This window comes from Odontesthes bonariensis, chromosome 16 (assembly GCF_027942865.1).
Source record: "Odontesthes bonariensis isolate fOdoBon6 chromosome 16, fOdoBon6.hap1, whole genome shotgun sequence".
NCBI lineage: Eukaryota > Metazoa > Chordata > Actinopteri > Atheriniformes > Atherinopsidae > Odontesthes > Odontesthes bonariensis.
In genome coordinates this window covers 13,884,151-13,947,504 of record NC_134521.1, presented here as the reverse complement: position 1 = coordinate 13,947,504, position 63,354 = coordinate 13,884,151, and the positions used below count along the sequence as shown (strand labels likewise).

At 38.8% G+C, this 63,354-nt stretch overlaps 3 protein-coding genes across 5 annotated transcripts; 1 reads left to right on the top strand and 2 right to left on the bottom strand.

Annotated features, from left to right (window-relative positions):
- Positions 1-15,106: 15,106 nt before the first annotated feature.
- On the top strand, positions 15,107-18,711 carry LOC142401069 (claudin-7-A-like). The gene is made up of 4 exons (XM_075486309.1): positions 15,107-15,592; positions 17,271-17,435; positions 17,529-17,613; positions 17,797-18,711. The coding sequence occupies exons 1-4, from the start codon at positions 15,370-15,372 to the stop codon at positions 17,948-17,950; spliced, it is 627 nt and encodes a 208-aa protein (XP_075342424.1). The 5' UTR covers positions 15,107-15,369; the 3' UTR covers positions 17,951-18,711.
- Positions 18,712-26,236: 7,525 nt separating this feature from the next.
- Positions 26,237-32,582, bottom strand: npm1a (nucleophosmin 1a). The gene is made up of 11 exons (XM_075486308.1): positions 32,441-32,582; positions 31,056-31,135; positions 30,200-30,319; positions 29,990-30,083; positions 29,766-29,884; positions 29,614-29,663; positions 28,819-28,876; positions 28,642-28,722; positions 28,378-28,485; positions 28,168-28,242; positions 26,237-27,795 (listed from the first exon to the last, which is right to left on the bottom strand). Exons 1-11 carry the CDS (start codon positions 32,487-32,489, stop codon positions 27,745-27,747), a joined length of 885 nt encoding a protein of 294 aa, XP_075342423.1. The 5' UTR covers positions 32,490-32,582; the 3' UTR covers positions 26,237-27,744.
- A 1,250-nt stretch (positions 32,583-33,832) lies between these two features.
- kcnip1b (Kv channel interacting protein 1 b) lies at positions 33,833-53,293 on the bottom strand. 3 transcript variants are annotated; one of them, XM_075486305.1, is made up of 9 exons: positions 53,107-53,293; positions 52,573-52,817; positions 39,315-39,439; positions 39,145-39,214; positions 38,983-39,053; positions 38,791-38,898; positions 38,595-38,699; positions 38,342-38,404; positions 33,833-35,330 (listed from the first exon to the last, which is right to left on the bottom strand). In XM_075486305.1, the coding sequence occupies exons 2-9, from the start codon at positions 52,658-52,660 to the stop codon at positions 35,283-35,285; spliced, it is 678 nt and encodes a 225-aa protein (XP_075342420.1). In that variant the 5' UTR covers positions 52,661-52,817; positions 53,107-53,293; the 3' UTR covers positions 33,833-35,282. The 3 variants fall into 3 exon arrangements, with proteins under 3 accessions (XP_075342420.1, XP_075342421.1, XP_075342422.1); XM_075486306.1 differs by lacking the exons at positions 52,573-52,817; positions 53,107-53,293 and adding an exon at positions 43,418-43,985; XM_075486307.1 differs by lacking the exons at positions 52,573-52,817; positions 53,107-53,293 and adding an exon at positions 39,911-40,437.
- Positions 53,294-63,354: the final 10,061 nt, after the last annotated feature.

The window sequence follows — 63,354 nt, the reverse complement described above, 5'->3', positions numbered from 1 at the left end:
AGCTTTTTCTGGGAGTACTTTTAGTAGAAAAAATGGTGTAACAGACCAATTAAATATGGTGTAAATTTTTATAAACTAAGTAAATTTTCGTCATAAATTGAAAATACCTTTTTGACTTAATGTTTAACTTAGGCGTGATTCAGCTTCCTCCACAGCGCCATTAAAGCAACCAGTCTTTACTTTCCAAGTTGTCAAGAATGTCACAGTAAGTTGTCCAGTTGGGTTATTGCAAGTAGACAGCAAAAAACAAGGAATGTTATGTAGCCTAATGTGGTAGAGGAGTGAGTAAGAATGCAAGACGAGAAGATCTAACCAGAAAATATCAATGTCAGGGCAAGAAAGCAAGGGTTGTGACTGAGTAATGGGAGAAGAAGTGGAGGGGGGTATAAAGAGGGTCGTTTGTGTGCCCATATACATGAGGTTTAAAGTTGGCAGCCCCATCCAACACAGAGCTCCTTAAGTGCAGTATCCACAGCCCATTGACTTTGTCTTCAACATTATGTTGTTTGAGAAGGAGTGTACTTACAGTGTCTTTCGAAAGTCTGCCCGTGTGTGTGTTTGTGTGATTACAAATGTAGGACTTTTGGTAAAGAAAGACGACAGAAGTGGGGTGCAAAGGAAAGGGCTTGAGACTGAAACAACGAAAGACTAAATAAAACACAAACAGCCATCCTGCTGTGGGTGCAAACATTTTCCAAAGGTCTTCCACAGAAGATGATGAACAGATTCAATTAGTTCACGATGAATTCATTGGTCTGTTGTTACATTTCAACACATTTCCACATGGACGTCACCAGAAGGGAGAGTTTTACTCGTTTCATCTGACCCTCACAGATAGTTTGCTCCTCTTAAAAACAACACAAGCCTCAATAGCCATAGTTGTCCTTTTCCTCCTTTAACTACTATTCCTGTAGTAATTATAGAGAAAAAAAAAGTTCTAATGGGTAACAAAACCTCCTCCCTACACTACTAAATTAATGGAAAACTGGAAGCACATTGCGCCTTGCAAGCAATGGGTATTGCTTATGTGACTGAGTGATATTAAACCTCAAAAACACAGAATTAAACAAGAGAACAAGTGACCACTATACTAAAAAAAAAACAATAAAATAAAATGCTTTAAAAGGTTAAATTTATATTGTAAATACTAGTTATCACAAAGAGGAAGGGGACAATATTTCCATTAAAATATGGTCCAACAAAGACACGGACCACACAAAAACAAACAAAGTTAGACTATCTGGCATTACTATGGAGGCTGTGGTAGAGAAATAAATAACAGGCTAAACTAGCACCATACATAAAAATCAAGAAAGCAAAGTAAACACCATAGTTAATGGTAATTCACAACACAGAAAAACACACGCCAAAACACTACTCTCCCAATTAATCTGCCTCCCTAGTACAGCCAAATGTCTCAAACAAACAAAGAAAAAGGCCAAGTCTTCACTAAGAAAACTCAGTTGATGCTGCACTTGTAGAAGAACAACAACAAAAAGAAATATTAACATAAAACAAAACATTGTCTGAACATGTTTAGGTAAAATTAATAAGTATACATGGCTAGGCTGTAGCACAACCCCCCCCACCCCCCCATCCCCCCATCCCCCTTTTCCTAATCAGAGAAACGCACGTGACTACAAGCTGTATAAAGCACAATGTTAACCACCCGAGAAACGTATATGAAATTAAATAACTTTCCTGCTCAAGCATACCTTATATTTTGGAAGTTTTGCTCAAGCAACCACTCCAGGTTCTGTGACGCTCACCAAACATGACTCAAATCAACAGACGAAGGCTGCTCAAACACTGCTCTCAGGTGTGTCAAGTCAAGAAGAGGGACCCAAATGAACGCTCCGCACCCTTGGCTCAGCTCTACTGCCATGCATACTAGAAATCCACCATTCCACACTTAAAACATTTTAAATTCAACTCAGCGCCTTGGAAGGCTCGGACTTTATCAAAGTCAGTGGGACGAACAGGCAATAATGACTACAGACATCAACTAATTCATCACAAATGTTTAATAATCCAAAGCTATATTGCACTGTACAATTAACAACATCCAGGGAAATCTTTGCAAACTAAGCCAGGTATTTGATTTTAAGTTTATCATAAAGAACCAACAAGGCATTTTAATCACACTGAATGCTGTATAATAATCCCATGTTACATTCGAACACACTAGAGTTTTCAGTGCACCACATGAAAGTATTCTTAGCCATGTTGCTTTTGATGACAACATTTTATAAAGTCTGCATGTAAGTTTTTTTGGACGTTTCAATGATCTGTGTAGTGAATTATCTGGGGAAAAAAAAAACGAAAAAAAAAACAAAACAGTTCACCAGAATATATCATTCACGTGAACTGCAGACACACTCGAATGCTGTGGTTGTTTTCAGTCAATGTTCATATATCACTCCAAATACTGCTGTATCAATGTGCTCCAAGCTCTGTGTCCAAATACACAAATGTGTACCGTGCAGTTTAATTACTGTGTAAAACAATGTATAACTAGCACCCTCTAATGGTTTCTAGATGCTTGCTTTAGGCAACACTTTTGAGGACACCGTGGTTTGAAGACAATTTGTTGCTTTGACATATTGTAATATTCATATTTTTGCACAATCATTGCAGATTTGGCTGTTTACACCAATCACCGATATGATTATCATGACAGTGGTTATGATGCCTTGTCATGCATTGTGTTCAAGAAGTTATAAAACAGCTTAATGAATTTCATTAGAAAGCTCCTAATCAGTTATTTCAGTTCTTTTGACTCAGAATGAATTACTAATGGTACATGACAGTATTCCGTATAGGAGATGTTACTACTAAAGCATTATTTACAAACTATAAACGTGTTGTTAAATACCAGCATAAATCAATGTTTGGCACTTTTGATAATTTTAAGCCAAAGTTCAGTTTTTGTCGCGACATTGTTTTTGAATAGTCTCGATTAAGCAAGCATTTGTTTAAAGACCAAAATGCAGACTATAGTGAGTGGATTTGTTCAGGAATGCGAGGAATCTCCATACAGCACAGCAGTCTCTGTTAACAGGCTGGGTGGGCAATATGAACGAAATCCTGTCAGTTTACATACATGTTACATTAGCAATATAGTATTTATGTCTCCTTTTTTTTCAGAAGAGTTTTAATCTGTGTTGAACTGCTTTTTTCATTATTGTCTCTCAGTTATTTCTACTTTTTTAGGCAAATCCCTCAGAAGTAAGCAGATTAGTTGTTTCTGTTTAATGTGTTTTTGTTTTGGTCCGCACAGTTGTATCCACAACTATATGAATCCAGAGTGAAATTCATCCAAACTGAATCCCACTGTGCAACCCAGCAGTGTGTTAAGTGACAGATACAACGAAATCCAATGAACTCCAAAAGGCAATGTGTCTGTACCTCGGTAGTCTCTCAGTTTTGGTTATGCAAGTCTTCCAAAATGTTTCCATGATGGCTTTTTCATGTCCCTTACAGACTCTTGACTCCTCTCTCTCTCTCTCTCAACCCAATCCCCTTGTCTTCCAAAAACAGTGATGCTTATTTTTATTTAAAGGAAAAGAAAAAAGAAGCCATAACTAAAAGTGGGCCTTGGAGGTGTTTAGCCACAGAGCAAGTCTCCTCAGGCATCTCCTGAGTGTTACCAGGGATTAATACATATGTTGGACTCCTCACTATAAGAGCCAAAAGATGCAGCAAGATCAAATGGCATTTCTGAACACTCCAGAGATCAAGATCAGCAATATGCAACGAGAACTACCAGCCTGCACTCAAGGAGGGGAAACAAACCCAATAAGCTAACTGCAGTCAGGATTTGCAGGCAACATTGACAAGCAGTGGTCCGCAATAATGACTACAAATTGTCTAGAGTGACTATTTTTTTTTTTTCAAAGCATGCATACATTGGCTCTTTAAGAATGATTCCCTCTCACTATCTATAGAGACAAAGCCCTCGATTCACCCTCTCTCCAAGTTTGTCATCAGATCTGTGTACATTTCTACAACAACTCTACATGAATTAAAATGAGATGTCTTATTCTGGAATATTACTCAATAAAATAACATATATTTGTATGATTGTAAGCAGTGCCCTTTGATGCTTTTTTTCCTTTCTTCTCCCAGTTTCTTTCCAAGTCCTTAAAAATGTGTTATTAGATTTCCCTGCAGGTGCTATTGGTCATCTACGTTTTTGTCCTCCTTTTATTTGTTCTTGCACTCACCCACTGAGCTGCATGCTGTTATTAAAAAAAATCTTATGGAATATATAGTCCTGTAAGGAAAGTTTATTTTGAGAGGTGATTCAGTTCAAAGTAATGTGGAAAAATGTCAGTGTAATAAGTGACTGAAGGTCCCAGGTGAGCTGTGAAAGACAGGTGAAAGATGTTGGTGGTTGAGTCAGCTGACTTGCTGTGCTTCTCTCATTTCTCCCTCTGTCTTTAGAGGACATGCACACAATTGTGCTTCATCCCTAAAGTCACACAAACGACACCTTCTCGTTTGAGCATAAGTAGTTTTAAAGAAAGATAATAGCCGTTTCAGAATATTTTCACAGCAGTAGATGAGATGGTTTACATGATGGCTAGAGATGGCAGTGTAGACACTCTATACACTCTATGTACATATCACTTGGGTTTACCTCAACAGTCTAAGTCTACCAAACACAGCAGCTCCACCTTCACAAAACGTATACATATTGAGAAAGATAACAATTAAAGCTAAGGAAGATTCAAGATTCATGTTTCTAATAGCACAGGCTATTGATAAATTAATTGTACAGCTATTGTGCTGGATTTTATTAAATTCCAAGTATTATCCTTTAAGTTGTCTTTAAGTGCTTATATTTCAGTTTTGACTAATTTGTTTTATGTGTTACTTTGTTTCACAGCACAAAAATCTTGTGAAACAGCACAAAACCTTCCCTCAACATTAGGCTCAAAAGGACTAAGTGAGTGCAATTTCAAGGCTCAAAAATAATAACTTGTCAAATTATTAAAGAGTTAAATGGTGATAAGTATAACACTACAAGGTTAGGGTTACTTTTTTAAAAAGTAGCAATGATGGAGTGAGACAGAATTGGTCAGAATATATATAACACAATCACAACAAATAATTTGATTTAAACGAGGAAGAATTTTATGTGCATGTGCTCAAACAGTTCAAATAAATAGTTAGGCTGCCCAGAATTAACAACAGACCTCAAGAAGCTTACATCAAGACAAGTAATTACTTAAAGGATGCAGGACAACATTTTTCCCTTCATAATTGACATAGAAGCTGAAATTACAGCCACATACTCCTTGACTGTAGAGAATGTTATCTTTTGGACCTGGTCACTGGATGGGACAATAGTCCTGATGGAAAGTTTATCCTCAGTTTCAGATTCAGTTTAAACAGATTCCGTTATCTTTTTTATTCTTGCAAATCTACATACAATGTTCAACAATGACAAAGCAAAAGCAAGACTTTGGACTGTTCTGCTATTTATCAAATTTAAAACATGAAAATATCAATCCATTTTTACTATATCCGCTTAATCCAATTCTGCACACCCTGGACAGGTCGCCAGTTCATCACAGGGCCGCACAGAGACAAACAAGACAAACAACCATGCATGCTCACACTCACTCCGAGGGACCATTTAGAATTAACCGATGAACCTAATGTTTGGATGGTGGGAGGGAGCCAGAGTAACCGCCGGAAAAAAAACATGCATCCACCGTCACACCACTGTGCAGTTTGGCTATTCCCTCATTACTCAATAATCAGAGAAGTAGGTAAAAAGGTCATCAATCCAAGTATGGCAGTTTGAAAAGGGATATTGCCCAGGTTCCCTTCTTTTTAAAACTTTACAAGACATTTATTGCTGTTGCTTTCATTAATTCATTATTTGTGGATCTTCTTGGTTATTTTTGTTTCCTTATTAGCAAATGAAATGCAGATTGACTGGGTTGAGATCAAGTGATCGACGTGGCTACTTGAAAATGCATTCCTCTCTACCTTCAAAAACTGCATACTGCTTTAACAGTATGCTTTGAGTCACTATCCATCTGGGCTGTGAAATGTCAAATCAGCTCTTTTCCATTTGGCTGAATCTGTTCAGACAGTACACCTCGACACAATCCAGAATTCATCCAGAAGCTTGTGTCTTCTTTAATATCCCATTTCAGTGTGCACTGTTCCAAACCTTCTCCATACTTTTTCATCCCATTATTTCTCATGCAGTTTCAGACCAGTTCTGGCTTTTAAAGGCCTATGGCTTACCTGGCTTTTCTATCCTTGAGGCTGTTGTTGAATGTTTTTCAACTACAGGGATTGTAGTAAAACTCTGCATTTTCTATGTAAAAATCTCTATTTTCGGTAGACTTGGATAATGAACGTCTATCTTCTGAAGAAAGTTCTTCACTAGTGTGGATGATGCGAAGAGATTTTTCTTCAGCTCATAAATTATCCTACAATCATCCACCACTTGCGCTTTCCTTTTTTGCAACTGCAATTGACTCCATATCTGTTTGTAACCTTGTAACTTGAGTAAATTCAGATGGACAGCTAGGACAACAAGAATTGCACTAGTATCCAAATACATTTGGGTCAGATGTATTTTAAATTATTTTGGTAGTTAGAGCCCACAAGTCTTAATGGTTGCATTTTCCTGCACTTGCTCTTCATAACACATGGTGGCTTCATATGTTTGTATCATCTGATAGAGATTTCAAATGCCAAGCAAATTTCACATGACCAAAAGCAGTTGGGTCACAATAAATACACAGAAATTGTGAGATAATATTTTACAATAGCTGTTGTTTTGTATAGAGCAAACTAATTCAACACCATACTACAGCTACGTAATTGGGCTGCGCACAGTGTCATGAAGGAACAATTAGCTTTGGTGATATATGCTTATCTTTTATTCATTAGTCATTTAATGTTTATCTTTTAATGCCAGATCACAAGGTGCTCAGTTTGTCGCTAAAGAGTTCAAGACTGCTGCAATAGTGTTTAAAATTATTTAAAAAATAAATGTTGTAAATGCTGTGGACGGTGGAGAGATCGCCTCCTTGTGGTGGAATCTGGTAAGAGTGTCACCAAACACTAGCCTGGAAAACCAGCGCCAACTGCTGGACGGCAAAATGTTTTGCCTGCGGTTGGGTCTGGCCTCGAACCACTTTTCATTTTGAAAATACTGCCCTGAATCTGGCAGATGGCAACTAAACCAATCACAACGCAGAGATGTGTTTTGAATCAACGCGGGCGGGGCAGAGGGTTCTGGTGCGGGGTTTTGAGGGAGTGACGACAGAGCAGTGCGACGTTGGGCAGTGGAAGCGAACATAGGCTGTGTTCGAAACCGCCTACTTCTCCTACTATTCCTACTAGTCCTACTTTTTTAAGTTCCCGGATGTACACTAGATGCATACTAGATTCGCCGAAATGTTGAGTATTCATCATGAGGTTACTTGTCACACTCAAACTACCCAAGATTCAACGTAACGTGACGTCGCCCATCGCCATTTGAACGGTCAAATTCCGTTAACGGGACAAGAGCAGTCAAAACGGCATAACCGGAAGTGCGTTGCTCACTGCGGCTAGCTTTAGTAGCGCCGAATTTGGCGGAACAAAATTGTAAATAGCTGGTATTTTGTCAGATTTTCTACATCTTGGGGGTCTAAATGACTACTTTCTCGCCTGAAAATGTTTCAAATGTTGCTAAAGTTATATATTTACAGAGTTAATAGCTTAAGCGAAATCAGCTTTTCAGGCTGGCTGATTTCGGCTCGGGCAGGAGTGAAGTGCACTGTGTGTAAACGCTCTGCATACTGTCTGATCGATCAGTATGCCGTTTTCAAGTATGTAGTATGTAGTAGGCGGTTTCGAACACAGCCATAGACAGCGAAAGCACAACAAGAAAGATGGCGGCGGCAATGGAACAGCGCTCGTTTGATTCAGCCTTGGCATCAGTTTTGGAAGAATCCCCTCCCACCAAAGCTTTCTGTCGCGCTTACTACGTCACAGTCAGTTGCGCTGATTGGTCAGAGCGTTGGCCTATAGGCACAGACACGGTTTGAAAGACAACGGGTTGTGCTCATCAACAATGTTCCGTTGTATCCATTGATCGGAGCCAGACTAAATTAGACATCCAATCCATTTAGGCTGGTTTATCAGGCTAACCAAACACAAGAAGCTGCGCAAATGAATCAAACTTGAGGCAGTCATAGTGCCGACTTCCTGGCTTGCAATTGGTAGGAAGAGTTGTGTGCTTTTCTGATGAACTGTGACTAAAGCTACATTACAGACTGAGTGATACTTGCAGCTGTTCTGTTCTGTGGTTGTTTAGTTAAAGATATTCACAGTTACGGAAGCTAATCTTTTTGACTGCTCATTGTACTACTAACCTCATCAAAACTGGTTTTCACTGCAACTTTCAAAGCCATGGAAGAATGCTTAAAGCCCTTGTTATGTTAATTGACATGCTTGTTCCCTGGTTTAGATGGTGTAAATGATAGTCCAAAAGATGCTGTCCATTGCTGAGAAAACAGCCAGTTTATTTTCCACTAATTTCTTTCCAATGAAATACAACCAACAAACGTCATGCTGCGCATAGACAGTGTGTTTCCCAGTAAAGCAGTCAAAACTGATTTTCCTTTTCACGTCCTAATGCAACGTACACCCACATCATTTCCTTGTTTTTATAGTAGCGTACATCAATTGGTTCCTACAGCCAGTTAAATCTTACTTTTGTGAATAGCTGACATATACAGTGGTAACCTGTTAAGAATATATTTAGACATCTTTAGAAAATGTGAAATCATTTGCAGTGGAATGCTATCCATACAAATTAGCATCTTGATGAGTAGGTTTACATATACTTGTTTTTTCTTTATTTGTTAGGTAGAAAACAGCGACAACAGCTGCAATGGACAATCGCAGAGCATGACAAGGTGACAGTGCAAGGTCTGTTTATTTTACAACATTTCTTTGCATCGTGTGACTGTCATGATGTTGTCTGTATATTTTGATGCAAACTTGCATAAACGATCAAGGAGAAGAACATCCATTCTAACATTTTAACAATGTAACATCTATCTGATCTACTGGAGAGTCCTGCATCTTTTCACAGAACCATCATTATCTACGATAATATATCAGATGGATGAATAGCTGCATTCGTGTCCCTGGTTCAAAACCCAGCAGTGTGTTGGATATTACAATCTCTCAGTGACAGCTATGGTAAATCAGTGTTTGACAGGCTTGATAATTATGCTTCAAGTCTGAACAAGTGGAAGTTTAAATGTGTCTGATCTGGCAGATTATTGTGAGCTCTGGGCTGTCACTGCTTTTACAGCGAGTTCCTTTTTGCGACGTGACCTCAGTCAGGGTCAGACAGCCCACTTTCCTTCTCTGATCCTCCTTGTACTTTTCTGTGGCATCTCAAATCTCATGGAGGCATGACTGGTGCATCTCTATTAGATTATTCTCAGTAAACCCACACAGAGTGAAGCAGTCTGCACTCAAACTGAAAGGAGCTTTATGTTTCATAATGCAGCAAATAAGGATTAAGGCATTAAACCAAATATAGTTCTCATGAAAGCTGGGGGAACCAATTACCCTCAGCCTGAGCATGTTTCCATTATAGGAGTCTACATGCTAAATTTGAACAGACATGGGAAATCACAACGTTGTGTTAATTATCTTTTTCAAAGCACTGAATGTCAACGTTCCTCTGTCTGCACCCAATTCAGCTTGCATTGATACTGACATAAATAACAACATCAAAATGGATGGAAAGCAGTCACATAAGGATTCAAGTTCCCAGGGATGCATGTAGATGATGAAACAAATAGAAAACTTGCTTTCAGTATCAGTACTTGCTATGAAGCAAAAGACAAATCCAATTAAAAAGAAACAAATCAATGATGTCATGATAATTTGGTATTTCATCCCTCATTTTCAGTGCCAAGGGAAAACATAGGAATTCACATTTGGTAAAGAGACAAAATCCTCTAATTTAATATTTTGTTGAGTAGATATGATATATACATCTTATATAGAGCAAGAGGAACATTTAGAAAGACTTGGTGATAAGTGGACATGATGTCTGTGGTCCTGTAGTTCAACAGCACATAAAAAAAGATAAAAACAGCACTTTTTAAACACATTGTATAGAGTGAGGTCAGTGAAACCCCACCGTCATTTGGCTTTAATATTCTGTGATTTTGGGTTAGGGTTAACTCTCGGTCACCTCGACCCCCCCTTAATTCACAGCATGATCGGTGATGCCCTAATCTTTTTTGACCTCACTAAGACTAAAAAAAATATTCTCACTATTTAGGGTGGTATTGCACGGGACAAGTAAACAGTAAAAAGAGCACATGGTGTTTCAATAGAAGTGACTGAGTAAGAGCAGCAAGTAACCACCAACCATTAGATGGCAGCATTGCACCTGTACGTTGTAGTTATGCCTGAGGTAACCTTTTGTCCTACATGCCGCTCCCTAGTTTGATGGTACAAAATGCACAATTAGGGTAAAAGGATTATAGTTAGTCACAGTGCTCTTATGTTGTGGGGTTCAATCACAACACGTGATGAGAATGAGAGAAAATTAATAAGTACAAAATTCATGGTTCGAAATATCAAAGGAACTTGGCAATGGTTGGATTTCATTTAAATTGCACTGCCCACATTATTCAAAATAAACATTAAAAAAACAACAACAATCACTTCAACAATGAAGGCTGTTGCACCCGCTCTGTGTTTGGAGGCAAAGTCAGTTCTTGAGTCAACAATACAGTTTAAACTATTAAAATCAACTGTGTTTGGAGTTACCAAAGCCATTTGAGAAGGCTGACACAACTGTCCAGGAATAGAAACACCTGTGGTGCGGGGATACAGGCATTCACATTGTTCCGTAAGCTGTCATCTGTTTCTACTCGGATGAGTCATGTGACTGCTCAAGAAACTGGTGTCAAGTCAAAAACACTGACTGCATGCTCTCTGTGTGTAGGCTGTATGATGACTCAGAGGATGCCTTCGGTATCAGTCTCAGGAAGACTCTCAGAGAAGCTGAAACCAAACATTTACCATATGTTAGGATGTTGTTAAGCTTTCCACAAGTGGTTCACATGCCTGTGCCTGTTCAAATCAAGTTGTGCAAAACAAAAGATTTTAGTGAAATGTTTATGTTTTCTAGGAACTACGAGTACAAGCTGGAACTTAATGAAACCAGTTTGACGAGTAAAGAAACTGTCTCGTAAACTTGAACTTACCATTGACTGACTAAAACACGGCTATACAACACAGAGTAAAGCAGGATTACTGGATTTTTACAGACACTAGCCAATTAGTTAATGTTTAAACTTTTTTGCCAGTGTTATACAATTCAAATAAAAATCAATTTGAGGAAAAACAACATTCAGCACAGATCTGACATGGACAAAAAGATGTTATCTGTACCGGTTTAAAACTGACATAAAATTCCTTTACTGGTGTTTCCTTAAAAGTAAACTATCAACTAAAAATGTTGTTACGCCCTCAGGGCAAACAGAACTTTCTGTGTCATTTTGCTGGGTTCATTCTTAGAAATTCCCCTGGGTTTTTTAATAGTGCAGGTGTGGTAATGAAGGATTGCGGGGGAATGTGTTGTTACCCATACTCTCACATGATTACTAATGTTATAAATTGGCTTTATTCTTAGACTTTATGTATTCATGTTCTGCAGTTTACTAAATAATCTATGTTCTTAGTTTGTACTTTTACACTCTGCTCATACAAACGCAATGTATGTCCAAGACTTTAAGATGACATAGCGGGACAAAATAACTGGGTCAGATAAAGCGTCTCTATTAGGACAGATAGGTCTGGTGCAGTAGATACACGCCTGAAACAACACTCACACACACACATTGGGCCTCATGCAAGAACCGTTCGTACGCACAGATTTGTTCTTAAATCGTCCGTACGAGTGATTTAAGAGAATTTGCGCATTCACCAATCTTTTCGTATTTTACGTTTTCTTTCAGGTACGAACAGAATTGACGAGTGATCCAGACCTGTCGTAGGAGTTTCATAAAATAGTCCGCTGTTATTCCAATCAAGTTTGCTTGACTAATGGCTTGTATATTTAATTACTTTGAAGAAAACATAAATAAATATACATTATACCCCATAATTATGCTGACATTATTTTGTTTGACTTAAATTGGGTTAAATTGTGCACTAATTGAAGGTTCATTTGAATCTGTTACGGGAAGCGCAGCGGCTGTCTTGCTTTTGGATACCTTAGTGCGTCAGGCTCTTGGAACAGACCGTGTGGAGACAGACGAATGGCTGAAATCGCGATTAAGATTGCCAAGGACTGTGCTGCTGCTAATATGCAGCTTGCTAGAGCCACAACTCCAGAGAAAAACACGCCGATCAAACCCAATTCCACCACACGTCCAGGTCCTCCCTTGGATTTTTGGCCACTGGAACCTTTCAGAGGGAGATTGGAGACAGATCAGGGGTGTCCCAGTCCTCTGTGAATCGTGCGCTCCCCTTGGTCATCAAAGCTCTCATCAGTTTATCACCCATGGTACATCAGATTCCCATATACCGCTGTCCAACAAGTACAAATCAAAAGGGACTTTCATGCCGTGGCTGAACTGCCAATCATAATTGGAGCAATAGACTGCACACATATACGCAACAAAACAACCGTGCTGAAGGCCAGGTGGGTGTGTCTCGATACCTCGTTCATGGCGCAATATTGCCATGAACGAGGGTCTCCATCTGAAGCAGCCCAGGCAGACAAGAAGCTGTGGTGCCAGAAGACCCCCCTCATGGACCACCCCATCAAAGTGCCATCATGACGAGGCAACAACTGATTGCACAGCTTTAGTCGCAGTCATCGAGCGCCTGGCCATGGCGAGACGTTTTTTTTAAGCCATTTTCATATCAAACCATTTATTTTTTTATTTCGGTGACATGGTATTAACAGCACTCCTACTTGCTTCCCATTTCTTCGGTTTAGCAGGTCCCGTAATTCCACTGCTGACACTGCTAAAAATGACAGATTTTCCTTTTTGGATCTCTGGAAGCAGAACTTCAATCTCAGAGCCCATAAAGTTTTTTCTTTTTGCGCCTTGATGTCAATTCTCATGACTCAACACTCAACACTTCCTGGCAAAGGAGAGAGGAAGCACTGCCTTATATGGTATAATTTGGGGCGTGGAGTATGCAAATCTACTATCCTCGTGCAAGTGCACTTAGATACGCACAGGTGTGATTCATCATTTACACAGATCGTTTACACACTTTTTCCAAAGTTAAGAGCGCTTGTTGAATCTGACGTGGCGTGTTCGTACGAGACCTTCGTACGAAAAAAGTGAGAGAAATTTAGAATAAAAATACGAAAATGTTCTTGCATGAGGCACATTGTTTATCACATCCAAAGAACATGACGAAGACGGTGGATGGCCTGCTCATATCACTAGCAAAAGTCCAATTATACTTTGTCGAGTGTAAGTACAACCTCTGTGAGATAAAGGTGAACATAAATATGAAATGTTTCCGGATATCGGGGCTCTGTCACTCCGAGTCCAGCGCGGCTAAACTTCACATGTGACCACGAATAAATACTTTGTTTAACTTCTCCAGCTTGTTCTTGGCTTCCAATGAAAGAATCGGGCTAAGACTAATAAATAAAAACAGAATGTAAACTTGTGTTAAGAGCTTGCCAGGAAACAGATGGTTTACAGAAAAGAAAAGCCCTCTTTTCTTCCCTGTTTGTTCTTCATTAACTACAACAATGCAGAAAAGTGTCTAAATGGGGAAGTGGCAGCTGTAGTCTGACAAACATGTACAGTTCAGGAGCAGGTTTATTCATCTAAGGTTGTCTCAGTCATCATGTAGCGAACAAAACAGCTAAACCAGACGGGTGGAATTGCAGACTGCTTTCCTAAAATGGCGATAATTGTTTTCTGAAAGTTTACAGTTGACTTGTCATGGTGTTAAAACCCTGTATGTTGTGAAAACGACAGGGTCCATAGATGAACGATGCCCTCACCTAAGCTCACGCTCCTGTTGAGCTGAGTCTAAGAGCCCACCAGCCACTCCTGCAGTCATGTCGTGGACCTGTTGGCCATGAAAGAGAAAGCATAGAACCAATTAATGTGTTGAATGTAAGAATCACAAGTTCAAAGGAGTTATACGAGTGAAAGAATATAATGTGTAGGATTGCAAAGACAAATAAACACTCAAACCTATACACATACTAACATATGGTCTGATATTTGAATTTGAAGATTAAAGTGTATTCCAATCACCTGTCTGATAATGACATAATCAATTACCCAAGACGATTGATCCCCTTTTTAAAATGGAATAAGCGAATCATCATTGTAGATTGACACTTAATGTGTCAAACCTAACTTTCTGCTTTTTTTCAACTTATGTGACCACAATTTGTTAACATAACACATTGGGGTTTTTTTTTGTCTGGACAGAGACATACAATATGTCTCCTTGAGCGAAAGGTAGTTTTATAGAAAATATTATTTCAAATAGGCTACTTAATAAACAACTGTTAGGAGGCTGAAGCTGTAGACTAATTTATGTGATGACATTGCATACTATACCACACAATTGCAAAACGTCATATGATTTCTGCTGACCATGTCTCTTGCTGTGGTTAAAATTCCAGGATTATGTCAAATGTTGCCTGCAGTACAACCACTTGCATTTTTAGTGGGCCTAAAATTGTCTCCAAGTTTTTTGTTTTTTTTTAGATTGAAATACATAAATGGACTGGCGACCTGTCCAGGGTGTACACCGCCTCTCGCCCAATGACCCTAACTTTTACAAGCCAAATACTTTGGGAAAAATAATAATCTTTCTAGGATTTATTCAATTATTTCGCATTGCAAGTTAAAACCTATCGTGTCGTAAACGTAAAGCTGGATATTGGCTGTTATCTCTGTATAAACAGGCCTAAATATAGTTCTCCTGCAGTGTAGGGGTCTGTTTACATCATGAAACTTCAGGTGTACGCTCAGGCTGATGAGCCGAAACTGCGTGCGCGTCCCCGCCCACCTGATCCAGAAACCGCCTCTAAAAGCTCGCGCCCGCTGTCTCCTTCTCAGTCAAGGTGCAGCAGAGGAACAGGTACGCGAGGAGTCAACAGGAGACTTTTTAAATTAAGATACCGTCGTGGTGACCTTATTATTCTTTCAGAAAGCAAAGGACTACATACATAGATAACAACAAAGGAGCAAATTTAGGTTGAAAATACGAATTTTTAGGGTAGTGGGAGATTGGAACTATCAGCAGGTCGAACACATCCTACTTTTTTTTTTTTTGACGAAGTCGGCCTAAAGAAAGAAAAGAGAAGTTGCAATGGCCAACAAGGGTCTTCAGATTTTGGGATTCGCCCTGTCACTTTTTGGTCTAATTGGATTGATAATTGGTACCATTCTGCCCCAGTGGAAGATGTCCGCTTTTGTTGGGTCCAACATCATCACAGCGGTGTCCATGTACGAGGGATTATGGATGTCGTGTGCGTTCCAGAGCACAGGCCAAATCCAGTGCAAGGTGTACGACTCAATCCTGCAGCTCAACAGTGAGTACAGCAATTAAATTAACTTATTTTTGTCCTCTCCATTGAAAGGTGGTCTAAATCAGAAGGTCATTTAGTCACGTTGTGGATATCCTTGTTCGCTTTAACGCGCAAGGAAAAGCTGTTTAATAAGTGACATGGTTGTTCCCCTCCCCCCTCGTCCCCTCTCCCTCCACTTTTCAAACGCAGGCCTAAATTTTCACGATGATTTAACACCTGTTGGAGCAAAACTTTTTCTCCTTCACCATATTTTGAACTTGTATGTAGCTAACGTCTCTTGGTTGTCTGTTTTTTTTTTTTTGTTTTTTTTTTAAGATTTCAGTGTCCTTGTCCAACAGGTTTTTAATCACACATGAACTCCCTAGGAGAAGGTTTTTATGTGAAACAAAGAGCTCACATCAGCTCTATAAGGAAAGCTGCTTTAAATCATTGTCAGAAATAAAAAAAACACCTCACATTTTTGCTTTTACATTTCGGCAATGATTATGACGCTATTTCCCTGTACACCCCCACCCCCACCTCTCCTTCCTCCTACTCCATGTGTGGAACTCTCCATACTGCAGGTCTTCTCACAGCAGACCTGGATAAAGGTCACACAACACCCCTATGAGCCACTGTTTAGTCAACCTGTCCAAACACCTGCATCACTACCCCCTGCTTTGTCTTTAAAGGCATCAAATGGTTGATTTAGCTTCCTAATCAGGAAAATGGTTGGCCGTGTAGTCTTTTGAAAAGAACATTCAAGGTGAAGGAAGCCGGATTACAGTTGCTTCGTAACATCTAAAACCATCCACCTGGTCCAGGATGCTTCTTCTGTAGTTTTTTTTTTTTTTTTTTTAAATGATTATTTACACTAAAAAAACTGGTTGAACAAGGCATTGGCAAAAATGCCCTTTAAACACTTCAATCAGTTGATTGATGGGATGCTTTTGAGCATAAACCAGTGTCACTTTGCGTTTGTTCTTCACCTTACATTAAAATTTTGTTGAGACTATAAGTTTTTTTTTTTTCTTTTTTTTTTTTTGTTTTTAAACCAACTAAAATGTGTTAATTGATTTATATAATGACTCATCAAAACAGGTTAAAAATACCTCCAGAATAATTCGCCCTATATCCGTGGCCCCACACCAGTTTTGATTTAACAAAAAAAAATATATATATATTTTTGACGAGGTTATTTTAAAAAAAAAGATCGTGGTGCTTAGTAACAACCAATGCTGACGTTTTGAACTGAAATGTTCACCTGCCGATATGGGAAGTTGGGACTGGGAGTGTCTTCCTCTTAATGAAACCAGAAACCTGGTTAGACCTGTTTTAGACTCGCTCACATGCACCCCCACCTCTCCAGGGCATTTTTGGCCTTCCGGTTGGAGCCAGTTTCTGTGGTGCGTTGTTGGGAGTGGCAACAGACAGAAGCTGCTGTGTTGCTCACGGAAGGTGTTTGTTTACTCGATCCTGTTTCAAATGGTTTCTAAATGCATCAATAAAGGTTTAGCAAGGGAATGTTGTCACAATTTACTATAGACACTGCATTTTTGACTTTTGTCAAATGGCAAGTTCTGCATCTTGCTGAACTGAAGCCTGTTGTTTGTCACCACACCTCTGAGCAGATGTGCTGAGGGTTAATAAGTATTAGCGGTGACAATGGCTGATGGGTTCTTTTTCCTGTTTTCTTTCCCAGGTGCGCTCCAGGCAACCCGCGCCCTCATGATTGTGAGCATTATTGTAGCGGTGGCTGGTCTGGGTGTAGCTTGCATGGGAATGAAGTGCACCAACTGTGGAGGAGATGACAAAACGCGCAAGTCCCGTATTGCCATGACTGGTGGCATCATCATCCTGATCGGAGGTAAGCCGTCTTTCGATCACGTCTTTCTGCCCACGTGCTCCTTATGAACAGTTTCAGTGATGCCATTTTTGTATTTATTTTTTTCTCCCACAGCTTTGTGTGGCATTGTTGCTTGCTCTTGGTACGCTCATGACATCATCAGAGCCTTCTATGACCCTTTCACCCCCGTCAATACAAGGTAAATACTTTTAAGTTGATCATTTAACCTTCACAAATGATTTTCTTTCTCTGCAGAGGCCCAGTTTGTAGATGACAGAGAAATTGTGACATTATATCCGTTGTTTTTTTTTATGTGAACTTTGCTTTGTCAAGCAAAATTACTAGTTGGACTGTTTCGACTGACTAATTTCTCTTTGTCAAGGTACGAGTTTGGTTCTGCCATCTTCATTGCCTGGGCTGGAGCATTCCTGACTATTGTGGGAGGTGCTATGTTGGCAGCATCCTGTCCAAGAAGCAAATCTGCTTCATCCAAATATCCCATCTCCAGACCTCCAAGCAGCAAAGAATACGTTTGAAGAGACACAGTCAGACCTCAGTTTGAAGGAACATTTTTATATTCCCATTAGTTCAACTTAGAGATTGGAGCCTTGAAGATGTATTCAAGGAGTATGAGTTTTTAAGTACAGCTTTATTTTTGTTTTATGTTTGTACAGGGCTGCCCTGTGATGTTACTGTAATATTCTAACTCATTAAAGTTTTAAATAATGGCTGTTTACGTCTGAGAACATATTGGTTTTGTCTGTAACTGTAGTTGGGCTCGCTTTGTAAGGTATGCTATACAGTGTACTTTGCATGTAGTCGACAACTGTAGAGTTAAATTATGGCGAAACCCTGCTAATGTTGTACAGCTTTAAGTTGAAAGCTTTCTTTACTTCCTCTATGGTACAGTGCATTAGAATGTACAGTGTTTGGAATATCTGAATTCACTGAATGGAAATGAGGTTAACTGACAACTCTTCCAAAAAGAAAGCATAACAGTACATCTCGCACCCAAGAAGGAATTTTAAAAATCTTAAAATTGATGCTCTTGTGCCACTTTTTAAAAAAAAAAAAAAAAAAAAAAAATTTAGATGAACTAATCAGTCAGTACCACTGCAAACTTTAAAAATCTTTTCAATTATCAGAAACTGTAGCTAACAAAAACATACCAATGCCTTTAACTCAGATTGCCAATAATTCTTACCAATGTTACTGTTTGATTTCTTTTTTTTTTTTAAATGATGAAAATTGTGATGGTTTTGTGTGTGTGTATATAAAATAAAAGTGGAAAACCTCATTTCTGAACTCTTCTTTGGACCTTCCTCACATTAACAATGCAGCTCAAAGTACTTCAAAAATTTAAAACGTAAGAATTTGAATGGAGGGGGGCTTATGAGGTGCCACCAGGGACATAAATCAGAATTAACTTCCATATACACATGAAATTAAACTCTTCCACATACTATACTCAAAACCTTGCACAAACACTAGTAAAAAGCTCTCACATAAACTAGTGAAAACATTTACCTCTTATATAACTTACTCAAAAGCTCTCATACACACTACTGAAAAGCTTTCATATATACTAGTAAAAACCTCATACACACATGTCAAATATTTGTGGATTTCAGTTGAAACGGAAGGCATTTCAGTGAAACAGGAAGGTGTTTCATTAAACCGGGAGTTGCAGTTTTAAACAGAAGTCATTCTGGTTAGCTTTGTGCGTTTTGTGCAATCTCCTGTCGGTATTTTATGAAATAAAATAAACGACAATTGCTCAGCCACCCGCTGAATACCGCACACAAACAGCGGCATTACTCAACTTTATTTTGGCTTCAACGGAGACCCTGCAGCCGGCAAAGGCATACTGCGCTGGCAGGACGGAAAAAGAGATGCTAAGCGGCTATCCACCGAGTCCGGAGCTGGAGTTGAAGTGATCGGTTGCTGCCCAAGCCTTGTAGCATTTGACAGGGTCCTGATCGTCTCCGTTGAAGCTAAAATACTGTAGACGCGCGCTCGATTTTCAAGTGTAGATAGCACGACCGTGCCTTTCCGAAGCGCAGATGGCGTGACCGCAGTCCGCTGAACACCTCACACAAGCAGTGGCATTACTCAACAATATTTTAGCTTCAACGGAGACGATGAGGACCCTGTCAAATGCTACAACGGAGACGATCAGGACCCTGTCAAATGCTACAAGGCTTGGGCAGCAACCGATCACTTCAACTCCAGCTCCGGACTCGGTGGATAGCCGCTTAGCATCTCTTTTTCCGTCCTGCCAGCGCAGCATGCCTTTGCCAGCTGCAGGGTCTCCGTTGAAGCCAAAATAAAGTTGAGTTATGCCGCTGTTTGTGTGCGGTATTCAGCGGGTGGCTGAGCAATTGTCGTTTATTTTATTTCATAAAATACCAGCAGGAGATTGCACAAAATGCACGAAGCTAACCAGAATGACTTCTGTTTAAAACTACAACTCCCGGTTTAATAAAACACCTTCCTGTTTCAATGAAATGCCTTCCGTTTCAACTGAAATCCACAAATATTTGACATATATGTATGAGAGGTTTGAAATATGTATATGAGAGGTTTGACATATGTGTATGAGAGGTTTGACATATGTGTACGAGAGGTTTGATATATGTGTATGAGAGGTTTGACATATGTGTATGAGAGGTTTGACATATGTATATGAGAGGTTTGACATATGTGTACGAGAGTTTGACATATGTGTATGAGAGGTTTGACATATGTGTACGAGAGGTTTGACATATGTGTATGAGAGGTTTGAAATATGTGTATGAGAGGTTTGACATATGTGTATGAGAGGTTTGAAATATGTATATGAGAGGTTTGACATATGTATATGAGAGGTTTGACATATGTGTACGAGAGGTTTGACATATGTATATGAGAGGTTTGACATATGTATATGAGAGGTTTGACATATGTGTACGAGAGGTTTGACATATGTGTACGAGAGGTTTGACATATGTATATGAGAGGTTTGACATATGTGTACGAGAGGTTTGAAATATGTATATGAGAGGTTTGACATATGTATATGAGAGGTTTGACATATGTGTACGAGAGGTTTGACATATGTGTACGAGAGGTTTGACATATGTATATGAGAGGTTTGACATATGTGTACGAGAGGTTTGACATATGTGTATGAGAGGTTTGAAATATGTGTATGAGAGGTTTGACATATGTGTATGAGAGGTTTGACATATGTATATGAGAGGTTTGACATATGTGTATGAGAGGTTTGACATACGTATATGAGAGGTTTGACATATGTGTATGAGAGGTTTGACATATGTATATGAGAGGTTTGACATATGTGTATGAGAGGTTTGACATATGTGTATGAGAGGTTTGACATATGTGTATGAGAGGTTTGACATATGTATATGAGAGGTTTGACATATGTGTATGAGAGGTTTGACATATGTGTATGAGAGGTTTGACATATGTGTATGAGAGGTTTGACATATGTATATGAGAGGTTTGACATATGTGTATGAGAGGTTTGACATATGTATATGAGAGGTTTGACATATGAGTATGAGAGGTTTGACATATGTGTATGAGAGGTTTGACATATGTGTATGAGAGGTTTGACATATGTGTATGAGAGGTTTGACATATGTGTATGAGAGGTTTGACATATGTATATGAGAGGTTTGACATATGTATATGAGAGGTTTGACATATGTGTATGAGAGGTTTGACATATGTGTATGAGAGGTTTGACATATGTGTATGAGAGGTTTGACATATGTATATGAGAGGTTTGACATATGTGTATGAGAGGTTTGACATATGTATATGAGAGGTTTGACATATGAGTATGAGAGGTTTGACATATGTGTATGAGAGGTTTGACATATGTGTATGAGAGGTTTGACATATGTGTATGAGAGGTTTGACATATGTGTATGAGAGGTTTGACATATGTATATGAGAGGTTTGACATATGTGTATGAGAGGTTTGACATATGTGTATGAGAGGTTTGACATACGTATATGAGAGGTTTGACATATGTGTATGAGAGGTTTGACATATGTATATGAGAGGTTTGACATATGTGTATGAGAGGTTTGACATATGTATATGAGAGGTTTGACATATGTGTATGAGAGGTTTGACATACGTATATGAGAGGTTTGACATATGTATATGAGAGGTTTGACATATGTGTATGAGAGGTTTGACATATGTGTATGAGAGGTTTGACATATGTGTATGAGAGGTTTGACATATGTGTATGAGAGGTTTGACATATGTGTATGAGAGGTTTGACATATGTGTATGAGAGGTTTGACATATGTGTATGAGAGGTTTGACATATGTATATGAGAGGTTTGACATATGTGTATGAGAGGTTTGACATATGTATATGAGAGGTTTGACATATGTATATGAGAGGTTTGACATATGTGTATGAGAGGTTTGACATATGTGTATGAGAGGTTTGACATATGTGTATGAGAGGTTTGACATATGTATATGAGAGGTTTGACATATGTGTATGAGAGGTTTGACATATGTATATGAGAGGTTTGACATATGAGTATGAGAGGTTTGACATATGTGTATGAGAGGTTTGACATATGTGTATGAGAGGTTTGACATATGTGTATGAGAGGTTTGACATATGTGTATGAGAGGTTTGACATATGTATATGAGAGGTTTGACATATGTGTATGAGAGGTTTGACATATGTGTATGAGAGGTTTGACATACGTATATGAGAGGTTTGACATATGTGTATGAGAGGTTTGACATATGTATATGAGAGGTTTGACATATGTGTATGAGAGGTTTGACATATGTATATGAGAGGTTTGACATATGTGTATGAGAGGTTTGACATACGTATATGAGAGGTTTGACATATGTATATGAGAGGTTTGACATATGTGTATGAGAGGTTTGACATATGTATATGAGAGGTTTGACATATGTGTATGAGAGGTTTGACATATGTGTATGAGAGGTTTGACATATGTGTATGAGAGGTTTGACATATGTGTATGAGAGGTTTGACATATGTGTATGAGAGGTTTGACATATGTGTATGAGAGGTTTGACATATGTGTATGAGAGGTTTGACATATGTATATGAGAGGTTTGACATATGTATATGAGAGGTTTGACGTATGTATATGAGAGGTTTGACATATGTGTATGAGAGGTTTGACATATGTATATGAGAGGTTTGACATATGTGTATGAGAGGTTTGACATATGTACATGAGAGGTTTGACATATGTGTATGAGAGGTTTGACATATGTATATGAGAGGTTTGACATATGTGTATGAGAGGTTTGACATATGTGTATGAGAGGTTTGACATATGTATATGAGAGGTTTGACATATGTGTATGAGAGGTTTGACATATGTGTATGAGAGGTTTGACATATGTGTATGAAAGGTTTGACATATGTGTATGAGAGGTTTGACATATGTGTATGAAAGGTTTGACATATGTATATGAGAGGTTTTTACTCGTATATATGAAAGGTAAAGCTTTTCACTAGTATATGTGAAAGCTTTTCAGTAGTGTGTATGAGAGCTTTTGAGTAGGTTATATAAGAGGTAAATGTTTTCACTAGTTTATGTGAGAGCTTTTCACTAGTGTTTGTGCAAGGTTTTGAGTATAGTATGTGGAAGAGTTTAATTTCATATGTGTATATGGAAGTTAATTCTGATTTATGTCCCTGGTGGCACCTCATAGGCTTATATGGAAGGAAGTTTTTCATTTGAGTAAGCACTAAACATTTCCCAGAAATCCTTCACATTGTCCTGGAGGTCAACATGCTTAATCATTCTTCAGCCCTGACATGTAACTTCAGAGCCCTGCCCTCCATAATGTTTGGGACAAAGTCCCATTTTTCTGTCACCCTCCCCTTTTCTCCTTCGTCTAAATTTCAGAATCAACCAATTTCCAACGGGATTGCAGTGCACATTTCAGACTTTGATTTAAAGTAATTTTCATGAATTTCAGAGTAGAAAGTCTAACTTTTTCTTTTATACATGGTCCCTCTAATTTCAGGACATGTTTGGGACAGGGTAATGCCAGGTGCATTAAAGCAGTGATGTTTAGTACTTTGTTGCATCTCCCTCACACACAATAACTGTGGCAGCCATACATGCCCTAGCCACAACACTCCCACCGCCATGTTTAACAGATGAGCTTGTTCACTTTCTTCTTGCCATCACTCTGATAGAGGGTAATCTTGGTTTCATCAAACTGTATATGACCATCCTGTTTTTGTGGCTAACTTGTGATTTGCATCTTGCAGCGAAGCCTCTGTATTTCTGTTCATGAAGTCTTCTTTCATAAGTAATCTCTGAAAAAGACACACAAAGTCTGGAATGGCCACTTTAATCACTGCATTGGATTTAGAATTGTACTCTGAGGAGCAGAAGGGTGACTAATAAAAAAAAGGGACTTTGTCCCAAACATGATGGAGGGCACTGTATGAGCATGCTATGAAACATACTGTTCTGGCATTAAATATGTTCCTGCACAGAAATAACAGGCTCAGGTAGCTCAGGTAACTTGTTTCTACTTCGAGGGGAATGTGTAATCGTCAGGGACACACTCCCTATTCTTGGCTGGAAACCATCTTCTTCCTGATGGATGTGTACACAGCATTTTAGTGGCCAATAAACAGAAAGTTGCCTTGCTTATATTGCCATCTCGTGGTGGATGTAGGAATGTACTTTTAGTGGAGGGGGTTGGGGGTGGGAGTGGGGTCTGTAGGAACTGTTTTTTTCTTTACAAACAGTTAATGACACTAAAACAATATTGTGAGGACTGGCTGTGGTTTGCCCTCTGGATGCATTTTTTTTTTTTTTTTACAACACTTTAAGAGCTCTACAGTGGAGCATTTTCACATTTCAGTCTATTTTTCTAAGGCTGTGTTTCATCTCCCCTGGCTTTGTCATTCAAATCTTTTGAGGTTATAACTGTTGTCATTTATCAGAGTCTTCAGTGTCTTGCTCTAGTTCTACTTTACATCTGTTCTCATTCTGCCTGCCAATTTCTGAACATTATTCTTCCTTCCCTCAGGCCAGATTATAAAGCTAACGACAATGATTTTGCTTCTAAGTGGCCAAACCTTCAAACCCCAGTCTACCTCAATTCTTCAAACTCACAAAAACTACATTTTTCATCCTTCTTCAGTAAGGTTATGTTTCTAGTCCAAACTGTGGGTAAGATTGGAAGATCATTGGAAAAAAAAAAAAGTTAAATAACTCGTTTATTGGTCAAATATTTTTTTCTTTGTCACTCTTCCAGATAGACTGACTAATTTCTTCTTCTGCTGTGTATTTTTTTTTTCCTAGAAAAGGACCGGCCACCCTGCATTAATTCTGATCACATCTGTGGTTTCCTCTAATCTAATCAGCTGGGCAGGGCTCCCAGTAACTGTAAATTTAATCATCTGTACTACTGAATCATTGAATGTTGATAGCAAAGTTATGCTTAATCAGCCTGACAGAAAATTGTTATAAAAGGTGAAGATCTATGTTAGCAACTCATTTTTAGAAAACCCTGACAAGATATGCCAGTTTCATAATGGAAAGGCAGCTCAAGGGTTTGGTCTCTGGCTAAAGAACGGAACAAAACGGGCAAATTCCAGAAATATTTGTCATAAAAAACAGCTTGATTTAAAAAAAAAAAAAAACAATAAATCCTGCCAACAAGCATGAGCAACCTGGTTCCTTCAAAATCTTTCAACGGTAGCGGTGACGTCCAATTTTCCATAAAACAACCTACAGATTGCTTCTTTTATTTGGTCAAAAGGTCACAAATTGTGACAATTGCCTTTTGTCTGGCAATTTTGCTCCAATCACAGAAGTAGTGCAGGAAAATGTCACAAAATTCTTTGTGTATTGATAAAAAGTTCAAAGTAACGCAGCGGTATAGAGACAAAATAAAGTTGGCTTCATGAAAATATTAAGGATAATTGGATCATAAGGCTGAATGTCAAATGTTAAACACTATAGGGTGCCACTTCTGTAGAAATGGTGAACAGGGAATACATATTGCTTAAGATAAAGAGGTAAGTAGGACAGAGGGCCCATGGTGCATTCAGAAAAATTCAAATGAGTGCCCAGGAGAATCCGGCAGGTGAAACACTTCCAGAGTTTTAGTGATAAAAAAAATTTATCCGTTGCAGCCCCTCAAGCAAATGAGTATAGCTTATTGTCACACTTTAATGTGATGCAAACGGAACCAATTTGATGTTTTCCCATGTTTGGAAAACAGTGGAGTTCCCCTATGATTAGGTCTTTACTGACTCACTCTACTTCACCTCACAGAGAAGCTAACAGACCGAAACGGTCTAAACAAGACAGTGAGCCTGGCCTCAGATAGTATCATGTATATATAATGTAAAACACTACTTTTCCTTTGTTAACACGTATGCACTTATAACCACAAATCCTTTGACTAAAGACATTTCAGTTCCTCATTAACAGACAGAATTTCCAAAGAACTAATGAATTGCAGCAGATGACTAACGCATCCCTTCTTCACCTCAGTTCAGAGACTCATTGGGGAGGGCCACTTCAAAGTTTGACAACCTTCGTTCTAAGCTGTAGGATCACCTTTTCTTTACCAAACACAAGCCTGGGATGCCTGATGAACAGAAAGAAACGGTACGTACATGCACAGCTCAGAACGTCAGGCTTATTACCTATGAAATAGAAATCCACCTGAGACTGGCAATAACCTCTCAGCTAACAAAATTTAAAGGAAATTTCCATGAAGTAGGATCTTACATGTCAAGAAATAACTATTCAATTATTAGTTCATCATGTTTTAATAGTAAATTGTTGCAAATAAGAAAAGAAAAAAGATAAAATACTGCATTTGTCCTAAAAACAAGAGTACATTTATCAGTACCCTCATTGTAGAGAAATAGGAAAATGGCCAATCATAGTCATAGAAGCAGACACTTGTTTGACAGCACGGAATGGTCTGCTCCAACAGGCCTCATATGCAACCTCATTTATATTCAGAATCAAACTTTAACAAGTCAAATAAACACAGAACTTGCAGCTTTCTCAAGTACAGGTTGGACTTTCTAACAAACATTAAACTAATTTTTGCAAATCTCCTCATGCATACGGTTCTCCTCAAAGCACTCAACCGTTGGCCTTTTGGCCATCAGTAGTCATGGCAACACAAGGCAAACAGTTCTTCAAAGGAGTTGGAATAGGCTTGGTGTTTTACTTCCAATGTTTATTTAGCTTTATATTAAAACTAAATGGTTGAATACTTCTGGACGGTTAAACAGATGACAAGAACATTTTGAATTTCGATAGTGACAATAGAATGAGGCATCGCGGCACGATGCTGGGAATCTTAAAGAAGCATTAACATTCAGAAAACATCCGAGCTACGTTTTCACCAAAGTGCAGAGCATTTGTGTTCTTGATGATGCCAGATAAGTTGAAACGGTCATCACTGGGAAAAAAAAACAAAGAAAGGAAAAAAAAAAAAAAAAAAAAAAAAGTGGGAAACACACACTGCCTGGTCCAAAAGAAATAAAGGCATGCGTCACCTCCTGGATTTAAAGAAGCAACTGATCTGGGGTTGCTTCAGTTGGTCAAGTATAGAGTCCAAAATATGAGGTCAGCCGACTATCCAAGCATACCAAAGGACCAGCTTTTTTTCTTTTACATTTTTATTTATTTATGCTCCTTGATGGCACAGATGTTCTCAGTCCTACTTCAGGCTTAAATTTTCAGATGAATGTTGTGTGTATGCTGATCGAAACAATACCATGATGAATGCCATTAAAGATTAAGGTGGTCCATTATTAGTTGCTTTTTTTGTGCCAGGCAGTGGCTAAAAATTATTTGAGTGTTTAAGATGGTTTCTTTTTTTGAAGGTTAATACACTTGTATGTGCTTTTTGAGCGGGTGTAAAGATGTAATGAGTGCAAATTACTCAGAATGAGGGAGAATCAACCGTAAATGTAGAAATATCATAAACACATAATCCCTACTTAGGAGCCATCAATCTAACAAGAATTTACTTTACACATTTACAACAATGCAAACTTGTGAGATGGCTCCTCGAGGGTTTATTAAACAAACCAAATATTTTATTTGCCCATGGTGAGAGGGTGATGGAAAGATGCGTGTCAACAGCGCACTGTAACCATCCATCACATCTCCTCAAAGGGGGATGCAGGTGGACTTTAAAATGATTTAATTGAAATTGTGAGGCACAGAATCTGGCTTCAGAGGGTTTTAGAGAAACTGGGTATGAACAAGTCACAAAATAGTTAAAACTACAGTCAGTTATTTTTCTTCCTTCAGTGTTTGTCTCCACTTCCACAGCTCTGCAATGACCTGAAGACAAAGACATGAATAGCCAGTTAACACGGTGGACCCGACACTAGATTGAGAAACATTAAAATGAATAATCAGAACATGAGATAGAAAGAAAAAAGCCTTTCTATATGTAGATAGTTTATTTTGTCCTCAGTGCATTTCACTGCAACATATACAAGTATAAACAATTGGTCTATAGTGCCCCCTTGTGGTTCCACCAATAAATGATCACAAAAAATAAAGTTTTGACCTGAATTAACCCCAGATGATTCCTACACAATTTTTTTTTTTTTTTTTTTTTACTTTAGAGGATTATCAAGTATAGCAAGACATAGAATGACTCAAATGCTCAAGAGGACCACATGTTGAGATGATGCTGTTGTACTGTACCTTGACATCTGAGACTTTATGACCATACTTCACGAAGTTCTCAAACTTGGGCTGGATTTTGGGTAATGTTACACCCTAAACATGCAAAGGATCAGAAGAAATTAATAGGAATGCTTTAGTTCTTGAGAAATTCAAATCACTTTGCCTTTTCAAAAGCAAGGAGAAGAACAGTGACGGGCAGATTTCAAAAGGATTTCCATTGACACTAACCTTCTTCACTGCCTCCAACATCTTGGCTTTGAGCTCAGGAAGTGTTAAAATGACTTTGGGTATGGGGGTTTTAGGTGACTTCTCGACTTTCCCTTTGGGAGTTTTTTGCTACAAAAAAATTAAAATAAATACCATTTAGATAAGGAACAAAAAAAAAAAAAAAAAAAAAGTATCCAATAACAGTCTCAGCATTCAACAAAACTATAGTGTCCAAATGGTATGTGGCAGAAACAAATGGTTCAGTTTGTGAAAACCAGCTGTTACCTGCTTTGTGGCCGGGGTGCTGGGTGCTGGGCTCTTGCCGTTCTGAGCTGGGGCTTTTTGTTTAGTTGGTGTTGGTTTGGCCTGTTAGAACAAAAAAAAAAAAAAAAAAAAAAGACAGCCGTTGGTAAGAACCTATCAACTTTATCTATTTATTTACTCCAAGCAACGTTTGCTTGCCTTAGCAGGTGATTCTTCTGCCTCGCTTTCCTCCGCCTCCTCATCCTCCTCCTCGTCACTGGGAAAATAGGAGAAACCCCATCAAGGCTCATTACAGCAAATAGTTGAGCTAAAAAGAAATGTTTGCAGTGGTGGAGATCCAAAACACATCCCAAAGACCAGAATGAGCATCTGAAACTTGAGATGATATCAGTATCTTTAACTCCAACGCTCATTCCGAAACCACTGAAAACATGTTGGTCCATCTCAACATTGTGCAGAAGCTATGGGTCACATTGGACCCATAGTTTAGGATTACAATTAGAGTTCCTCAAACAGATGCACTGCTGATTGGAAGCGGTCAGTTTTTAGCTTCTCTGACATGTATTGTGTATCAATCAAATTAAAACGCAAGTGGCATGATTGTTCATGTCATTATTTGTGAATCCATACACAAGAAAATAACTTATGAGGTTTTGGTTAATGGTCACAGAAGCAGACACTGTGACATAACTCAGACTCAAAAGAACAGAAAGTAAAACCAAACAGAAGATTAAAAAGGGCGTTTCTGGCTTTAACACAGCAAATGAAGCCGTTTGTTTAGTTTCTGCTGAATACGTCAGGACAAGATAAACAGCAACAGTGGCTACGCACAACTGCACAAAATACCCAGAGAAATGAAAAACTACACTAATGTAGCCCAAGTCAAGATACAAAGCAGACTAAACACACTTTCCATCAGAAAAGTGACCTCAACACACAGCAAAGAGGGAAAAGGCTGCAATTTTGTGTGACTGCATAAGGCTGAACACTTACTCATCGTCGTCATCATCATCATCATCCTCTTCCTCCATTTTCATTTTTTTCTGTAAACAAGATCAGATGTAAGTTGTGTTCAAACTGTGACCAATTTCAGGCAAAAAAAAAAAAAAAAAAAGATTAAGATTTGTTCAATTAGTGAAATATACCTGAGACTTTGGGGCAGGTGATGAAGCAGGTCTTTTCTTTATATTTTTAACTTCTTCCTCCTCCTCCTCCTCCTCCTCCTCTTCTTCTTCTTCATCAAAAGACTGATCAGCCTCCATCACTTTGAGAACAATTTAGAATCGTTAGGCTTTCTGACCCAGGACAAACAGAACAAGTTTTCTTTTTCCAGATGGGAGTGTTATCGATTCTTCAAACAAATACTCACTAACAAGATGTTGTCCACTGATGTGGATTGGACCTGGACCCGTCTTCAGACGAAAAACTGCTGGGGGTGTGATTGTGAATCCCCCAAGACACACCTGCAAAAAAATTAACCAAAAGCCACAAAGATGGTCCTTAAGATTTGTGTTATACAGAGCAGCATTCGAATCAGCCCCAGTGTTCGTGGCAATGCAAAGACGAGATGTGTACGTACACTTGGAAGGGTAGAAGGTCTGAGGGAAACCAACGCTGCCTTGACTTTCTGACCCTCTGCATCCTGTCCTTCCACCTCCACCATGTGAAGTTCATCTTTTGTGCTGGGGTCCACACAGGCCTGAAGGGGCAAGAGGACACCTGACTGTTCTGGTGTTCATTCTTAGGGTATCACACTTCTGCCAACTCTTATCAAATGAGGACTGCAGTGCTTCCCCTGTTTGGTCAGACTTGGGGGCTATACTGCAACATCATTTACTAATGTGCTATACTTACAAACATTAATTGATAACAACTAGTCAGAAAATGGAAGGCATCATAGTCTAAAGCTGCCGAGTTATTATTAGACAACATATGCAGCCAGTTCCAGGTTATTCTGAAAGTTTAGGGCTTAAAAATATATCCATCTTTCCTGATGGTTCAAAAGAAGAAGAAAAAAAGAAAGTAACAGTTGAGAGGGGGTTAACAATAGATTATACAGAGGAAAGTGAAGTATTTCCATGTGGGGCTTCTCATTCTTTCCATTTTGTTTAGTTTAATGTTTTTTTGTTATGTGCGAGTGATCAGACTCCAACATTAACCATCAACGGCAACAGACTTTGCTTTAAACAGTGCAGCTCTCAAACCCATCTGATCAGGCCTATTAAATCATTCAGGATGGGTATTAGGTGAGTGATGTCTGATCGATTAGAGTATCTTTAATGCATAATCCACATTCCTGCATGTTTGCAAAAGGATCAAACAATCCAAACACAGTGGAAAGACTATAACAGAAATAAAAACATGTCAATATATTCTTGTATATATTCTCATTTTCAAGGTCCTTCCTCCTCACAAAAGTTGAATTTTGCACTTACCATCCTCAAATCTAGCTGATGCTCCAAGTCATCATCCTCGGGATTGAAGACCACCTCCTTACCGGCTTCCAACACGCATCCTGATAAATAAAAACAAAAAACAAAACACATTTCAGTTAGGAACCCTAAAATTGACTCTCAGGTAAGGCATTTTAAAATAATATATTTTTTTTTAAGTAATATATATATATAAAAAAAAGATTGATCATCTTAGGTCCAACCTGGAAACATGAAGCAATTTGTGTTAAGTGATATATTCAAAGTATGCACAAGAGGGAGCCACTGAGACACCAATGAGAACGGTTCATGGCACGTGTAGAAATACCCCAAAATGAGGGGATTTTTTTTTTTTTTTTTTACTAGAAGTCATGATTGTGCAATTCAAATTAGACAATCTAATGATTGCATTTAAAAAAAAAAAAAAACTTGGGATAGGATCAACTGGCAAGAGTTTCATAATTCTGAGTCCATAATGGTTGGGTCATTTATAGTTTTAAGTACAAGAGATGTACTACTATTCAACGTACAGGGAATAACTGACTGGAAGAACAAAGTGCAAACCATTCTCACAGATTACACTTATGAAGAGTTATTCTGCTCCTGCATGACCTCAGAATTTGGGGTTCAGCGGCACTAGAGAAAGGTTGCCTTTTTTCTGATGTCTGCAATGTAAAAGCGCCTCGGTCAATTAACCTGCTTCCGTATCATCAAGAGGTGAAACTACATGAAGTGGGGGAGAGCAGAGCTCCATATCAAAGAACACTCAACTAATCCACAATATAATATACAATCCACTCAGTAAGTTGTACTTAATGGTCTAGAACACAGAGTTAGGCCAAACGCATAGTTGATTTTCCTGGATAAACGCCGAAAGTCAACAATGTGAACAGGATGGGGTGTTAGCGGTCCGCGTGTTTGAAGCCACGTTGAGATGAATTTTCCTGGCCAGTGAAAAAAGCTCTTCCGTCAGTCTTTAGCTTCGAGTATACAGTTAATCAAATTAGGGTGCAAGTCAAACTACGCACCAATTCCACAACATTTTGTGGAGGGGGGGGGTTCTGAATATTAACACCGTTTCTAAAACACGGGCGCCGCCATGTTGGTAATCAAGCACGTGTGTAACGAACTGGTCTCCACTAAATTCATCACCAGGAGTCAACCTCACGCCATAACATTATTAATAACAACCAATGCAAGATAGTACATATATCATATTCTCTAATACGCTGTTAAATACGTAACCTTCCATCACAGAGGGCCACGTGCAGCTCAACAGTAAAGGTTGGCTTTCTCCTGTGCGCATACTAGCATCAAACTGAATGGAAAAGGAAAAATTGAATGTTTTAACACCTTAAATACACACACAAATAAAGGCATAATCTCACCGTAAAGAAAAGTTTGTGGGGCCATTGGTTCCTCATTCAACCCGTTCATTTTTCAGGTAAAAAGTACCAGCTGCTCGTTCACGGCCGGACAATTATGAACTAAAACTGGTCGGCACTAACTAACGTGCTACGTCGCTTCCGCTCTTCTTCTCTGTTGAATAGAAAGTTTAAAAAGCAACACCGCCACCCACAGGACCCTGGAGTAAAAGGTCGCCTCTGTTTTTCACGCATACTGCGTCGTTTACTGCTGTGTTCAAAAGGCTCCCTCTTTAAGGTCGAGCACGTACGGTTATTGACATGAAAAAACACCAATAAACCGCGCATTTCAAATCTTTTAAATTATTCAGTATTGACCTACATTAGTATTGACAACAGCTGTAATTGTAATGATAATCTTCTTCTTCTGCTAATCATCATCATCATTATCAAACCAGGACTAAGTCTCACTGATGTCAAATATGTCTTTTGCAAGAGTGTTGACAGCCGTGTGAACATACAGGTATTTGACAAAAACACAATAACTATCCAGAGTTGATTGGCTGAAATGAAATGGATTAGGCATACTTGCGAAAATATGGAAACTCAGGGTAAAAGCTGTTTTCAGAGCCACTATGTGAACTGTATATTTTCTTTGTTCACTGTGTGCTGAAATGTGATGTTCACTAGTGATAGAGAAGTTTCAGTTGGAATTTGTAACAGCACCACAAAATGCAGGACTCACTCTGCAGGGCATTAAACAGGGAATAATGCAAACATAGCATTGTTTTTTTTTTTTTCCTTTCAGATCAATGCGAGTGGGCTTTCTCAAAGTTACAGTATTACCTCCCTCTGTTATGAGTTATCATTTACTGTGATATATTTTAACAGCTTATAGTGCAGTTGCTTTCAAACACTCGCCCAGCTCATGTCGCTCTCTTGGAGATGTTTTACATAATCCCAGTGTTTTGGTTATTTCTCCTCCAAAGCCTCCCACCCCTTTAAACATAGATTTTAACAGCTGAACACACAGCACAGTACAGTAGGTGCGTCTACACTGAAGTAGAAGTGGGCTAAAATAATATTTTCTATTCTTACTGTGCATGTTGTGATACTCTTAAAACGTTTCAGATCAGATGATTTTAATGTGCAGGGGAAAATCTTATTGTAGAAATCATTTTGGAATTTTGTGAGATTGTTTCTCAATTATTCTTGCTTTTCTGGACATACTTATAATCATGCCACTGTACAGTACATACAGCACTGAGTCATTTGTCCAGACTGTGTCAGTCTACTTTTCAGCATTTATGCACATTACTTGATGATTGCCCCACAAATCTTCACGTAAGCTTGGAGCTATACATTTAATCTTACAAAGAATAAAGGCAACTAAATGTAAAGAAAGACACCACTCAGTTAAAGAATTTACATATTTATTCATATGGCTTATAAATATTCTTTAGTCTATAGTATGTAACAACTCCATTTCAAATCAAGATATTGGAAATCTGAGGCTGTGATGTCACACAGAAATACCACACAGCAAAGAGCTGCTCCACCAACTGCAAAAAGAACGATGATTAATATTTCAGTGCTTCAACAGCTTTATGTTGGCGAATTCTCTAAAATGTTGGGGCTTTTAAACACACCCTGACTCAGAGAAAACCACAGACAGGAAACTGCAGAAAATACCCTGTTCTGTCTGTACTTTGTACACAAGTGGGACATCGCTGTCCTAGTTTGGATGGGAGAGGTAGTGCCAAATGTTCATTCGTACCGACAGGAGCTGTCCCCTGTGTCATCACAGTATCACATTTCAAAGCTGACGTTCAGTGGTATTTCGCTTGTAGACAATAGAAAACTTTCTCATGGCAAGATTTCAATAAAATAGCCCAGCTGCAACCACCTGACTGTTTCTGGCAAAATGACAATAACAGGTTTAACATGGTGGTTTCACTGTCAACATCTGTGAGACACACCTCGATTACCTGTCACCACTGCAAATGGAGATCTAGTTTCACTTCATAATGAAATTCAAAATTTATGCACATTTTCCCACTTTTTTTGTATGTTTTAGACAACAAATCTACTTGATAACGAGAAACCTGTGTGCATATAACAGAATAAAAGTTAAGCTCCAGCATAAACAAACAAATAAAAAATGAAAAACAGGCACACAGACAAATTCACCACATGGGACCCATGTATTATACAACTTTAAAATCATTTGACCTTCTACTATAAGTATTAAACAGCCCAACAACAAACACAAGACAGATTTTACAGGCAGCTGCCAAGGCAACACACAAGTTCAGGGGGTCACTGCATCAGTACAACCAGCACATGACATTTAAAATGTGTCAACCTTGAGATGCAGGAGACAATAAATACAGTTATCCTTATGGCCGAATTCCCATTACAAAGCTCTTTCAAAGACATGCGATTATAATTCAAACCAAAAGAATAGAAAAAAAAAACATGGCATAAAAGTAAATACTTCAGCCCTCTCAACACATGGCTCTTTAAAGGTCAGGCATAGCCTTGTAATATAGAAGCATCTTTATCTTTAAAAGGCCAGTCCTTGTGACAGGGCTGTAAGCAATGCGTCAGTGTCCAAGCCTCTCACATCAGTCACCTTGTGTTTGCTGCATGGCAAAACTTGGCAAGAAGGCTAAAAGCACTCCACTCCACTCCAGTCCCTTCATTCGCATCGTCGCAGGAGATTCTGATTGTATAAAGATCTCAGCTGGATAGAAGGGGAAGAGGTTGAGAATAGACCGGAGGTATTGCACATATGCACAACATACACACTCACACCAAGCCCTATCCTTTCCCATGTCTTTGTCTCCTTCAATTTCCACTTGTCCTACATCACGTTTTCAAACAGCTGCATGGATCTCATCATAGTTTCATCCTGGAGAAAGAGATGGAGAGTAATGACAACAGAAATATGCATTTAACAATCAGCTGTGCAATATCTAAATTTGCTAGAATGGATAGGCTTTGCCTGTTATAACAGCTGCCTAAAGACAGCTGTTGTGCTGAGTAGGTAACCATACAGCCTGTTCTATATTTTTGTTTAAATATGACCCAGGACATCATCAGATTTTTGCAAAAGTCCTATTAGCAGATAGCCTAGAAATCTAGACGCCCCTAGCGGCCGCAAATGGAATTTGCTCCGGGGCTATTTGCTGTACGGGTCTGGCTTGCTAGGCTAATTAGCAGATAAAGAGAACCTAATTGAATAATATAAAAAAAACAGATAAAATATATATATATCATGAAAAAAAATATTGTATCTGTTGTTTTATTTATTGAGGAAAATTATCCCATTTACTCTGCAGCAAAAGTAGCCTTTGCTATTGATATCTGATTTGACCTCCTTGTGCAGCTACAACTGTAGCTAATGGTTTGTAGAAACGTTTGGTTTCCATCAGCCCATTAGCTTGGAGGAATCTTTGTTCATTCTTCTATAGAGAAAAACTACAGCTCTGCAATCATGGTTTGCTTGCACACATGAACTGTACACTTCAGTTAATGTTCTTTAAGGCCAGGACTGTGATATGCCCATTTAAAAAAAAAAATAATAATAAAACAAGAGACAAGAAAAAAAACATTATTATTCCTTAGTAAAAAGCCTTCAGTGCCTAGGGGTTGTTGTTTCGCTGAATTATCTGATCTCTCCTGAAATTCAGTTTATCTGGACATTTATTAGAATAATTATTTTTTATAATATATAACTTATCATTCAATCAGATAGCTCAGATGCAGCAACGTAGCCCAAACCATGATACTACCACCACCATGTTTCACAGTATGGGATGAGATTCTGGAAAGCAGTGTTTTGCTTCCTCCAAACACAACTCTTCCCATTTAACCCATTGACGCCGGATGTTGCTTAGCGCAACATTGCCCCTCGCGCCGGTTGTTGCGTAGCGCAACGTTGTCCCCAACGCCGGTTGTTGCGGAGCGCAACATTGTTCATTTATCATTATTTTCAAGACGCATGCAGCATGTAATGCACAATAATTGGTTCAAATATACATGAGGTGGGTGTTTTCGATTAGCCTGTTCTGCAATAGTGCGTTTGTAGCTAATTTGACAGCTCGGCTACAATGGCTGCGGTTAACGAGACATACTGTGACAGCGATGGAAGTGATGTGGAGTTGGCGCGGCCACACACCATCCAACTCGAAGTGGAGCCCCGTGTCAAAGCAGGAGATGAAATCTTTCATCGGTCTCTGCCTAACTTTTGGAATAATCAAACTACCAACTCGTCGGGATTACTGGAGGCAGAGCAAGTGGCTGTATCAGACAAATGTAGCCCGAGTGATGGCACGAGATCGTTTCGACATGATGTAATTATTTATTCTTGCGCTGCATTCTGACGACTTCTCATTCTTATTTGAGTGGCATTGCCCTTATGTCAAAAAAAAGAGAGCCCGGTGCGAATTACTGCAGTATGACAACTATGATGTTTTAGAAGTCGTGTCACTGAAGTATACAGTATAACTGCACAATGCAAGATATATTGCAGGGTTTTTTATCATTCATTATTATTGCTGATATTATGATTATGATTTAGTTATAGTATAGTACCAGTATAGTAATAGTAGTATAATAAATAGCAGCATTGGGTATTATCCTGAATCATAAAGCAAAACTACATGAACCAAATGTCCAACATTGATAAAAAAAAAAGTAATACAATCCAGCAAGCGAAAATTTTTTAAATTTTTCTTAGGTGTTTTCAATGAATTGTTTTTAGTTCAAAAAACCCTCAGGCATTGGGGACCTTTTCTAAAAACTGGCTTAGGCATTGAGCAGCCTTTTTTGCAGGTGCTTTAGGCGCCAATGGGTTAAACTACAAGGTTAATTTCAGTACCACAAAACATTTTTCAATGTTCATTTTTGAAGAGCATTGGCTCTTCCCATAAATTCCCATACACTGCTGTCGAACAAGTACAAATTAAGAGGGACTTTCATGCCATGAACGAGAGGCCCCCACAACCTGAACCAGCCCAGGTAGTCCAGAAGGTGTGGTGCCAGAAGACCCCCCTCATGGACCACCCCATCAAAGTGCCATCATGATGAGGCAACAACTGATTGTAGGGCTTTAGTTGCAGTCATCGAGTGCATTTTAAAGCCATTTTCATATCAAAGCATTTCTTCTTTATTTCGGTGACATTACGAACTACAGGTGACACGGAATTAACAGCACTCGTAATAACTTCCCATTTCTTCGCTTTAGCAGGTCCCGTAATTCCACTGCTGACACAGCTAAAAATAAGAGATTTTCCTTTTTGGATCTCTGAAAGCAGAACTTCAATCTGCTTTCAGAGAGGAATGGTAGCCTTATATAGTATTATTTTGGGCGTGGAGTATGCAAATTTACTATCCATGTGCACGTGCACTTAAATACGCACGGGTGGCATTCATCACTTACGCAGGTCGTTTACACACTTTTTCCAAAGTTAAGAGCGTTTGTTGAATCTGACGTGGCGTGTTCGTACGAGACCTTCGTACGAAAAAAGTGAGAGAAATTTAGAATAAAAATACGAAAATGTTCTTGCATGAGGCCCAATGTTCCTAACTCACTCTGTCTGACTGTGAATTGGTGGATCCAAACTCTTTAAAGAATGTTTTGTAATAAGTATCATCAACTCTTTCTCTGTGGTCCTGTGGAAATCTCTTTTATTTGGGTAAAATACACCTCCACAAACAATGTTGTAAAGCCTGGACTTTGACCACATACTCACAGTGTCATTCCACTTAAAAAAATGCCTCCTGGTTTGATTTATAAGGATCTACTTTTTTGGCCAAACATTTAATTGGAACAGTATATATATATTAGTAAAAACTGAAAACCAGAAAAAAATGGATGGGTTTCTCACTTTTATACAACACAGATAGGAAAATGCATACCTCTTGACAGGCTATGATAAACTCCTCCAGGGTCACCACTCCATCTTTATTCTTATCCATTTTCTGTGGAAAAATTACCAGTGAGTATTGTCATTGTCAGGTTCTAAAGAACTCTGTTTGCAGAAACTTTATACACACAGAGCAAATCTCACTGCAAGGAGTGAGATTATTATTGATATAAAACTGCATAAACCTCCAAAAAGTTTGTTGTATAAGTATTTATGTATGTTAATCGTATGTGTTAGAAATTAACCTGAAAAAAGGCATCCACATGTTGCTGTGGGACATCTCCTTTTAATGCAGGGTAGGTATACTTGCCCATCATGTCATAAATGGCCCTCACAATGTCCGTCATTTCCTGCATGAACATAAAATTCATTCAGTGCCGAGACAAAAGAGTTGAGATAACACATAAAGACACTTTTCAAACTGTGACAGCATAGTCTCACCTCTCTGTTTATGTATCCATCTCTGTTGATATCATAAAGATGAAATGTCCACTCCAGCTTTTCCCTAAGCGTGCCTCTAAGCAGAGTAGACAACCCCATCACAAAGTCCTGTCAACAGGCACAGCATTAACTCAGCAAAAAAGGTGCAAGAGAGTAAATGTATTAGTCATATTTTGAAACAATTTATTTTACCTTAAACTTAATGGAGCCATTGTTTGTAGTGTCAAATGCATTGAAAAGATAATGTGCATACATGCTTGCATCTGCAACGACAGCAAATTTAGGATGTAAGATCACCTGTTCACAATAAGCTTCACAGAGCAGTGAAAGAGGGTAGAAAACGGTGCTCTTTACCTCCATGTGGGAAGAACTGTGCATAAATGTGTTTAAATGTCTCCTCGTTTACAACTCCACTGGGACATTCCTGAGGGAAAAACATGATTAATTGATGTTGATTTTATAGAGTCGTGCTGTCATGTGTTGTGCCAAAGTAAACTGGTAAAAGAATCTAAGCTTGTGGCTACATTTTTAAAACCACGATAGAGGATCTGCAGCTCCTGTTTGGTGAAGTTGGTCTGGGATTCCAGTTGCTCAAGACCTTCCGGCCTGTGGCACACCATGGTCATCTCTAGCTCATCATCGGCTTTATCTAAAGAAAAGAAAAAGTCAGAGAATGAAACATGTCACAGGAAAGATTTCTGCAAAGCTTGTTTAACATAGGCTCTTTCCAGTCTTTAGGAAGATGGACCATGAAAAGAAGGAAAAAGACAACTCAGCGAAGCTTGAGAATGTGAAGTCGGCAGGAAACATGAAAGATCTGATTAGACAGCAGAAAAGAGTATTCACAAGTGAAGCAGAAGAAAAATAAGGCAAGGATGAGAATAAAGAGAAAAAGAGGGATTTGAACTATGTGCACTTGACAAATTAGATTGCCCCTCAGATGTTAAGGCCTTTTATTAATGGCAACATAGAGCTCAGCATCAGGTGCGGTGGAGATGGATGGTGGTTAATGATGTGAGGAGATGCCTCTGCTATGGGCAAGTGTTTTTCACTGTCACAGTCCCCGGATACAGGTCAAGGCTAACAGCAAAACATCCGTTACTGGACACAATCTACTCACCAATGAGTTCACAAACATGAGCAAATATCCAGAAGAAAACACCCACTGGCAGCCACAGACCCTCAGGGAAGATGGTGTAGAAATAAAATCTGAAGCTTTATTATGTGTGGCAGGAAGCATTATTTACAATTAAGTGCAGACAAAGTAATAGAATTTTTTTTTGTGGACTATTTCAACATGAAAAAGTGCAAATACTTTAAACCCTCTCCAATTCGAATATTATTTACTGTGTGAGTACCACCAAAAAAAAAACATAGCTTTGCACGAATCAGTGTTAACAATCTTCTTGCATTTTGGATGGTGGGCCGATTTGTCTGATGATTTATTTCCAACACTGAAATTCTTACTTTTATCACAATCTAAGTTCTTCTCTTACATTAAACATCCTTTAGTTCAATCACCAAAAGCTCAAACTGTCCATGCAAGAAAAACTGCTTCTCATCATCAATCATCCTTATTTGGATCCTGATGTTGTGAACTTTTTTTTACTAAGATCTAAGATTGTCATGGCAATAGAGTTGTGTCTCATCTGAAAATTAATGCTTACTTATTACAGTTTCACTCAATCTTCCCTCCTCCTTCGCCTGTGCTCCAGTTGCCATCCCACGGCCTCTTGTTGTCATGGAGATAGACAGCCATGATAAATGTGTGCAGTGGTGGGCACACTGGATATACTGATTAAAAAAAAAAAGAAGGCATATACAATTCGTATGTTTGTTTGAATTCAATTAGACTCTCGCATCGTACGACAACAGAACAACAAAGGTGTTATTCCACCTATATGCTTTCTGTCAGGGAGCTTTGGTTTCCTGCAAATGCAACAGATGAATTGAAATGAGGGCGCAAAAAGGAAACAGGCAGAGGTGTTGATTAGAGGGGGTTGTAGCAAGGAGGATTGGAAAGAGAAGGAGCAGGAGGGAGAATAACACATGGCAAAGCAGGGGAGTATAGTGACTTTTAAAAGCTTAGAAAAAAGAGAGATGCACTGAATGAGAAAAATGAAGCAACTGTGTCCAGAAGGTTGATGAGCAAGGGGACATTTAAAAAGCTAACTGGCAATAACGATCCTACCAGATGACAAATAATTAGTTAACACAATTATACTTATAAAATGCAGGCAGGAAAATGCTGTAGATTTTACCAATACCAATATTTTGAGTATTGACATATACAAGGAACAGCTGTTCAGTACATAAACCTACTTAGTGGGAAGTGTTACATGACGTGATTGAGATAATTAGAAGTGGGTATCAGCTCTGTCGTGCTGTCAGTGGCAACCGCTGCGGGGGTCCAGGACAGCGGTACATGTTTCTCCCAGAAGCCTGCTTGCGCTTCCCCAAGTGTAATCATCATCTTGGTGTCAGTGTGAGGCAAACACTTCAAGTGAATGTCATGGGGGTAGCACATCACAGGATGCAACATCACTGGTTAGTTTGTGGTTACAAATGGCTGTTAAAACATCCTGCATGCTTCAGTTTTGGCATACTTCACACTCAGGTAAAGATTTGTTTGATGAGTTACATGTAAAGATTGATACCACTCTAGAGCCTGCACCGAAAATATGATATGAGTACAAGCAGTTGGTTATCTTCCTTTTTACCTCAGTTTACCATATTTTTACCATAAGTTTACCAGCATTATATTTCCAACATGAGAATGTTGTAGTCATCACTTCATTTCTAACAACACATTTGACTTTTTCCAGGATCACAGCAAATGTGCAATAATCATGGTTTGGCAACCTATTAGCTGAGGACAGGAGACAGCTGGACAAAACGGAACACACTCTCACCCAAAACCTAAATCTGTAAGGCTGGATTACAAAAATAGGGCTCAGGATCTTTAAATGACTCCTCATCCAGATCAACCTTTTTTAATTTCTTTCCCTTTCACAATTAAGACATATTAAGACCATGCATTCGTGTTCCAGAGCAGTGCACATTTTAAACTTAATGTTGCAGGCCACATGGGAGGTTAAATTTAGCTTTACGGTGGTACATTTGGAGCACTTTATCTGGGTGTGTTTGATGGTTCACCTTCAGCTGCTCATGCTTTATCTATTTGTCATACCGTATGTGTTAGGTTTTATTTTACACAATTGTTTAATGCTTTTATGATTATTGATCGGATGCCTAAATGTTTAATACCCGTTTAATATGTTAAGTGCTTTGAAGGAGAGTTCTACTGGTTGTGCATTATTTTTCGAGTGAGCTCAAAATCATTTCAGTCAGTAATGCGGACTTGGCAAATGCATTGAATTTTAATCCTTTTTTATTTGGCTATTTTTCCTTATGCTCATGTCTGTAGTTATGTTAATTTCTTCAGTTTATGCAGGGACTGCCATCTGTGTAATATTGTTATATTCAAACTTGTGCTGGGATTTCTGGCAAACCATATACCACAGATGTATCCTACGTACGGATGAATGAGTGTCTGTGTTGGTGGCCACTGAGAGAAACAGCAGTCTGTATCCTGGTTCTTATTCTGTTCTAATTCGTATCTCTCCTCCTGGGGATAGAGTCTTATCTGTCAAGGTTTATCTCTTACAATTCTGCACAGCTGGCACCATAACACACTTTTCAATTGGACAATTTTAGTGCAGATTAAAAAACAACAACAAGGTGACCTGTTCAGTTTAAAGGCCCTTGGAAGTTGGGATTTTATCACTTAAATGATACTTGCATTACCCTTTTCCTGTGAGATCTTCCATTTACGTCACATGATAATTGCTTTGTCTCTTTTTTAATCTCCATTTTATGTTCCTAGAAATTCATCGTTCACCCTGATGGAGTATGTGTTCACACTCTTTTTTTATGCCACTACAACCCAGTCTCCATGACAACTGGCTTCTCAAGCATAAGGCCAGGGAGAGGTATGATATGTGAGCTGCGTGTTAATTCACACGCTCTTGGCCGATCCCTCGTTTGCTGCATGTTTCTCTATCACTCGCTCACACATTTGACTGGCACACACGTAACACACACATAATCATAGAGTCGGAGGCTGTGATTTTCAAGGACATCCTGGAGTCCTGTAGTTTCTCTATCATTACCACATTGTGTCATAGCTCACAGCTGTGAATCTTTTGTAGAGACTTGCATCGCGTGAGCCCTCACAGTTCTGCTGCCACTTCTTTGGTTGAAAGTGCATGAATTTAAAATTGAAAATCAGTTTTCACTTATCTTTCCCCCCCCCCCCCAACTTAAATAAAATCAATGCAATTGGTCACATACTTTATATTTGCCATGTGCTTACAATTATCTAACCTTTAGTCTGTATATTAGCTTGTCATTTTTTCGTTGTTGCTGACTAACTTCTTTAACATCGCTCACAGTAAATGAAAAAAAAAAAACATGTCACCAAACACATTATTATTAAAATTGATCTAAATGATTACCATGTATATAGATATATGTCTATATGTATAGACACATATCTATAAATATATATATCTTCCTGCTGCTTTTTTTTCCTCTGTCCATGTCTATCTGACCAATGTTGACGTACCTCTCGATGGTCTCCTCTGTTTTGTTTGCATGGTCAAAGTGCCCACCACTGCACCCATGTTGTCACCGTGGAAACCAGTCTGGTCAAACAACCCACAGAGTAACGGTCCACTGCTTGAATCACGGTTTTGTCAGCCTGTTGTTCTGTCTGTATCTTCCTCCACAGCTCAGTTTCATTTAAGGGCTTTTGCCCCTCTTGTGTCTCCTCACTGGGTTTCAGATCTATCACCGGGGGGTTGGCTCTCTTCTTTGATCGGACTCTCTTGAATTTCTGATCCCCCCCTCACCAAACACACATACATACACACTGAAGCCGCTCCTGCCTTTCTGCACCACTCCCTCTTTTCCGTGCTTCACTCTACTCATCTGTCAGCCTTTCCTCCTCTTTTAAACTCCCTGCCTCCTCCATGCCCTTGTGTTATTGTAGAGCGGTGCAGAAAAAAAGAGAGAGGTGAAAACGTGAGAGAGGTGGCAGGTGAAGATGATCTTCTTAAAGCTGACTCAATTGCTTTTTTTCCCCTCTTTGAACCATCTATTCCTATTTTGTTATCTTAATCATTAGCTAAACCAAGAGGTTAATGACCACTCAGATTTAATACCGTTTGAAATTGACACTCTACTCCCTGAAGCGCAGTGTTACCCATAATGAGCACGTGGACATGTCAGCTGTGAAGGCTGCATTGTATGCATGTGCTCAAAGCTCTCCACAGCATTATGGATAGAACTTTCTCTTTCTGCAGTAAGATATTAAATTATATTCAAGCTTTGTCATTAATTATTAAAAGAATATATATAATGTTTACCCAGTGCAATGCGGGAAAAGAAAAGATGTAAATTCAAGATTCTGAGCATAAAAAAATCAGAGTTACTGGGTGCACAAGTGCTTATAAGTGGAGGTTGTATTTAGACAATAGCATTAATTTTCCTCCATGTACTTTGTTAGACCTGCTTTACTCTGTTCAGGGGGGGGCTGGAGCTTATCCCAGCAGCCATAATTCAAATTGTAATCCTGGGAGAGACACTTAAAAGGCCACTATAGTGTATGTGAAGTGCATGTTAAGGCATGGAGTGGAACACAAGACATGCAAAGACCTACTTAAATATTCCACTCGCTGTAGACTGGAAATGTAAAGTTCCTTTCAGTTTGTGGAGCTGCATATGTTTAACTGTGTGTGTGATAAATTAATGCCTACAGTTTTATCAACACTGTTTAGGCTTTTTTGTGTCTTGAAAGTTGAACTTTATAATGTCTATCGTGAGTTGTGCAGTTAAAAAAAAAGAGCAAAAGAACACGAGAAAAAAATGAAGTGGAACTAAAAATGAGCTTATAAGCTTAAACTCTGTATTTATCCATAATTATATATTTTTTTTTCACTCAATGTATCTTTACCATATGTTTTGCAGACACTGTTTAAATATCCAAAAGTATTCAAATTAAGTAGTACATGATTTCATAAGTGGTTTGTTGAGGCCAATACAGTGATGGCCCAAGGGGGGCTGAGGTTAGAACATAACCATCACCATTAAATTCATTAATCGGAAACAACACATTTTTCTCTATATTTCATCTACAGTACTTTTCCTTTTTTCTTTTTCAGGACTCCAGGATGTCCTCTCACCTTTACAGATCAACAACTTCATGAAGGGATTCCTCTGAATCTTTCGAATCAAATATTTATCAAGCTTCCTGGAAAATAGACAGTGAGCATGACCGAACATTGTAAGTGATATCGTGGCTGTGTGAACAATACTTCCCTCCACTCCTCCGGTTACAAACACAATTAGGCCCACAAATGCAACACACACATGCAGATGGGGAATTATGTACTCAGATTTCTTTAAGTGATCCAAACGTATCCCCTTGACAGATGTTTGCCATCTGGACGTGTCTTTTTTCATCATATCCCACTGCACAGTGACAAGCAGCAAGAACACCGCACTTCAGTCTGGGTTCAAAATCTGATCTGATCCTTCCTTTGAATCACAAGCTCCACAAGCAGCCCACCACTACCAGCAGAGAAGAGACATACCAAAAAAATATACGTTATATACAGAAAAAATGTATACAAATATGTATTCTAACGTCACATGATGATTTATTATGTGATATTCATTATATTCATTGGTGAATCCACTTTCCTCCTTGCAATTCCAGACCTGATGAGGTGGCTATTCAGTCTGGTTTTGCAATCTCTACTCTCCTTTACCCTTACACTCTTATTAGGTGGCCATTGTGCTTTAAAGTAGCACTGGAGAATTCGGTTAATTCTTTGCTCATTGGTTCCCCCTTCAGTTGTGGGATGTAACACCCCTGTCATGAAAACAAACCTCCCATGTGAGCCCGGCAAATGTACAGCCATACACATGACTGGTTTTGACATGTTAAAGAGGCCACAAAGATGCCATCAAAAGCCCACAAAAATGTCAATATGATGTAGTGTGGGGAAGGAAGCCAAAGCTCCAGAGTTTAAGGTTCATAAACTTCACTTGTGTTGCTTTCAGTGTGTTGCACTGAGACTTTGTGCTCAATTTCTGCCATTTATAGAAAAGAAATGAGAACGTTTTGAATATGCAATGTTTTTCTTTTTCACTTTGTGTAAATGTATATTTAAAACAGATGGACATATGAATAATGAATTAATTTGGATACAATTTTAGAGTGATTGAACTGGAGATGAAGAATGCGAAAGGTTTTAAAGAAATTTTTTTCACAAAAGCCATTTCTTAATGTTAAAAAAAGGCTTAACCAAGTATGGACAAAAAAAAAAAGATGAAAGTTGTTGTCAGTTTAAAGCTATCCACTTGACAACCTACAGAAATTTGCAAGAAATAGTTTGAAAGTCCTAATGGTCTTTGCTGGCAAATTTATCCCAAAAATGACAGTTTCTCACTCTGTAAGCTCTCTTAAACCAATCAGCTTGTCTATTGACACAGAGACACAGTTGAAAATTACTTTTCAAGGTAAACTTGATGAACCTTCTTTTTTTTTTACCATTAAAACTCTCCCCTTTATAGACAAGGACATTTCTCCCCTTGAATGAGTAAATTCAGAAAACATTCAAGAGATTGTGCCGCTTCTAACTTTCTCAACATATGGAGATCAACGTAGATGTAGAGTGATGTTGTAGTGTTACTTACTGACCAACAAGTGGCAGCAAAGTGCAATTCCTGATCGATCAGCAACTCGTGTCACTGCTGCAAGTATATTTGGTTTTTAGGTAAACACACAATGAAGGTGAATCTACACACCATAAAAAGCATAATAATATGTCTTAGGAGCTAAACTACACATAATACTACACATAACACAACCACTATGCTGTGCATGCAACAAACAAACACTTATACCTATGACCAAAGATATTCGGTATGTAAATGACAAGTACTAAACAATGTCACTGGCCGGGATTAAGGTGGCGATTGGAACACACACATAGAGAGAGGAGGCAGGAGCTAAAAATAAAAATAAATCTAGGAGAGGGTGGTTACATAAAAGTATGCAGTGGTGATGTAAAATGTTTTTTTAAAAAAGGGACTTGCACTGTCAGCTCCGATCCACTGCTTTAACAGCCACAAGAAAGGAGAGAAAAAGGAGAAAGAGGAGTTTCACACTTCAGTGATTTTGGTCAGCTTAGATGCGATGACTGATGCCCATGAACCAAAGATCTGGCTACGGCTACACGAAAACGAAACGAGGTTTTTTTTGAAAACGGGTACGAAAATTCTTGCGACCACACGGCAACGCGCTGCTGTCCAGACGAAAACGATGAAACGATGCAGTACACACGCCACTGTGTCACGCCACGCTGTGAGACAATAGAGAAGTGTTAAAATTGGCTCACAGCGTAGCCGCAGCCTACACGAAAACGTTTTTCACTGTAAACGATACTTTTTCTTATCGTTTCGCTGTCGCGGCCACACGGAGCCGGCGTTCCCACTACTCCAAAACGATAGTTTTTGAGAACGGGTTCCAGAGTGGGAAAGTTTGAAAACGGCCTCGTTTCGTTTCCATTGTTACAGCTAAAACGTTTTTGCGTCAGTCATACGTTGACGCTGTGAGCCAATTTTAACACTTCTCTATTGTCTCACAGCGTGGCGTGACACAGTGGCGTGTGTACTGCATCGTTTCATCGTTTTCGTCTGGACAGCAGCGCGTTGCCGTGTGGTCGCAAGAATTTTCGTACCCGTTTTCAAAAAAAACCTCGTTTCGTTTTCGTGTAGCCGTAGCCCAAGGACTTGTTGAAAGGTTGTGCACTTAGAGGGCACATGTGACTTGCAACAACAAGAAACAGGCAGCACGAGGCCAAATGAGTATTAATACTAATATCATTATCAAGTCAAATCAAACTTGTGAGCAGGCAACAACACTGCTGTTATGATGTTTTGCTAAGACTCCTGGTATCACAAAGCTACGGAGAAGTAGCTCTGGTGTCAGTTTTCAGAATGGCAGGTAACTGAGGTGAAAGTCTGCATTAGAATCTAAGGAATCACTACCTTTAAAACTTTAAATCACAAGCCTCTGTTAAATGTTGAGAAAGTAATTGTGAGGCCTAAGCCTAACCAAACAGTGAGAGGCTTTGCCACAATGGCAGTATTTCAATGCCCTTGGTTATAACACGTGGCTCATGGATGACCAGGAGAAAATAAGTTTGGTGAATATGAATAAAGTAATAGAAGTTTTCTAATGCCATTTAAATGGTCATTAAATATAAGAATTTTTTTGGAGATAGTCAGTGGGGATCAACACATCTGTATGAATGAAGAGAGGGTTCAGTGGTTCCAGAGCCTCAAAACTAAATCAAATGCAATTTGATGTGCACCACCAACACTACTGTCGTGTCCAAGAAAAGTCTTCAGACGCTCCATTTGCTGAAGTTGGACAAAAGACACCCACTATATGGCAGTATTATATTCCAGGCTGCACTCTGGAGAACAGGAAACTTGCACTGCCTACTCAGTAACTGCTTATTTATTCACCGAAACACACAGGAGGTATATGTGTTTGTATTGCTGCAGTCTGACTGCAGCACATCACTTTCGTGCTCTTTTATAATATATTTTCTATTTGTGGAGCTGGTGAAGCTGATTGCCCAACTCTTACTTTATGATCTTACAAAGTCACTTGTATCTGCTTTCATTATTTATTGTATTGTGTGCTATCTACAAGTTGAACTGGATAACAGACTGGACTGGCAATGAACACTGAGGCGGACTATTAGAAGAGACAAAGTAGACTCTACGTCTTGAGGAAGCTTAGATCCTTCAACATCTCCAGTAAGATATTACATATGTTCTATAAGTCTGTGGTGGAGAGTGTGGTCGTTACTGTGGCAGCAGCATCAGAGCCTGTGACTCGAAGGAACTGGCAAAGAAAGCTGACTCTGTGCTGGGGACTTGTCTGAAGTCCCTGGAGCAGATAATGCACTGAAGAATGCTGCACAAATTGATAAAGATAATGGACCACACTGCACACAATATACTGATTGAATAATGGCATGTCATTTGACCGAGGTTTCTTCAGTACTTGTTGCAAGAAGCACCAGTACACTAGATAACTCCTTTCTCCAACAATAACCCTTACATCACCCAGGATACATATATACACTGGGTTATGTTTATTTGTTGTTCGTGATTATCTATTTATTATTCATAAGGCATAAGCTTGCCTCTAACGCAAATAGTAAAGAGAGCTTTCTGGCTAATTGCATGAAGAAAATAACTTTTATCCAGATGTTTAGAAAAGTCTTTGATTCATACTCAGAATAGTGGGTGAACTTTTACTGGTATTACATTTTAGCAAAATGTATATTGAGCTCGTGAATCAAATACAAAGACAAATAAAATATTGTGCAAAATTAACATAAATCGTAGGTATTCCTTATACAGTATATGAATGCTGAGTAAGATGTTATTTGAAATGATTAAATAACAATTTTTCAGATCATGTCATAGCCAAGGTATACATTGTATATGCCCTGTGCTCCATGAGTGAATTTCGAAATCTTTGAAAATGATCAAATTTGTGTTGATAAAGTGTGGACATTGAATCCTTGCGTACACATTTGCACTTCTCCATTCTACTTTATTTTCAGAATCAGGGGTCTAATTCAACCACATTAAACGACTCTCGTGCTGTTCCACGTTCTTCACAGCCCACTGACTCCATCAAGTCCTGAACTACCTCAGATCCCCCTCTGCAGTTATCAGCCACACACATTATCAGTGCATCTCCAGGTTAATGCAGGACATTTGAGCACTTTCTTTTGAGTGTTCTTCAGTTTAAAAAAAAAAAAATCGTAGTTCTATATCTCCTGTTTTAAGGAGAAGATCATTTTTCCCTTGGTTGTCTCAGAAAAGGCAATATAAAGGCATCCCTTACAAAGCTGAAAGTATTTGCATCCCTATATAATAACCAAACCATTCTTACAAGTAAAACAATGTGAAACAAGAGTAAAAAGTACAGCACACCACCAGGGAGCATGTGTCATGTCAGCTTCAGACCTGAGGCATATCATCACCCTTAGTTCCCCAACTCTGCTGCTCTCAGCGTGCAATGGTTAAAGGTCTGAAGATGAATATGAATGCAGCTAAACTTGTGTGCATTTTTAAAGGTGAACAGTTGAGTTTACAGTTCATATAAGTGTGAGAAGAATCATTTGCATAACATTCCAATATGCATGGGTATGGAAATGTTCTCATCTTCTTTCATGCATATAATATTATGTGTTTCTCCTCTGCTGTAATCTGCAGAGCTGACACCACAGGAGAAGAAGCCCTTATCACATTTTTAGTTACATCTGAATGTCAACCAACTGAACTTTGGAAATGGGAAAAAGTACAGACTGAACCTTTATTTGTATATTTATCTTTTAATAACTCTCTTTTAACGACTCTTTTCCTCTTTCCTTTATGGACACAAAATAAAATATAAAAAAAGGAGAATGTGATGCTGTCTACTCTCACACCAAAACTTTGTTCATTTTAAATTGTGTAGAGAGATCAGCTCAGTTTACGTTTTGCATCTTAACATTTTTACATTTCATTGTGTGGCACAAGTTTTAGCATTTCATTTTTGCCTGTAAAGCTTGGGAATGTTCACTTGTTATTCCGGTAATATGGCCCTAAACTCCCACTGTGGGATAAATCCATGGCTTCCTTTCAAACAACGTATATCTTAGTAATGTGACTACAGAGTCTTAATTAACTCAGTGACATTTAATTATAAAACTAAATGAAGACACGGCCTCTGTGCAGCTCAGTACAGAGACATCTTATCCTTATGTCAGAATAGGTCAGATGTAGGTGACAACCAGCAAAGCACAAAAGAGCATTTGGGTAAAGGCAGCAAACATGAGCAGGGGCACAATATCAAGAGACCAGGTGTCTCATATAAGTTATTCTCCGTTTCATCAGCCTCTTGTTCTTTTGAGAAAAAGAGATTCAGGATAACTGACACGTGTTAACAAAGACCCCCCCTCCAAAAAAAGAGAAAAAAACAGAGATCATGCTGAAAACTGTTTTGCTCTCCTTTAAAATGCAGAATTCCATTGCATTTCATTGGATTACTTAGTCAAAGCAGTTGTGATTAGCTTCTCAATGCAATTGCTTTGGAATTTAATCATTTGATAGACCTAACATGGAGCTGCATTGCATGACCTAGATTGTCAACCCATGAGTAGGCTGTATTACTTCCAAAATAGCACAGTAGCTAAGTCACCAGTATAAAACACAACCTCATTCTCAGTTTTTTTTCCCGGCAGTGCTCAAAAATAATTTTCAGTTAGATAGTAATGATATCCAAATGCTTCAAGATGGTCATAACAAACTTAAATTAACTTGGAAATTTCTGGAGTACACTGAATCGTTCAATGAAGCATTTTCTGCACCTGCACAAACATGTAAAACTGCCCGTGTGCGAAGGTACGAGTCTAAATGCACATCACCCCACAGATCTTCTGAGCGCAAGAGCAGAGTTACTTGTTCTGCTTGTCGAGACCGACTCTCAGCTGCACTCTGACTTGGTGGCTCAGCATATTTTTGTTTACAACTGAGGTGAAAAGCAACTTAGGGATGAGAGAGGCCGTGAAAAGGAAGAGAATCAGAGTATTTAAAGTGCACCACAAGTCGCCTGAGGAGAGTGTGGATGATGCTTACATGACTCACAGTTCAGTTCTTGAAGGTGTGCAAAGACCAAGCAAAAAGACTGAATGATGTCAAATCTATTACCTAAACCTACAACAACCTTAGCTCCAGATTTCTGTTGGCTTCTCAAGCATTTATGCTTGTTTATGTTATAGTGCATATCATTTTTGGGCGGGTGTTAAAATTTGTGCTGGTGGTAGGTAAAAAGTACCAGTAATTTGGATTGTTAGCAGGATCTGCTCATGACCTCTCATTGCAGTCTCAATGCTAACTTCATGGAAGGATAACTTAACAGGGCAGATGACAACCCAAATATTTTTTTTACACAGACCACAAAAAGACTCAAAAATGACTGTCTGTTTGTGTGTATAATCTGACAGAATAACGCTCAAAAAGAATAACACACAAAACAACTGACACACCTATTTAATGATAAATACACAGCATACTCATTTTATCATTTTTTTCTTTCCCTGGATTTGATTGCAGGACCTGTGTAGCTTTTAGTATGTGTTAGACTTTGAATAGATTTTAATTCCTCATATTTGGTAAGTATGGTTGGTTCTTGAAACATGCAACTCCAGATTAAATCTTGTGACACAAGCATGGGCCCTGTTGCTACATGTACGTTCTGTTGCTAGTAAATGGCGCTAATTCTCTTTTCCGCTGTCTTTGTCCTGAGCAGAGATTAGCATTGTTTACCCATGAGAAATCTCTTCTGGTTCTCTAAACTGAGATTATGCTGACTTCTGCAGGTAAGACACTGACAACTCATAAATCTCGCAAATGACCCACTTAAGTTAAAAACAGCAAAACAAAAAGCACTGAAACACACCTTTAAGACACAAATCCTCAAGCTTTATCTCTCTCAAACATAGCACCACTCAAGCCCATCCAATTTTACCCAAAACAATTCTGCTGTGAAAAGTTTTTTTTTGTAGTGTTATATTCGTACGCAGTAGGACTTTCTTCCTGTGCGAAATGGGGTAATGCATCAACAAGAAGCAACAGTACCTTTTGTGAGGGTCCCTGAGACCAGTCTCTGCAGGGACTGGATTAGCTTGAGCACACCCTGCCTGCAGCGACTGGTACAGCCAGCCATCCTGGGGTAGAGACAGGGGCAGAAGGGGCAGGTTTCCCCTTATATATCTTAAAAGGAGAGAAATTGTTTGACCCTCTGGGAAGTTGGATGTGATCTTTGCTGCAAGAAGAATCTGCCTCAGTTGCTTTTGCGATGTGACATCATCAGGTCCTTGGAACTGGGTTTTTGTGGAGAGTAACACAAATAAAACGTTTCCGTCAGAGCAAAGACTTTGTTGTACAAAATTAAAAGAAAACATTTTATTCCTCACGCACATTTCACTCTCATTCAAAAATTTTAGAATCATATGAGAAACTTTTAAAACAGCAAAGCTGCATTTCATAAATCAAAATGCAGAGGAGACTAAATATTTAATTTTTTTGTGAAGTAGAATGTGAAGAGCCTTGTCCCCCTGGAAGTTCTGTTTATCCAAGAACCAGTATGTAATCTTCCTCAGTTTTTCTCACCTTCTCTGCCGATTTGTCTGATCGCTCGTTTCTTGTTTCCCTCTTTGTGTTTCTCATGTCTTGGAATCTTTTCTCCTGTGCAGCAGATATTTCTGTGTGAGGATTTCCTTTGAACTGCAGTGGCAGCCCTGCGGCTGTGGTCTGTGGCGGAGCTCTGCTCCGCTGCTTTCAGCAGACCAGTACTGCAGAGAGCGCCAGCAGCCACCACTGTTCCCGCCCTTCTTTCTCTATGCTCCCTCCTCCTATCTTACATTCACGCTTCCTTACTCTCAGTCTGGCTGGTGCTCCTTATTCTATCTTCTTCAAGTGCACACACACACACAGATACATAATCCAGAAACAGTTTGATAGAAATAAGTTTGGTGGGTTACAGGGTTAGACTAAAAGCTCGAAGCCTGAGGAGCATAAAGAGCTGACTACTTCACATCTGTCTTCTCCAAAAAAAAAACATTCCTCTCAATTAAATAGACACACTTAACACAATTTATACAATTAAACATTATTAGCTCACATTATCAAAATAAATCACCTCTCAAGAGGCTCTACCAACTTCATGAATCATCAATAAATATTTTAAATAATTTATTTTAAATTGTTGCTGAAGCAAAACCTTACGAGGTACCAAAGTAACACACAGTACTGCAGAGCCCACAATTTGCTTGTGGAGATTGAGTTTTTTGTTTTTCACTCCAGTGAACTGGGGAAATGCTCGGAGAGAGCATGACGCAGTGCTGCCTCTGTCCATTTCTCTCCCCGTCATCTTGTCTATATTTAATGTTCATAGATTTTATATTTATCTTCTCGCAGCACACACAGTCGCATTTTGAGAGTCTAAATCTAAAATGACTCTGTCCTAAATGTCAGACAGTGAAAAAAAAGGAAAGAAAGAAAGTAAAAAAGAAAACAACAGCAGGAAAGGCGTAGCTTTCTTGACTTAAGGTGGTTGCTTGCAGAATCTTGTTTAGATCCCAGAAGAGGAGTACTTTACTTGAAGAGTGAGGTGGTAAAAATAGAAGCACAATACAAGCCACACTGTTAGATTAGAAGTATGTGCAGACTTTAGTAATTAGAACGATACTTTTTTGATACTTTTCAACATCATCATTCTTACTTATAATACAGTTTGTGTTTCTATTGTGAAGGTCGTAAAATTCAGTTTAAGGGAAAATAAAAAAGACAGATCTTGGACACTGAAACCTGGGCAAACAAGTGCTAAATGTGTAGATGTGCTCATGTCTCTTGTTTGACTGTCTTGAGAAATTTCTTCATCACACCCTCCTGTAGCCAAATGTGGTGTTGTTTGCCCGATAAACACAGATTTTTTCACTAGTTTAACATAATGCTACGAGGCTGTTCTAAATAAAATGATGTCCAGGAACACCAATTAAACCATTTGACCACTGCTGTGTAGCTGTTGTTGGACGGCACATATCTCACCATGTGCTTTTTGGTACTTCTCAACAACTAGAAAACCAGCTGAAATTAAAACCCTCACCCACAGCCATTTACAGTGTGGGAGTATTTTAAACTGAGCCTCAGAAATGTGTTGCTCTGTAAATGCTGTAAATGGGAAGGGTCATATCATACCATTACAACTGCAGCACTACAAGCCCATGAAGTGAAGGCATCCCTGTGGAAGAAAGGCTGCAGCAAAAGCAAAACAACATTTTATGGTGTTTACTTATAGCCACAACCACTCAAAAGTTAATATTTTGGGATATTCTTTATTATTATTCATTATCTGTTTGTACATAACAGACTCCAAGCAGTCCAATCAGTCGATTCTAAACAGGCAAAATGGTAACAGGCACCGCACTGATAAGACTTGACCAAGATCAAACAGGGCTCAGCATGTAGTGCTGAATCTGCAGTAGTGCAACAGCAACTGGAGGTACACTGGAAGCCTGCAAGGTACCAAATGAATGGTCATAGTGAGTTCTCCTGATTAGGAGATAAAAAGCCAGAGAGCAGAAGTTAAACTCATCTCACAGAGCACAGATGATAAAAAATCAACAAGGCCTGGATTAGCAGCCGTGGCAGGAAACAAACAAGCAATCAATAATATAGTTTAAAGTAGTAAACAGTCAAATTTAACTTCATTATGTTGGATACAACAAGACGGTTTATTCAAAACAAGTCAAAGTTGTTATTGTCAACATGGCATGAAGAGGAAATATCGAATGGATTCATTTTACTGTTTCTAGCAGCAGAAAATGGACAACATAACGGCTGCTTTATTGGCAATGGATGGATTATACAGGCTACTTTATGGTCAGGAGCAGGAAGGGAGACCACTGAAGTTACATTAGGTCAGTCAAAAAGTTTGTCTTGGGAACTTAGGAATGCTAAGTTCCTGGAAAAGAATAGCTGTGAAGTCTGCGTCAAGCTTGGGTGTGGGTTTGGCATATAGAAGCGAGTCAAACAACACTGTATATAGACAAAAATTCAAGACAAAAAAAGAAAATGCTAATAACAAACAAAACAAAAAGTGTCAGGGGAGCACAAGCTGTGTGTACATTCAGCCAAAGATGGTTTAAAAGCAGATATATGGATTGAGCCTGACTACAGACAGGCTGCAGCTGGACACTCAGCTCCATCTAAGTGTCTCAACTTCTAAAATAAACTACAAAGAACAATGAGTGAGCAGCACCAGAAAAAGAGGGGGAAGAGGTAGAAGCTGAGTGTATGACATTTGTATTACAGTTTTATCAGAAAACATCACACAGACTTTGTCAGCAACTTACAAAAGATTGTAACAGATTGCACTGAAATGAATGAAAGACTGGTTGACTTTATTAACAAGCTGTTTGTTGCTTGTTTCTCTTTTATACCCCAAAAGCAGGGGCATTAAAGGTGGGGTAGGGGTTCTTTTTCTGGAGCATTTTTTTACATATTGCTTGAAATACTCTTCACACCCCCATTGCAACCAATTAATTAAAAGTTTTGACACAAAAATGAAAAGTTTTAGTGGCCTCTAGAATGTACAATCTAGAAAAAACACTTTCCAATCATTCTGATACGGACCGTTAACAATGATTGGATTCCGATGCCGTCTATCAAACTGCAATCTCCTCCTCCCTCCCCCTCCTTCCCCCTGTGCGCGTAAATTAAACGTACAGTTATCATATACTAAATACTAAATACGTCAACGATCATGCTTGCTGTCAGAACAGCGCTCGTGCACCTTCGTGCCCGTGAACAAGCATTGCACGTTCATTAGAGGCGTGGCTTCGGGCGGAAAGTGAAGAAAAGGGTTGGGACTTTTTACCTGTGTATTTTCAAAATGCAGCTTCGCTGGACTCAAAATCCAGGATCTCCTACCCTACCTTTAAGAGATCACATAAATAAACAAGTGTTTTCCTACTTCTTTTTATGAACTACTTCTTTTTACACTTGTACACATTTCCTGTTAATCGAATACTACCAGGGTGCCCTCTGAAAAGCCCGTCTGTCCTGATTGATCAGTTCTGCAGGCATTAGCAGGTAACACCCAGCCTACGTCAGTTCTGCTGAAATAAAAATATCATGAAAATGTTTCACTAGACTAGATGTAAAACTTGAATGTGCCCCTAGCTGCAGGGTGAGAAATGAACTTTTATCAACCATTCACTATAAATGATACACTGTAAAATACCATCTAGAATAGGGCTTGGCAATATGAATGGACAGGAGTCAGATGAGTGTGAGGTATCATAGTGTCAAACCACTGGTCCTTCGTTTGCTAACTTGAATTTCATGCTGGTACACCAACTAAAAGGGTTGACCTGTTGTTGATCTATTTCTACAGTATTATATTACTGAAGGATGGATATGTGCTGGCAGTTGTAACATGTGTTCAAAGGACTGTCAAGGTTATCAAAAGCATTATCTTTCCCTCTGGCAAGGAATATGTGCTTCAGTCAGTCTGTTTGTTTTTGTATTTGTTAGCGGAATTATTCCAAAAGTTAAAGATAGATATCCAAGAAAGTATTGCAAGAGATGATTTTTGACCCAGTTGAGAAATGATTTACTTTTGATTTGCTGGATACAGGATTTTTTTCATTCAAACTTGTCAGAGGAACGTAGCCTTTGGCTGCTCCTGTTTTAGTGTTTCAACCTAAAGGCAGAATTAAGAAGTCCTACTTAATGAGACAGACAATTTGGATATCATAATTTAGTTGGCATCATTGCTGAAAAAAAACTGCCACTTATGCAACATACGATATGTATAAAAACATGAAAATGTGTAGGTAAGGCATTTGGGTCACATATTCATTTTTTATATATTTCTTATCCATCAAACCGACTGTTTATTTTTTAAATACCAATTCTTCACATCATATAGCTGTCTGCATAATCCTCTCTCTTTTAAACTTATTTTGAGCATAGCGAGATGGTGTGAGCACTGTAAACAGTGAGGAGATTAGCACCATTTGCTCTTTCTCTTTTGTGCTAGCTCATGGCTTAAAGCTAGGATGGCATTGCCCCATAAATTGCTGAGCTGTGATATCAGTTGCAATGGTTTGGTTGTTGTTGGGCCAGAGATTAGTGTAGGTTGCATATAGCACAAACATAACCAGAGAAAAATATTGAACTTGCTTTAATGGAGACCTGATGTCTTTAGATCTAGCATCACAACCCCCCCCCCCCAAAAAAAGTCCTGCTTTCAAACTCCAGCTAAAGTAAAAGCATATATATGTCAGTGAAATGCACTAAAAGTAATCTACCAGAAGCCCAAGTACTCACTGTGCAATTCCTTATGATTGGTAGAATCAACTGTTTGTCTCATCAATGGGAGCACGTTAACACGTCAAGTAAAGCAAACATGAATTAAAACATTTGATTCAAGCTATTGCCAAATGTATCAAATTACTGTAAATTTCAAAATCATGAGAATTTCATTGCAGTTTTCTCTGCTCTGGGTCGCTTGGGATGTGTCTGCTGAGTACTCTAACTGTCAGGATTGTTATCCTTCCCAAAATGTGCTGATGAGTCATCTGTTCATGCAGACAGATAGGATATCCAATTATGTTCAAAGAATGTGCGACCTCTGGCGGTAGTGTAAAAATGGCATCCATGAGGATAATGGTCGAGATGCCAAAATAATGCATTTTAGCCCCTAAACGAGAGCTTTTTCTAATCTCAACCAAATATGTTGCAACCTAAACTCAACATGTTGGTGATTAAAGTGTTTCAATAAAGTGCTGTGGTACTGAGTGAAAGATACATATAATTAAAAAAGGATTTGGTCAGTCATGGTCGGTTGGTCATGACCGAAGGACTTGTTGGTTTCACAGATCTCAGAGCAGCTTAAATGAAACGCACCAATGTGGCAAACAGAGGAGAGTTAATTTAAACCAAACTGCTCTGATGTGAAATCACAAACACCTACAGCAGAAATGAAATGTTTCGGTCACCCTCTACCTCCACATGGTGGATATGTCCTGGTGTGAAGTGCCCGATGCCTCGGTCGATGTGAGCCCAGCAGTGTGAAGGAGTCAGTCCAGCTAGCATAAACTGTAGCACAGCATGCATTAATCCAGGCTGTCTCTGGTAAAAGTTTGTAAAAGGTCAACAATGTGTTGCTGATGATCCTTAACTCCATTACTGTGTCCCTGCCACTGACTGCAGTTTGTCTTCTAACTTCAGTTCTCTGAAATGATGCACTAACCTCTAACCACCATTGTGTGATGTTGGCTTTTAATAAAATTAATCCATTGTGTGTTGTAACTCTAGTAAGTATGTAGACATGCAGTTCCATAACAGCTGCAGGACAAGATCATTAACTTTGCTCTTCAATCTCAATCTCTGAGACCCAACAGAGTTTCTGACAAAACTGCAGTGTTTAGCACTATAAGAAAGGGATGGCATCTTCCAAAAGGTTCACAAGATGCATCTGATTTATCTACATTTGTGTGCAATACAATTTCCACTATAGCTGCAAAGCACCTTGCACCAAAGAGACATTTTCTGGCATTCTGTCTTGCTTCTTGTAATAATGTCTGTCCCTCAGAGGCCATTAACAGCCAGGACAAGGTCAACACAGCAAACCCAGATAATTCACTGGTCTAATTTCTGCATCACTTCTGGGGTTCTCCCTCTGTGGCACTGTCAAGTTATTCATGTAGCTTCTCATCACATGCATGACCCAAAGCTTTTACATATCACATTAAATCCTATCATGGAGAATATTAAACTACAACAAACTAACTGAAAGTAATCACGGATCCAATGTGATATCAAGAAAAACATGGATTTCAGTATGTTCTCAAAAATATGGTTCTTACTGGCATTCGAATGTAACAACACATTGCTACATCCAAGTTTAAAAAAAATCTCTCACCACATTGAACTCGGCAGATTTTTTCTAAACATGCTGGCAGCAAGATTCTACCACATTCATGGTCATCATACAAGAAATGCAAAAAGAAGGTGAAGAGGAGGGAAAAATAGTGTCCATGGTGATATGGAGATTTCACTGTGATAAATAAACTCAGAAAAACAATCCTTAAGCATTTATTTAAGGAAAATATTGTTGCCATAGTGAAGCACTTTCCTCATGAGGAAGGAAAAAAAAAAACTGGGTGATCTTGAAGAGTTCATGCAATAAATTTAACCACACATGTTTAATGGTTTGACAGGGTTCCTTGATTCACTTTTTGGCATTGCCCTCGTGAGTGAAACCTCTCATTTTCTGTTTCCCCCTGGCAGTGCTCTCAGTATAAAAAAGACAAACAACTGCTATTGGGTGAAGGCAGCTAAACAGCTGACCCCTGCAGCAGCACTGAGTTGCCTCCCACACTCAGATATTAAGCCTTCCAAACCCCCACACTGAGCATGCTCAGACAAGCCAGCTTCTGGATATCCAGACAGGAGTTTAGCAGTCATCTTTATATGGAACGATGAGAAGTGACAGCATCAGTGGGAAGCCATGTAGCTGAGATATCTGGCAGGATGAGGTAGAGCCGACAGCTGAACCCACACTCTAAAATACACACAGGGGCACACAGCTCCAATATGCATACATCCTAAAATGCTTTTCTTTTCAATAAACAATCTCAAGTGAGTTTCATATGAAACAGGCATAATCTTATCACATAACAATACATATTTCCCCAGGTATAGGTGTGTTTGTTTGTAATATTTACCAACTTACAATTCTAAGTTATATGAAGTAAAAGTGAGATTTCATAAAATATCACAATCAGTTCAGCTTTTTGTACAATGCCAGAAAACACTATATTTTCCTCTCCCAAAAAGACCAGGAGAAACTCATCCATGCATTCATCTCCAGTAGACTCGATTACTGTAATGCTCTTTTAACTGGACTTCCCAAAAAGAGCATTAAACATCTGCAGCTCATCCAGAACGCTGCTGCTAGAGTTTTAACCCGGACTAAGAGATCTGAACACATCACACCAGTTTTAATATCTTTACACTGGCTTCCAGTCAGTCACAGAATAGATTTTAAAAGCCTGCTGATGGTTTACAAATCCCAGAACGGTTTAGGCCCAAAATACATCTGTGATATGTTCAGAGAATATAAACCCAGCAGAGCTCTTAGATCCAAGGACTCAGGTCAGCTGGTTCAGTCCAGAGTCCAGACTAAACATGGAGAAGCAGCATTTAGCTGTTATGCTGCTAACAAGTGGAACAAACTGCCAGTGGAGATTAAACTTTCAGCAAATGTAGACATTTTTAAATCCAGGTTAAAGACATTTCTGTTCTCATGTGTCTATGCATGAAATATCTTTTAACTTATCTAGACTGTTGCCTGTTTTTAAATTCATTTAAATGATTTTATTTGTTTCTTTTTATATTCTTTTATGTATTTTTAATGCTTCTTGCACTCCCTGCTGCAATGCTTTTATTTTATGTAAAGCACTTTGAACTGTTTGTACATGAAATGTGCTATATAAATAAATTTGATTTGATTTATATTGCCTCTCACTAATCTGGTACTAATGTAGGCTCAATAAAGAATTGCTGAGAAAGCTGAATCCACAATAAGGATTTTATTGCAGCAAAGATGAGAGAATGAACACAAGTTACAGCCTCTCAAATGGAAACACAAAATGAACAAAGATTAGACACAAAGTGTGGCTGCTATTAAAAAAGCAAATGTAGTTAAAGTGCTTTTTTTCGTTCTCTTATGCCTGTTCCGACCAAATTGTGAACATTTGCTAAATTTGTTCCCACTGCAGCCCGCGGAAAAGATTTGTTTAATTGGCAACTGCTGTCCTGTTTAGGTCCACTGGTGACAAATAGGACAATGACTTAACAAACATCATCCTGCACTTGAATCATACATAGAGGAAATCTGGAGGAGTGCTTGCAACGCTGTGGAAAAAAACAAAAAACAAAAAACAAAAAAAAGAAATCTTGCTCTAAATTTTGCTCTTCACCACCAACCTTACATCCCACTCGCAAGTATTTAGGTTTTCACATTCCATTAACAAAATGTAAATTGCATCTAAATAATGTCAGTTGGGTATAAATTATGTGAAGATAACATGAAGAAATTTTATGGATGTAGGAAAAAAAAAACAGATTTCAAGAATCCAAAATAATGGTAACATTTTATGGCTTTATATTTTCTTCTGTCCTTCTATCCTTGAACTAAAGAGCGTCCCTGTGGACTGGAACAGCTCATTCACACTGCGCCATAATTTAATCTGAGGAAAAAAGAGGTTTTCTTTCCAGCTGGTACATTTCTGATGGGTTATGAATGTAATGACCCAAATGGCCTCCTTGTATTCACAGAGATCTTTTCAGCTCTGTCTTTGACTCTCGCCACATTACAAAGTCAATGTGTGTTTTAAGTTGCTCACAAAACGGCGATTCTTATTATCTGAATAATCTTTTTATCTCTTAAACGTCTTGCGCACAGAGAGGGAAAGGGATTTTGAAAACTTCTCGTGATTTCTGTCAATCTCATGGAGAGAAAGCTACTCTATACTACCATCTAGTGGGAGAACATGGTTGTCTCAGATCAGGCCTACTATGGGCCCTCATCACTGGTCAAAGTCTCAGTGTACCACATATAAGACGCCATCCATCCATCCATTGTCTATACCCGCTTAATCCAACTCAGGGTCGCAGGGGGGCTGGAGCCTATCCCTGCTGTCATTGGGCGAGAGGCAGGGTACACCTTGGACAGGTCGCAACTGCATATCTTTATAAGAAATACTCGGTTAATATGCATCTGCTTAAATTCATTAGTCATTTCACAGTTGTCAGGTTAACCCACTTTGACTTTATATTTCACCTGTGTCCAGACCTCAAAATCTTGCACAGGAGGCTGAGCATACACTATCTGCTGTTCTCCTTGTTCTCCTATCTTTTCCTTGTCTCCTCCTCTTGCCCCCTTCATTACTTTATTTCTTTTAACACTGTCTTTTCAGTCCTTTTTTTCAGCCTTAGTTGATCTTCACTGCCTGCTTTATTCTGTCTATTAAAAAAACATTTGACTTTGTTGTAATCTACTTTTTACTGTGTCGCTCTTTACTCTATTCCTCAAAGATCAATGCTTCTCATCTTTGCCATTTTTCACTCTTTACCCTGATGTGGGAGGCTTGGACTCTGGTGCTGCTAGTAGTTAATTGTGGTCATTGGGTAACTGTTTTGGTTTCAGCACTGCTCTTATAAAGCATTAACTTTGTTTTTTTTCTCATATTTTCTATTTTCCTCTGCTCTATTAGAAGATGGCCTTTGTTCTTTGACTGTTCTTTAATTTTTTCCTATAAAGCACTTGTAACTATACTTTACACAGAAAATTGTCATCATTGCTATCCCAGAGCAAACATGGCTGGTCTGATTAATCCATGGTCATTTGATTAAACACGAGTTGCTGACATGTACCTTATCACTTTTGAGGCGTCCCCTGCTGTGAATAACAGATCAACACAAAATAACTACAAGAGATGAATTAACTGCATCCAGTTCTTTGGGAAAAACGGAATTCCTTGCAGCACGACTGGAATTCTTTTGCTTCATCAGTTAGCATACCATTTCTGCAGCTATCTTATTGCTATCAGTGACCTTTCAGCCAGTGAAGACTCATATTGAGGTTGAACTAGAACTCTCTGTAATTACCAAGTTTGCTCATCTTGATTGGTGGAGAAAGTATTTATATCCTTTACTTTGGGAAAAGGTTGTGGATATCAACCAACTAAAACCCCTGTAGTCTCTGTTGCTGGGTTATTTTTCAGGGGAAATGTCTTTATATGTGTCTGTGTGAATCACACACACCAAAACAATGTGTAGCAG

Excerpts from the sequence above, each read along its gene's own strand:
- npm1a (XM_075486308.1), bottom strand. The coding sequence starts at position 32,489 with ATGAACGGGTTGAATGAGGAACCAATGGCCCCACAAACTTTTCTTTAC. Across the intron at positions 31,136-32,440 it reads CCCACAAACTTTTCTTTACG|GATGCGTGTTGGAAGCCGGT; the intron begins GTGAGATTATGC and ends TTTATTTATCAG. Across the intron at positions 28,486-28,641 it reads GCACCCCGGCCACAAAGCAG|CAAAAAACTCCCAAAGGGAA; the intron begins GTAACAGCTGGT and ends ATTTTTTTGTAG.
- kcnip1b (XM_075486305.1), bottom strand. The coding sequence starts at position 52,660 with ATGGCTGGCTGTACCAGTCGCTGCAGGCAGGGTGTGCTCAAGCTAATC. Across the intron at positions 39,215-39,314 it reads TCTATCGTGGTTTTAAAAAT|GAATGTCCCAGTGGAGTTGT; the intron begins GTAGCCACAAGC and ends TTTTTCCCTCAG. Across the intron at positions 38,700-38,790 it reads ATGGATACATAAACAGAGAG|GAAATGACGGACATTGTGAG; the intron begins GTGAGACTATGC and ends ATGTTCATGCAG.
- LOC142401069 (XM_075486309.1), top strand. The coding sequence starts at position 15,370 with ATGGCCAACAAGGGTCTTCAGATTTTGGGATTCGCCCTGTCACTTTTT. Across the intron at positions 17,436-17,528 it reads CATCATCATCCTGATCGGAG|CTTTGTGTGGCATTGTTGCT; the intron begins GTAAGCCGTCTT and ends TTTCTCCCACAG. Across the intron at positions 17,614-17,796 it reads TTCACCCCCGTCAATACAAG|GTACGAGTTTGGTTCTGCCA; the intron begins GTAAATACTTTT and ends CTCTTTGTCAAG.